Genomic DNA, 63,459 nt, shown 5'->3' with positions numbered 1-63,459 from the left:
CTGCAGTTCTCCCTCAGGCCACAGAGGCTGCTGGAACAGAGGGGCGCGTTGGGTCGCACTGAAGCAGCAGCAGCCTCGTGCCTGATCGTGCCTTAAACAGGCTTAAATTCTCGGCCGTAGCGCTGTGCCAGTCAGCAAAACAGGGAAACTCTGATTAATTAACAACAGCGATTCCGGCTGTATTTAATAACATAAGCATGTGGCTATGGGCACGAGTGTGGAAAGCCATGGGTTACACGGGTTCACGCCTGGGCTTGCAGCTACTGACTCGTGTTTGTGTCTGGTGCTGACCCAGACAGACTGGGCTGAAGATGTTGTTTTCTCCTTGGTGGTCAAGGTTGGCAGAGGTTGGTTTGGTACAATTTGTTCTGCGGACTCAGCCAGTAAATCCCAAATGAGTATTACCAGGATCAGGAGCTCCTTGATGACTTCCTTGAGAGATGTGTATGTCCTGACCAGTGCTCACCCTTTATAAAATTGAGTTTAAAGAGCAAAAACCGTGACACTACCAGAAAGAAAAACTAGTTTGATATTATTATTACTTCATAACCGTGGGCTTCAGTGTCAGTGACCATCCATTATACCTTTCATAGACATGCTTTGGAAAATAAAGATAAATCTTCTCATGCTTCAGAATTCCATCCTTGGCTTAATGTAGTTAATATTAGCACAGCTCAAACAGACTTCATAGGAAGCTAGAACAGCAAAAGCAGTCAAAAAACACAACTATGTTAAATATTAAATGCTTATTAGGAAGCCAGTGGGGATTTCCCTCCAGCAACCTGTAAATGTCACTCACAATATTTTCATAGTATATTTTCCCTTACACAGCAAAGAAATCTCTGTGCCTTGCAGCCTCCAATGTGCTCAGCTGCTCCTCTTGGGCAAAACATGGTGGCTTGGGGTTTTTCTGGTTTTTTTTCCCCTGGGTGTCACATTAGTTGGAGTCTGCCTGACTCCTAATCTCTAAAATACAACACAGCAGCAATAAAGTGAGCAAAGAGATCATGAACATAATGTAAAACTGATTGCTGTGTATTGATCCAGACGGCAGAAGGACTGAGCTTGCAGAATTTAGTCACATGGATAAAGGTGAGGAAATTGTAGAGGCTGTAGGAGGGAGGTGGTGTTAGCCCTGTCCTCCCCAGGGTTCTGCTTTCTGTTACTTGCTCTTGGGCCAGAAAAAAATCCTCATCTGTGTGGGTTGAGGATGGCATTCCTGCCTCAGCATTGCTGCCAGCTGGCTGGGAGTGTCTCCATGGCTCCTGCAACCACTCACAATTGAGTTGGAAAGTTTGGATTTGCCCAGAGTTCAGTTTGCTTTGGGTAGTCTGACCTTCTGGAATTGGACCTGAGAGTATCTATATAACCTCTTTCCACTAGCAAAGAAACAGATGGGAGGGGGTGGGAAGAGAGTGGAAGGCAAAAGGAAAAGGATTCCCCAGAAGAGAAGCAGCTGTATGTGATTATTAACTACAGACACTGGTTTTGAGGGGAAAACCCTTCCTACAGGCTTAGTGGTAAACTAATTTTCCCCTCTTTAGCCCTATGAATCAGCCTGAGGCTGAAGGTGAGTCCTGCAGCATAGATACAATTTTCCATGCCTCCCTTGTATGAATCATGGGTTGATCCACTCACTGCTGAAATGTGTCCAGTCCTGGTCAGCAAACTGAGCCAGAGCCAAGTCCAGCTGTGCAGGACTAACCTCAGTGCTCAGCTGCTGAGATTCACAACACTGTTCTTGCAGCATCTTCACTGAGTCAGGGAGCTGCCCCACTGAGTTCATCTCAGTGAATTGGTCAGAGCAGCTTTAAGAAGAAATTTTGCATCAGTGGCTTAGCATGAAATGACCTTTATGTAGAGCTGGCTTACCCCTCAGCTGACATTTGCCCAGGAAGCCCGGAAAACTTCGGGTCTGTGTTTCTCTTGCACCAGAGAGGTACTTTCAAAGCCAGTAATTAATTGTGTCAGAGATGCTGGGGAAAGCCATACCCTCAAAGTGACATTTGAGCCATGCACCCTCTCATGACTGTAATGTTTTCCAGTTGCAATGATAAGAGTCATGTTATCTGCTCACGCAGGGAAAGTAACAAACTGTTTGATTTTCTACCTTATTGACATTATCTCTGAGCTAAATGTTGTTACCGTTCTGCTGCATTTTGTATTAACAGCAAAGCCCTCTGTTCCCCTTGGGAAAAATAAACTAGAGCTGCCTCATCTTTGTGGATCAGAAGGAAAGGATGACAGCCATGAGGCTGCCTCCTGCTGCTTCCTTTTCTGACTGTCACCTTTCTGCTAAACCCCATGGTGGCAGTGACAACGCCAGTCCAGCCTGAGAAACCTCCTCTCCTGCTGACTGTAGGAGGCTCAGTGGGTGATTTCTGGAGACTTTGAGAAGAAAGGCTGCTTTAAAGCATAGCAAATCTCCCCAAGGCACGTGGCGTGGCTGGGCTTGTGAACTGTGGTGTTGGCAGTCTGGATCGCTCTGTGGGTAAGAACAGGCAGCAGAGCTGGTGAGGTGAGGAAATTGTGAGTCAGTCAAGCATAGTTCACTTGATCTGTTGTCAGTCTACCTCCTCACATACAGCTTGTGTCCACAAAGTCTGCTTTTATGGGAGCATTTCAGTTATCTGGGCTTCCTACTGATTGCCAAGGGCCACGTCAACTCTGCAGGGCAGCGTGACTCAGCCCAACAAACACCCTTACCCTGGGCACACAGGACATAGTTCCACAAAGGCTCTTCCAGGGAAAAACTCCAACCCCGAGTAGCTTTAGCCAGGAAAATCTTTCTACTGCTGTTTTTTCATCTATGTGAGTTAAACTGGCATTCTTATAAAACAACAGAAATATGACAGGGTTTTTTCCTACACTCATGCCAGCTCAGGAGTCTTCGGTGGAGTCTTCCTGGAAAAGAAATGGGAAACAGTGAGTTTTGTGCTGTAGAAAATAAACAGTAAAAAGAACAAAGTAGCTCAATGTTTTCTCAGATACAAGAGACATTAAAAAAAACAAGGAAATGCTTATTACTGTTTAATAGCAGAACCAGCAGCCAACTGTTGTAAAAGTTGGGTCATCTCTAGGAATACCTGACCTCCTTCCTTGAGATGTCATAGTGTTTTAGTAGGTCTTTGCTTACAGGATCCTGGTATCACGAGCTTTCAATTTCCATAGAAAACCTTTGCTCAGCTTGCTGAAAACTGAAGAAGGTACTGCAATCCATAGGGAATGTGAGGGAAAATAGTGATTAAATGTAATTAGAGGGGCAGGTCCCCCAGGAACCCTGAGTGTAGTGGGTAATCTTGTCTCTAAAAGGGCAGCATTAAACAATGATAGGAACAACCAACCTTCGAGGAAAAGCTCTCCTTGGAGGAAGCAGGGGATATAAAAGAAATATGTAAAATAACGAACACTGCAGAGAAGGCAGATGGAGAGTTTCTGCTCTTCTTGTCTCAAGTGATGTGAAGGGATATTAAGACTGAATATTTCATGCCAGTAGCAGGGAACATATTTCAAGGCCTTGTTTAAGTGGAGTGTGGTGCTCAGTGCCACGAGAAACCTTTCAAGACAGGAGCTTAGGAACATGCAGAATGGAATGCCTGTTTTATAGGGCAACTGGCTCTCAAAATTAAGACAGATGACAATTTTGAAGATTATTTTTATTATGTCAACCAAATGCTAACTGGTGGAAGTCAGGTTCAGACCTCTGACAGGCTCACCTCAAGGGCTACCCCTTCACATGGCTCTTTTTAGGACAGTTTCTTAATAGATGCCATCAAGACACTCATAACACAAGGATAACCCATAAAACTGGGATGCCAAGGCTCTCCTGTTGCTCCTGAATGCCCTGGCATGTATTCCTCCATGTCTGCAAGGGTGGCAGAACTCCTCCTGGCTCCAGGTCATTCCTCAGCACCTTAGACACGCTGCAGGTGTGGCTGCATTTCACACAGTTCTTGGTTCTCTCTGTCTCCAGTAAAGAGGCCATGTAGAATTAAAAGCTCTTTCTTCTGTATCTGGAGTGAGCCCATTTTATCAGATAGCAGTTTATTCTGATGGAATACATCAATACCTGAGTCATCAGGAGCTCTGGCTTTCTTTATGTCAGCTTTCCAGGCTAGCTTGTTGTGTGCTCCCTTTCAATCCAGCTGTGGCCAGTCCAACATCAAAAAAGGAGGAATTCTAGTGGGGTGCTTTCAGGAAAATGTCGTGGAAAACAGTCTGGTCCAAGCAGCACCTCAACAGGCAAGCAAAAAGCTCTTGTTTCTGAGAATACATGTGAGTCAAAATGTGCAGTTTCAAAGCAAGTGACAGTTGGAAAAAAAAAAAGAAAAGAAAAAGGTGCAGAAAAAATGAACCATGTTGGTACTGAGGGGGTAGTAGGGCTGGCATCTTAGTGACTTTTAAAGAGAAGAATTTGATTCTAGATACCACAGGGCTCGGTACACGTTTCATTTTAAAGATCAGAGATAAAGGCCCTGGTTGTAGATGTTTTTAGACTTTACTCTTGTCTAGGTTGCAAGACCTGTGGGTAGAGAGTACAGCCAAGTTCACTCGTAGCTAGTGCAGGTGTCACACACATAGTGCTGAGAGGAAAACCACACTGCATTTTAGAACTCTGCAGCTGAGAGGCTGTGGAATGACAAAAGTGCCAGATTAAATAGAGGAAGCAGCACCCTCACTGCAGGCTCTGAAAGGTGCCTCAGTCCTGTCTTTGACCTTGACTGGAAATCCCAGGGATTAAGGCAGGTCCACAGGGAAGATTTTTTTCCTCTAAGGGCATGCTAGGTAACAGCCATTATTAGGAAAGGGGTCTGTGTGAAAAGCATCATCAGGTCTTTGAGGGCACAGTTTGTCTTTGCTTGTTTTACTTTGTTCCTACCCTGAACTCATCTCAGCTTCCGAGCGGCTGCTGGGATTTGATTAAAGTCAAATGAACTTCCAGCAACCGCTGTGCATTACAGCAGATGGCAGCCTTTCCCCAGACTTCCAGAAATGAGGAGTACCTGGATTTCAGACTGTCGTGTCTTTTCTTGTCCCTGGTGTCTGCTAGCGGCAGCAGAGGCATCGGTAGGAACCAGCAAATGATTCAATGCAGCTAGAGATAGAATCAACACTGAAATCTCCTCCTTGCATTTGGAGAGCTTGGCTTCTCACCAGAGGGTGATCAGCTCTTGCACCACCTCTTTATTCATCTAGGATGATGTTTCCCTTCCAGCTTATATCAGAGTTCAACACTGAAGCAATTAAAAATCCATGCTAATTCATTTCTTCACCTTGACAACAACACATAACAGAAAACACATCATCCTTGGTGGGGAGTATGTCAAAATCAAAGTGATATTTCTCAGCACTTGACATGCTGTATTAAAAAGCACCTCTGGTAAGAGACCTACGCAGCTGGCTGAATAAACTGTGGTGTGGGTGAGGCCTCAAATTACTTCATCTGCTGGTGACTTTTCAAAAGAGACTCAGATATGCTCTGTGGATTCACCCAGCCCTGAAAAGTAAGGGGAAAATGATCAGCACTTTTCTGTCTTGCCCCTTTTTGTTCCAGAAGAGGAATGCTTACTGAAACAGGGGTTTTTGAGATGACCATAGCCCAGCTCTTTCTAATACCTCCTGGATCCTTGGAAGTATTTCTTATTACCACATAGCAACTCTTGTCCAAAAAACCACCAAACTTGTCCAAACTGTGTTTTTATACCTACCTGACTAGGATTAGTCAGGCCTAGGGGTCTGTTGCACAAGCATGAGAAAGATGCAAAGATATCTTCTTTTGGGAGGTTGCTCCTGATGGAAACACAAAAGAATACAGATTTACTTCTACACAGGCTCTGCTTTCAATTTCTACTTTTTATCCTGCTTTGTTCTCACAGAACATGTTAATGGCATCCAGATGCTTATTAACATGCTTCATAGTAAGAACCAGAGACAGGAAATGCAGGCCAGATGAGGAAGAGCTTAAAGAACAGCTAAGAGAGATGAGAGGAGCCCAGACTCAGCAGGGTCAAGTAAAATTTACTCTGGAACCTTCAAGAAACAGATCAAATTGTGGTCAGTTGAATGACACTATAAACTCCAGGGAACAGAAGAGGTGCCACAGGACAGAGAACCTATTAGCATTAGTTAGGGGGATATCCAAATAAAGCATTAATTAAAGACCCACATAAGCCTTAAAGCAACTGCTAGGGGCTTAAAAAAAAAAAAAAAAAAACAAAAAAAACAGGCATGTCTAATCAGCTCCATTCCTCTCTTTGATAAGGCAGCTGGCCTGGCAACTGGGGAAGTCACAGATGAGCTGCATCTCCCCTGAGTCGCACAGGGTAACACAGCCACCCAGGGAAACGGTCCAGACAGGGTGAGCTGAACAGGCAGGGCAGCTGTTTGTGCTCAAGGTGTAACATCCATCACACCCCCAGCTCTGTGTGTCACATCAGCCACTGCCATGGTGGTGGATCAGCTCCTGAAGGGCTAGGAGCTGGATTTCTGTGCAGATGATACCGGGTGGGATGGGAGACCCAGGGAGACAGAGTTAACTTCACCCAGGAAATCACCATCAGTGAGGAAATGACCCCAATTCCCCACACTATACTCAAGGCATTGGAGTTCAGGAGGCATCTTTTGCTTACAGGACATGCATACAACTCACCCCCAGTTCAGCTTTTAATGAAAAAACCACTTAAAATACTCTTCACCAATGTAGGCAGCCCAAAGAGCCTGCTGCAGACTGCTGCTTCCAGCTGCCCTCTTCTTTCCCAGCTCTGTAGAGAAATCTGGCTAACGAGGAATCTCAAGGCCATTCCACTGCTCTTCTCCCATCTTCCTGGCTGCATTCATTATTAATAGAGCCTCATTAAAATTTAATAAAATGAATATCAGGGGTTTACAGCTTTGTAGGCACCTTTCCTCTTTTTTTCCTTCCAGGTCTATTTGTTGGACAAATTTATTCGGTGTCACACAGGGGAAGGTGCCAATCTATGCATTTTGCAGGAAGTTGCTTTTTTGCTTTATTTCCAAACTCTGCAGAAGTGCCTGAAATATGAAAGTTTTGCTTTGAGTTGTTTCTTTTTCTTTAAGAAAGCAAACCCCAAACGGGAGGTAGATATTTAGTCCCAACTTGCCCTTCAGTTTACTTTAGTAGATACAAGTTTATGGGTTCTACAGTTTTCGAGTAGATCTGAGTTTATAAGTTCTATAACTGAGCCATGGGCCAGGCTGCCTGGAGACATGGTGGAGTCATTACTGCAGATTTTGAAAGAGTAAGGATGTTAAACACTTGGAAGAAGTATTTGGGTAGAACCACCCTGCCACAGGGCAGACAAATGGAGGAGAGGACATTGCATGGATCTCTAGTTACACAATGAACAACATATTTTTAAATCAGCTGGTGCAAAGAAACTTGCATCTCAAACTTGCAAAAAAGTTGTTTGATGTAACCTGGGAACTCATTCATGGTTGTTGTTTGTTTGGTTTTTTTTTTTCCCTTTTAAATAGTACAGGAGCTCCAGACACCCTGATTTTTTTGAGTATCAAGAACAAAGGCAGGTTGAGTATGCCCCATCCTGGGGACTCCTACAGCTGCTCTTCTCTTTCTTAGCTGTGCCCTGGGGGAGCCAACCTCATACTACCACTTTTATACCTTGTATTCTGTGAATGAGCCCCTAAATTACAGTCTGAAAGATTGTTTGGAGCCAGCAGATCCTAAACCTTTTGCATACTATTCAACATATTCTTTGCTGCAGAACCATAAATAGAGCCTGGCTTTATTAACCATTAGCCTATGAAGTTTAAAGTATAACAAAATGCAGACACACATGGGCTACAAATATATTTATGTTGTTGTGAGGAACACTAATCCCAGGCCTCTGTGGTATGAAAAACTCTCCACTGTATGAATAATGTGTATTTGGCAATATTGGTGTAGGGCCCGAGGGGATGGGTTGTTTGGGGGCTTTAGGGCTGGCACAGGCTCCAGGCAAACCCCACGTTTGTGTAGTCATTGAGCCTGCTCTGGTGACAGCTTTCCCTGGCAGCCAGCAGCTGCCAAGGAGTTTGCCATGAGCATGATTCATCATTGCCCAAAGGTGCCTGAACACACCTTCTGCTGCTCCTGCTCCAGAACAGGTGGAGTGAGATTTCCACGTGATAACGAGTGACGCTGGCAAAAATCGCTGAGTAACACTGAAAGCCCCTGGAGCGATGGGGGAGCTGAGGTCATTGGCACTGCTGATCCTGCCTCCTCAGGAAAGCTTCTCTGGATCCACTTTTAATGTGAATAAGTGAAAAAGCATTAAACATCCATGCCCTGGGTAGTTAGGTGGCATTTCAAGGCCTGCTGATTGCTTTAGCTTCCCTTCAGAAGTGAAGCAAGCTACTTGAGCAGCTTTGCTGTGCAGAGCCTGGGCCCAGCTGTGTCCAGGTGGTCACTGTGTCCACAGGCTGTGGGGAGGCCCAGATCCCTGTGACCCATCTCAGGCAGCAATGGTCAAAGGTGACACCACAGCTCCATCCTGGCCTGGAATCCATGGACAAATGGACCTGGATCCATGGACATGTCCCCACTACAGAGCAACACTCCAGGGAAAGGCAGGCTGGGCAGGAGAGCTGCCTCAATCATCACCTCTGAATCCATGGCAGTTTAGAGCCTTCCAGCCCCTCTGAGGTCACAACTCAGGGGATTGTCCAGGCAAAGCAGGAATGGGCACACCTGCATCACAGTCCTATGGGGACTTTGGAAACTGCCAGCCCTGTGCCAATGGGAAGCACAAGACAGAAGGGAAAGGGGCCAATTAAGAAGCCAGGCTACCTCTGTGTTGCTCAGGGCACACTCAACAGATGATGGCATCCCTGGAAGCTGCATTTGCTTTTAATTGTCCTCATTCCACTGAATAACTAATTCTCTCCTCCTCCCACACAACAGAGAAAAAAAAAAAAAAAAAAAGCAAGCATGGGATTTTTGGAAAGGATGAGTTGACTCAATTCCTTTCATCAAGCACATGACAGCAAGCTGCAGTTTTTAGCTTTGCATCCAGGCAAGTTTAGAATATTGCTGCATGCATTTGTTTTGTTTCAAATCTTCTGGGATCAGCTAAAAATGTTATTTTGGAGAGATGTAGATATGGAAGCACTGAAGGCTTCATGTTCATCCAGCTCTGAAACTGCAGCCAACCAAAGGGAATGATGGGTAGATCCCAAGTGTAAGATGGTTTTATTAAAAAGTTATTTTACAGGGAGCTGGGAGGCCCTTGGAATCTGAGCATGATCCAGGGAAAGAAGTGGATCCCTTCAGCCCACAGTGTTTCCAAAGATCCCAGGAAAGCCATTGCTCTTCCCTCATCCTTGACCAGCCCGTTTTCCAGAACTTTTCAGGACAGACAGAAGGGAAACCCCTATCTAGGCTGAAAACTAGGTGACCAAAAATAACTCAAAATACATTTTGCAGGTCCTGGGTAAAACCAACATAGTCCGATGCATTAAAATTCACATATTTTAATAGAATCGCGTAAGGAAAGGCATGATCACAAGCAACACGACTTAGAAACTTTCAGATAAAATATTTGCAGAGAAAAGTGAAATTAATTTTTTTTTCTTCAGGGGGTGTTGAAACCGAAACAAATATAAGGGTCAAGACAATTGTATAAATAAGCAGACAGGTAATTTTGGGAGTGAGTAGCAAAGAAAACAGACATAAAAAGGCTTTTCCCACTGGTTTAACTATTTAACCACACTTAAATCTGACTGACAACATGAACTACCATGTCCTCCTTCCTCTCTCTGTGCTGCTCACACTCCATGCAGCACTCACAGGGTATCCTCAGGAGTCCATGTGCCATGCCAGGGCTGGAAAAGGGGAAGGCTTTTCAGGAGACCTTTCCACTACAAAAAGGAAAAATAGACCATCCTGGCATGTGTTTTAACTCCAAAGAACTCCACTCTCATTGTTTTTCTGGAAGGCAGCAGATCTCCAATGGCCATCTCAGCACAGAACTGGTACTACATATGTAGACAAGGGGGAGGAAGGAAGTCAGAGCAAATTAATAATTTACTCCTGCCTCAGAGCTGTTTAGTGGTCCTAAATCAAAATAAAACCATTACAATATTGCAAGTATTGCCAAATTGCAGAGAAGTTGTCTTTGCACCAGCAAAGTCCTTCTTTGAGTTGATCTTGAGGTCATTTGTACTCCTCCCATGAAATGTCTCAGCCCCCTGCACTGGAGCAATGGGCTGTCTGCAGGCTGGCAGAACCCAGGATTTGCTGGTGCTTTGCTGCTGCCACAAACATGTGAGAGCCAGGCAAACACCACAGCCAGCAAACAGTGATGCTGGTGCTGGATCCCATCCCTCCTGCCAGCCCTGCAAGAGGGACACTGGGACAAGAGGGACCTGGGCACAAGAGCAACAAAGCCAAGAGTGGCAGCGAGTGGGCAGGGAGCTCCTGCCTACCAGAGCTGGCACTTTGCCTCTGGTTACTCATCTTCCCTGGAGCTCAGCCTCGAGGAATGCAGCCCCAGGCAATGCATTCCTGACCCCACAAGGGCTTGGGCTGGGCAAGGCAAGCAGGACCCGCTTCTGCAGGCACCTGCTCACTGAGACTGAGGAATGGCTGTATTGCCAGGGCTGGGAGGCACAGGGAGCATGGGCAGCTGCAGCTCAGGGGGGTCCAAGGCAGGAACATAAAGATTCAGGCACTGGGCTTTACAGCTAATGCCATTCCCTAAGGCTGCACTGATCCCAGCCTCATGTGTGCGAGGCCACAGGTCCTGCTGCAGTTCCCAGAGGCTGGGTTTGGCAAGGCTGCTCTCACAGAGGCACCTGAGCCTTCAGGGAATAAAAGCCCATTTTGTCTGCTCTTTAAATCTGCCCCTTTTGCTTTCAGATATGGAACCAGATGAAGAATCAGCAGAGCTGAAGGTGCTGGCTGCTCTTGCTGCAGTAGCACCCACTGGTGTTTCCCCACTGGAATACATAAGGAGGAACAGGAGGATACTGACTCCCAACAGCACAGTGATGCAGAGCTGTTCTCCTGGAGGAAACAGGAGCCTGAGCTCCTGCTGCTGCCCTGAAAGCAGCACCTGGGGAGGGGCAGGACTGCTGCTGCCCCTCAGAGGCCACACTTGCCAAGGAGCCCCTGGTCCAAGTCACAGGAACCATCACAGCTCCTGCAGAGATGCTTTCCCAGGTCTTCTTTACAGTATGCACAACACTGCGGGTAAAAGTGATCTGCCACAGTCACAAGGAGCCTTAGAAACTGCATTTCTAGGATGATCACAGCCCTTATGTTAAAGCCAAGTGCTACAATTAAAAATAGACGAGTTCTACCAGTGTTTTTACAGAAAGGGATGAGCCAGGACAAGGACCATGAAATCTGGTCTAATTCAACAGGAACCAGGGGCTAATCCAGGCTGAAAGACAGCATGCAAGTAGCTGTAGGCACCAGGGTAGATTTATATTGCAAAACTGGAAATGTATTTTTAGAATTGAGCCTGGAAAGTGTCACTTCAGGAGGAGATCAAGCATGTCATGGCAGGATCATTATGGGATTTGCAGAGCACCTTCCAACACAGGAGTCTCCTGAGGTGACTTCATGTTTAACTTTCCAGAAGACCAGGCTCACTGCTGCAGGTGTAACAAGCCCAGCACAGCTGGGATGGGAAGGCCTCACCCCAGCCTGCACCACGCTGCTCAAGGCCACACCAGGCACTCCTGGGGCTGCTCCATCCCAGTGGCCAGGTCAGCAAAGCAACCAGAGCACTCCATTCTCCCCAGGAAAGCCACAGCAACCTCCCTGTCTATGCTCCTGCCCTCCTGCCCGCACCCTGTGCTGCCCCACTTCTGCTTTGGGAAAAAAAAACAAAAAAAAGGGTTTCACTAGCCAACTGCTGCTTTCTGGCAGTGTTAAATCCATGCAATCTCCTACAGCTGAAAGGCAAATTAGTTCATTAAATCACCTACTTTACACATTGCACTGCCCAGATCAGGGCAGCCACACACAAACCAGAAAACTGGCTGCTCATATCCAAAGGCACTTCTGCAGACCTTCTCTGAACTTTAAGGCTAGAAAAGTATCCACACTTAATTTTCCCATTGATTCCCTGCTGTTTGCATCACCATTGCTTCTTGCCAGTCCAGCAAACCTTTAAAAGCAGGTGAAGGCCACAGATCTCACCTGGGGCTGCAAAGGGCTGCTTTAGGCTGTCACAAGTGGAGCTGCGATTGTCTTAAAACCAGCAAGGTGCCACCTCTTGCAGCACAAAATTTGTTCAGAAGGATTGGCCTTAAAGTTCAGAGTGCTTCAGTCATCTGTTTGAATACTTTTAATCTGAAATTCACTTTACCATTTACAGAGGACTACTGCAATCATTTATCAAAGAACAGAAGCCTGGGGGTACTCAAACAGGGTACCAGAGTTAGAGATGCTATTGTTGGTGATGGAACTTGCTCTTCAAACTACTCAACCATTGCTATTCTGCCTTTGACAGTGGGATTTCCCTGCCTCAAGTGTTTGAATGTCCCTGTTCCACCCTTCTAAAAATGGGATTAAACAAGTCCAACTTGGGTGAAGAAAAGTACAAACCAGGCAGAAAGTGGGGCAGACTGAAAAGTGACCTTAGCCTAACACTTCCCAGAGACACAGCCAGTTCTGCTCAGATACCTTTGTCTGGGATGGTTTTTTTTGGGGGGGATGAGGAGTGGGGTAGAGAAGTACAATGTAAGCATAATGCACCAATTTAAATGGGGTAGGGCTTTAACAAGGGCTGCACGTTGGGCATGACCCTCTCTTCCTCCCCTCTGCAGTTAGGTGTGCCTGTACCCAAGCGCACCCCTGGCTCTGCCTCCAGCTGGGCCTCCAAGAGCATTTCCCATATTCCTCCTACCATCCCGTGCTCCATCTGTGCTCACAGTTCAGCTCTGTGTTACTCATACTGCTTTGTAGCTTTCATCGTGTTCTTTTCTGGTTTTTCATGTTCCTGTAGTCAACAAGATCAGGACCAGAGAAATGTCAATTAGATTTTGTGGAAGACACAATCAAGAGCTCTTTGTCATTTTAAAATTTAGTTCAGTTTTTGCTTACATTTCGGTATCTGTAACTTACTCATTTAAGTGTGTCATTTAAACAGCAATCTCACCTTTAACACAGAGTTAAATATAAAACACATGGAGGGGACACATCTGAAAGGAGCCATTCAAAGCCATTACCAGGGAAAACATCCAAAGTCTTTACAGCTGCTGCTTCTCTGTGCTCTTAATCCATATGTGCAGAACAGAGGGACACCTGAGGTGACAACAGAAGGGCCATCTCCAGCCCTTTCCCATCTCTTGAAAACAAAGCCACGATCCCAGAATTTCTGTTTTTGAAAAGTGTTTACTCACGTAGTTTAAATAAATTAATTTGCAAATAAAAATTAAAACTACAGTATACTATAGTTTGAATAAGATGATTAGAACAACTACAATACAGGGATTTCTTGCTGCATAAGTTTCATTACTTAATGCATATAATCTGGAAAATGTCAAAATCAGTTATATTTCTATGGAAAGGGAGTAACAGCAGTTACTTGTACATGACAGCTAACTGAACTTATAGTACAGGTTTCCTGACACATGCATTTCCTGAGTGAACCAAACAATATATATCATTTCTTTTTAAAAATGGAGAAATAATTGACAGTCAAAGTAAGTAATTCATGACATCTAAGCAACACAGGTCTCTTCAAACAAAGAAAATTTTAGAAGAGCTTCAAAGAAAAACAAAAGCAAAAGCTTTGCTATAAAGTACAGAAATTTTCTTACTGTCAATTATACAGTACATATTTGAAAAAAATGTACGAAGCTGGCCAAAAAAGCTCAAATCAATGCTAAAAAGGTCAGGTTGCCATGAAGCACAGTGGGCTGGCAGCAGAGCTGCATGTAGTACACTGGTCTTTTCTGGTGGATCCAGAGGGGAAGGAGGGGGAGGAAGAGGAGAGCAGAGACCAGAGTAAGCAGAGCCCACAGCAGCATCTCACAGAGAGGGTCTGAGCCCAGCCCAGCCCCAGCTCTCCCAACAGACTGCCAGCTGTGCCCAGCTGCCAAGGATGCAGGGACACCTGCCCTGGCTACCAGGCTCCACCTGTGGCCCAGATGAGCATCTGCACCTGGCAGAGGGGCAAAGGCCAGGCCTGAGGCCCCCCACCAGTCAGCAGGTGGAAGGCTGCTGAGCATCCAGCTGACAAACCCCTCTCAGGCTGGGACTGTGGCCAAGGCACAAACTGCTCCCCACACACATGCCCAGGTGCATCCACCTCTGCCCTGTCCCCACCCCCAAACAGCAAGGAACAGAACAAGCCTCATCTTTCTGATCTGTTTGTGTTTAACATTGGAAAAACCCTCACAAATGTCACTAATGCTAAATAAAGAGAAGTGTTAGCGTGAAGGGAGAAAAAAATCCTTAATCTAGACTAAGTTGCATATTCGAAGAGTCTGGTAAATATTCTCCTCATAACCAGATCTTAAGTACAGTCCTACCAAAAAGACAGTTTAAGGAGTCCTCCTTAGCTACCTTTCAACACGGTTAAAGCACAACTTTATGCCATCATAATTTGCATTAGCTTTGTTTAAAAAGCATTTTAACTATTCTAAGAACTCAGTATTTTAGATTAAAAGATTTTTCTACCATTTTCATCCCACGTTCTTCTCCATCCAAAACTACTCTACACATCCAATTGCTGGATGTAACACACTATGACCATGCTACTCTCTAAACATTCTAAATATTTTCAATAATAAAGATAAATAGAAAAGAGTTAATATACATGTTATATTTTACAATGTTTGCATCCAAGCTGTAAACTAATGTTCTTTGAACTATTTACCCTCCATATACAAAAAGAATGAAACACCTTTCAAACACTGTGGGCATGTGATTCAAAAACCATTAAACGGAAGGCATTGAAGTTCACTCTACAACACTTCCTTCACCTCTTCAGAAGTAGTTATTAACCAAAAAAAGCAGGAGGTCTCCCCATTCTCCCCCCATTTCTTCTATTTCCAGACTTTTCACAATAAAGAGGGATTTAGCTGTTGTAACAAAAAAACCAAAAAATTCTTCATCTTAATGCAAACCAGCAAAGCCCAGAGAATACGAAAAACAGTTGGTTTAAAAATGAGAATCGCTTAGCTTATCAGTTTACTGCAGTCCTTGGGAACACCTGTGTTAGTCGAGAGGCCCTTGGAAAATGAGCCTGATGTAACCCTGCTCACCAGCCAGCTGATGCGCACAGAAGGGACAGGCTGCGTGAAAAGTGTGAGTACCGTGAGGAAGAGGAATTTGGGACCAATATGCAGTTGTCTTTTCTGAGCACACGTGTCCACAGGGGCTGAACGCATGCGTGGGAGGTCCGGCATCCACGTAAAATCCCGCCTCACAGCCGAGCCACAGCGGCACGTAGGGGCCGACGGAGCGGCACATGGGGCACTCGCGGTCCTTGCCGTCCCTCTCCTCTTTGTTCCCCCAGTTGTGGTAGCCGTGCACGTGGCCGCAGTTCAGGTACACCCACGGCTGCTTCTCGTCTACAACATCTTTTCTCTTCATGCTGGGGAAGGCCAGGGTGTTGAAGCCCACGGGGCACTGGGGCCTGGCTGCGTTGATCTCCTGCCTCAGAGCCTCCAGGTGCTTGACGGTGGGCGTGCGCGCCAGCCCCTCGGCCGTGCGCCACAGCAGCGTCGCCCCGCACAGGTCGATCAGGGAGCCGTCCTGCAGCTGGTTCGTCTCGTTCTCAACCTGCACAGGGACACAGACACGGACAGCCGTCACCTCAGGGGCTCTCAAGTGTAACAATGTGCACTTCCACAACACTAATCTGCCTGGAAGACCCATCAAAGTTTCAAGCAGCTTCTGACTGTGTCCACAAGACATCCATAGAGAGCCCAGTATCAGCTTCTCTCTGCCCTCCTTTTTTTGGAAAAACACCACCCTAACATCTTTAGAGATTAAAGTGTGCATTAAAAGAGACCGCACTGAGTCAAGGAAAGCTCCTCTCCCATCTTAACAACTCTCTATTCCATCCCTATAGCACTCTAAACTATGTTACTTGAAATGCCTCAAGGAGTACCAAAAGACTGTTTTAGTCCTCCATCATATTTTAGACTTCTCCTAAAACACCCCTTTACACATGGCTTTCCTCTCCTCCCATCAGCACTCCTAGCTAAACATGCTGTTTAAAATGTTCAATGTAGCATTTCTTTTTGCTGAAACATCCCAAGCCATACTGAACCCAAATATCTCCTGGAAATATCACCGATGCTTTGCAAACAAAAGAAGAGGGAAAACTCCGAATGCCAACATGGAAATGAATATCCAATAAAATTCTATCTATTTTTCACCATTCTTTTAAAAAGGAAAAGTGGCAAAAGCATAAACTAACAAGGGAGAATTGGGAAAATACTTGTAGAATGTGCAAGAGAGCTTGCAGAAATACAGAGTAGACTGGAAACTCAGTTTAGGAGAGCAGCCTAGATGTGCAATTAAGTACTAGTTTGCAGATAAACTCAGTTATTCATGTTGATCAAGACACCTTTGTGCACCCAGACAAACACATAAGAGGCAGTGTAACTAATTGCAGGGGTGACAGCTACATGGAATTCCAGCAGATTCCAGCTCTATGCCCAAACTATACCCCTAATATCACCATTTTAAACAGGTTGCATAAAACACTGGTCACTGCTCTCACCATTTTCCCCCTCTGTTGAGCTGATCTGGTTTCACGGAGGCTGAACACATTCCCACACACAGAAATCTCTCTCCACACCCCTGGCTTGGAGTCTTCTGTGAATCCATTACGAGGATGCATAACAAGAACTCCATTTGTTGTTAGTCCATCCATTTGCCCATCGGATGTCTTCCACTTTGCAGCTTTCTCCTAAAAGAAATCACATCAATGAGCACCTTTGATTTGGCTGGAGTTATGAATTATTTTTCAAAAATAAGTGTGCAATGAACTTTCAGTGGAAAAAAGAAAGAGAATTCCCTTACCCCGAGAAAAATGTTTTTTGAGGAGTCAAATCCTGCGGCATATATTCTTGCTGTAAATGGAGGGTTACGTTCACATATGATCCTGCAGGCAAACCTTGATATTGTGCTCTGCACAGACTGTGTATCTGAATTACTCTGACTCCCAGGAACTGTATCTGTTACTACAAAGTCTATAGGGCTCTCTGTTGACCGACCAATCTGGAAAAGCATTGGAAAAAAAAAAACTGGTCAGAAGTTTGTCTTTGGGTCTAGGACTATTCAAATTCAAAGTAAGTAAAAGCAATGATACAAAAATCATTACATTACAGTTTAAAGCATTCCTGTCCACCAGTCTATCAATATAGGTTTCTAAAGCCTCATCTGAATTGATGAATTTTTCTGCCTCCAAATGATCAAAGTTATTGTGAAAGCTGGGTACAGCCAAATGAAGGAAGGAGAAATAAAATGATGCTATTAAGTCGGTTCTGAGATGATTTCCCATCGAAGGCCTTTTTATCACAGAGGTTACACTCAGGTCAGGCAGACCAGCTGCAGGAGCACCAAAAGAGCCAGGGAACAGCAGTTAGAGGGAAGAACAGTGACATGGAGTCACTTAGTATGCCCAGAACACTCTGAACAGTGCCAGACTGAGTCAAGGTATAGATGTATGAAAATCAGATTATGTGAGCTGTCTCTTCAGCTCTGGTGGGCCCTGAGAAGCAGCAAACCTTTTGTCAAAGACCAGGCACCAGGTGGTTGTGGCAGAGAGGGGCTACATTTACACACTCGGAACACAAGAATGGAATGTCTGACTACAATCAGGTTTTGCTGGTAGCTGCATCTCCTTTTCTGGCTGCAGGGAACCGTGAGTCTTGCAGTCCCACACAACTGCACTGAGCTTGGTGAAACTGCACAGGTATCCCTGCTTTTCCAGTCAACTCATCTTTCGTCACAAAGAGGAAAAGTAATAACCCTTTCCCAAACATCCATATAGCTGGGTTTAAAGCCCTCTTACACACTACTACTCACTCATTTCCAGAGCTCTCAGGCTCTTTGAAAATAGGTGATTATATAAAGACTGATTAATTGCTGAGCAAGAGACCCAAAAGCTTGAGGTACTTTTTGTTGAGGGCTGGAGTGCTTTCATGAGACTAAAACTGCTTTGTCAGAATCTATTTTTCTACTGCTTCCTAGGCAGGATAACCCATGAGTACACAGGGACTGCCAGGGGCAATTTCAGAGCAGCACACATGCCAGAGCATGCCTGAAGAGAGAACACTCACACAAACAATAGCTTATGCTGCAGTGATTTCATTACAGTCCTTTTGTTGTATTTGCAGATGGCAAAGCAGCTTCCTCCACCACTTCCCAACACCTCCCACCTCCTTAGATCCTGCAGTGGCGTCACAGCTAAATGCTGTGACAGCAAAACTCCTTGCTGTAAACTAGTGGCAACAACGAGGGGGAAAAAACTACACAAGATCACAGTCTGGGAATCAGAGAGAACAAAGCCCACATTAAAAAGAACCCCAAAACAAACCCCTTCCGTTTGAGAAAAACAGGAAACAATTAAAAGATATGAGGGCACACCACAGCTGCAGATGTGTTTGTGGCCCCTTCTCATACACACAGGAACTGCAGCAAAGTTGTTTTGAACTGCCAGCATCAGCACTGAAGGCTCCTCTCTTCACATCTCCCAGTACTTTAGACATTTCTGGGTTTGCTTAAAAAAGTTCAGAGTATTTTTCATATTAGTTGTGCCAAAAGCTTTCCTGTGTTTCCACATTGTATTTCTTCTACCCTGTCTCCAACTGGCTGATCCCAAATCCCTTTGTAAATGCCAGAAGCAAAGTTCTAAGTTCTTGAAGAGAAAGGTGCCCTTTATTCTTCATTTTGCAAGGAGAGACTAGGAAACAGATTATGTGACTTGCAGGCCAGCAAAGGCAAAACCATAATCTTGTGCATTAGTCACAAAATCCCCCAACTTTCACCTTTGCCCAAGTCTTTTAAAAGAGATGTACAGACACACAGCCTTGTTCACAGGATGGCCTTGGGAATGAACTGAATTAAATTGCTCTGAATTTAAGTGAGTGCAGAAACTGACACAGAAACTTTTGGGTCAGAGAGAAAAAGCCTGCTGAGAGGATGCCTTGTTTGGAACTACCAAAAAGGAGAACACATTTACTTCACGTACCTGGAACATATCTGTGTTGCTGTCATGAGTATATTCAACTACTACAGTCTGGGCCCGAGACAAAGTGTAAGATATGCTGTGTTGGTCCTTATTACTTATTGCCTATGGAAAAATGCCAAATGTTACTGAACCAGTGCACAGTAATTCTACAGAATAGAGCAGCAAAGCAGACAATACACATATATATATATAACATCAGCCTCTTCTACTAATTAAGAAATTAGGGCAGACGGTTGTTAATGACACACCTAAAGTTAAACTTCACAAAACCCAGTCTTGGCCACTAAAAAAAAGCTGCAGGATTGATTCAGCAACAGACCAAACTGGTCTCTTCACCACATGCTGCAACTAAATAAACATAACCAGGGCATATTATTAGTCATGTTTTGTGTTAAAGCAACACTGGCCTGAACACAAAAGGACAAACCAACCAAATGCAAAGGCTAAAACTTAATGTAACACCTTCATGGCCATCTCAGAGTGAATTTGGCCAACAGCAAAGCGAGGACTTCACTCAGGACTTCATTGTAAAACCAGGATTTGAGTTAATACTAAAATCAGTAATGACCGATTTATGATACATAGATAAAGTGGCAGTAAATAGGGTAAAATGGAGAAACTCAACATAGGTTGCAGAAGTTGTAGCAAAGGTTTCAGTTGGTTAGTCTAGATGTTCATTCTGCAATTACCTACTAAGGTACTAAACAACACTTCTAAAAGTGCTGCTAAACAGCACTTACCAGACCATAAAGAATTTACAAAAATAAATGTTCTTTTTATAGATCTATTATGAATGTAGTTCTACAACAAGAATTTTGGTAGAAAAAATGCTTCTCATTTCAGAATACTTTATACCATTCCCTGAATTTAAGGTCAAGATCCTTAAGTGTCAAGGTGTTCTGGGAGTCAAGCACTTAACACTACTGTGTTTGTTTAAAGGCCTGATCTTGTCACTGGCAGTTTCTAAACAACCACTAAGCATCCTCAAATTCCATTGTTTAGTAGAAATGCTCCATTAGTTATTGAACACAATTGCACACACACTTGAACAGCCACAATATTTCATGGTAATACCTTAGCTATGATGTATTAGTTTTGGCATACACTGTTGAAATACAGTTCAACTTCAGGGGCTAAGCCCTTCCTTTTCTGCTTCTTAGTGGGAACTCTGATTACAAGCCCTATGAAACAGACCCTGCAAAACCCACCTGTGCTGACCCCTGGGGAACTCCTACCCACTGATGGAGCACCAAGTGCATGTGGAGCTTTGGCAAGGATCATTTAAAAGTCAGCTTCATGTGAAGCAAAGTTAGTCCTAAAGCAGAGTGAGTACAAAACCACAAAGTCTAGAACAGCTGACTAGCCTGTGCCCAGAACATTCATGTTTCAAAACGAATTTTTTTTTCCCTGGCTATAGCAAGGACTATGTACTGCACCTTCTTTGCTGAATTGTTTCTTGCTAATCCTGACAGGTACTAAAAAACTTTGGATAAACACAAACCATTCTTTTCACAGCCAGATATTTATGCTGTTTAAACCATTTCCTAACAGCTCTTTATATGGCACAAGGAGAAATCAGACAGACTTGAGGGGAGAAATGGAGCTTACCTTTGCTGCTTGAGGGGTACAGGCAATGTGCACAGTGCTGGGTTTCACCCCATTTGCCTTGGGCCTTTTAAATAAAGCAAACCTACTTTTCCTTCTCCCTCTATCTCCATTTGGGAGAGACCCATTGTACCTGCCAAAAAGCACAGAAAAAGAACAAAGTCCATCATTCCTGTATTACTTAGTTTCTCATGAGATACGGACCCACAAGAACTTTCATTCTAAGCACCAAGTATTCTCAATTAGTATAGTGTTACTAATTACAGATTTTCAATTAATCACATTTAAATCCAAGAATTGATTAACACAGTACTGAAACATGTCCACAGGATTACAGCATAGAAAACCCTCAGACTCTTACACACATACACTTACCCCAGTACAATCAATTCACCATATTTGACTGGTGCTTTGGATGGATGATTTTCTTGATCAGGAGAAAACATGAGCTTAGCTAAAGACTTCTCAAACTTCAGGTCGCTGATCAAGAGTTGTGGCACACTTTGTTCATTATTTCCTGTTAAAATAAAACCAAAATTAAGTGTAAGAGAAAATATTCTACTCCAATAACACACACTTGCACACCAATATGATACTGTAGGTACAATATTTTGTGTTTTCCATGTCCTGACTTTGCCTGAAATAATTTTTAAAAACACATATATAAAACCACATGAATTAAGGTTGAATTGCCTTGAAGAATTGCAAGATGACAAAAAAAAAGCATTTAGAAAATTCCACTATGGCCTTAAAAGATCCACACTTGTTTTCCTCCATGTCAGTTCTTAGAATAAATGATACATAGCTTCATTTATTATATTTCATTCAGCTGTTGAGAAATAGAGCCAGATAAGCATTAAATTTAAAGAAAAAAAAATACAAACCCACAAAGCAAGACCAACCCATTAGCAAAAGTTTTCATGTGAAGTGTCTAATTCAGAGCTTTCTAAGAAGTTTCTGCATTTGCAGATGGAAGGAAGTTGTATGACAATTTGATTAAAAGCCTGCCATAAAAGTTTAGGATATGTATTGTGATTGCTCATGTTTAGCCAGAGCCAGAAGTGATATAAACATCTGTTTGAAGGAGGTTTCCTGAGGGAATTCCATGTAACTCCTAATGAAAACAGTCCTGAAGTGCATTTGTTACTCAGACTTCTGCTTTGAGGAACAGTTTCATATTGTATTTTTTACAGCTTCTCATTAGTAGCATTTCCAGACACTTCTGACCTGTGCAGCTCATCTCTGACCTTCCTCCAGAGAAAGCCCACCCAGCAGAGCACTTGCTTGATAAAGAATAAAGCTGATGAGAGCCTGTTTGAGGCTTTCTTTAACAGAAATAGGAACATTCCCTTGGTCCTTCCAGGTGAGTTTTCATACCAACTCAAGGAGCTGCTAATCTTTTTTAGCACTGATGGTTAACATTCTGCCTTCTGTGCAAATGCACTTTTTGACCCACACAGCACTTTTTGAATCCTGTCATCAACTTTGATCACAACTACAGTGCTGTATCTCCACTTTCTTCTACCTTGACTAGACCATGGCTGTTAGCAGAAAAGATGTCATCATGCAGATATTATCTATGCCCATGTTATGTGGCAAGAACAGAGACAAAGATGTGGCAGTGCTTGACAGCCTGTTCACATTTGTTCAGGAGCTCATGCAAAGATCCCTTTGCTGACCTTATCTCTCCCAGTCTCTGCTCCTGCACAGAGAAGCTTGGCTTTCAACATGTTTTCTCAAATCTACAAGTTCCTATTCAGCATGCATATGTTGATTGCCATCTGCAATCAGCTCACAGTGTTGGAGATTTCATAGTGCTTGAAACAAGTTAACTGCAGCCTGTCTTTGTGGCTAGCACACACAATATAACCACAACAGTACCCTGACCCACTGGGAGATGAGTGCATTGCACAAACCTGATTTGCTCAACACTGCTGTGAAGTGTCTGTGTCCCATCTCCAGAACAGTGACACCAAGCTCTCTCTGCTGCCTGGGAAGCAGCAAGCACTTTCACTCAGCAGCTGTCCTGCTCATGCCTCAGGGTAGCCATCACTCAGCTGGTGCTGAAAGTGCATTTTGCTGCTCCAGCAGTCTCCCTCTGTCCCACAGGAAGAGGCACTGGCACTGCTCACTGTTGACTGAGAGAGTCAAGGAATAGAGTTTGCTCAAAGCCCTTATGGATTGCTGATCCAAGTGCAGCAGTAACTCCCCTGGGATTGTGAGGTTACTCACTGTTGTAGATTTGAATTCTAGAATTCTTTAGAATTCTAAAATGAAGACATTAAACCAAACTTATCCCATGAACATGTGACCTTAAATGATGTCAGTAGTCACAATACATTGAAGTGGACATTGCCCCATTTGATAAAGAGAGCCCCACAACATTAACTGTGTTCACAATTTTCATGTCTTCCAGGGCCCTCATTATCTCCCGGCACCACACCCCACTTTGGGGCAAAGCACCACACTCAAGCTATGTGCCTGTGAACACACCTCAGGGCTGCTTTTCTGACATTGATATTGAACTACACAGATCCTAGTGCTTAATAGTGCTCAGTTCCTTAGACACATTTCCCGTCTGAAGTATTTCTACTTTCTTCATGATTTATCTGTATATAAAAATGTATTTTCTATGAAGTATTTTTACAATCAACTTCAGCATTTCTTGTTTTAAGATCTTCTTGCATTATACTTGCTTGTACAGGTGTCTTCTGAGAGATCTCATCTTCTCATCTCCTCCCCACATGATTAGCCTATTTACTACTTGAATATTGATCTCCTGAACAGCCTCCCCCCTGCAACTCAGTCTTCTTCACATGCAACTAATTTCATCTTGGCCAACACTTGTCCTCTGCCCTCACATTTAAAAACTCACAAGAAATACTGCCATGAAACTACAGCAGTGCCTATAAGGAGCCAGCACAGAACTAAGAAACATCATGCCACAATAACCAAAGATTTAAATAGTACAACCCCCCATTACAGTGTTAAAGAGCTAATTCTTTCACTTAGAGAAAGTAGGAAGGCAAACATTTAAATAACTTAAGCCATTAGTATAACAACAGGTTTGGTACAGCTTCTCCTCTTTTTCTGTTCATCCAAGGGAACAATTTTAATGGAAAACTAAAAAAAACTACATGTCTGAGTAAACTTCAAAGCCTCAGGAAAATAACATGTGAACAGTTCAAGGAGACTCTAATGTGTTACCTGCACAAGTGACCAGAGAACTGAGCAGAAACAATAAAAGGGGTCAGCAGTTCCCAGGGACAGACTTCAGCAATACAAGGAGTTATACAGAAATTCTCAGTACAAGGAAAGATGTCCCACATTGCTCAGCTCCTCCTTAAAACATTTTCTTTTGCTTTACATTTAAAGAAATCCACTCAAGTTTACTTTGCACATGATGGAAATCCACTTCTTACTAAACTTAAGGAAGGTTTGAGTGTTAGAAATCTAGAGCCATCATTAACAACACAGCCTGCTCATCCCCTTTCAAAAGTCTGGCTGAAATGTTTGAACTTCATTTTTTTTTCAAATACATCTCAGAACCTTTATGAGCTTCACATAAATTTCACAACTACTACACCCCCAGATTACTTCAACTCAAGTACATACAAGATTCAGTATTCCTAAAAAAAAAAAAATCAGTCCAACATACACACTACTTCTCATCCAGTGTGATTGGCCTGGTGCACTGCACCTAAAGGGAAAATATTTTTGTCCCCAGAAATAACAAAGCCCAATTATATCTTTCCAGTGAGGTCCTGAAGATCAGTCCAAGGGAAATTTCACATCTGTGAATAAAACTCAAGGGCTGTTCCACTGGAGATGAATCTAACCTGCCATGGGATAACATCCCCACTCCTGAAATAGTGCAGGCTTATAAACCATTTAAAGCTGAGTGAAGAACTTACTTGAAGGAAAACTGTTGAGTAGAAGAAAAGGATCAACCAAAATATATAATGGGCCTTCTCTTGTAGTGTAACCTAACCAGTTTTTATTTCTAGAGTACTACTTTTCTTCAAAAAGTTAGGAAAGGCTAATTAAAAAGACAAATTGGCTCTGAAGGGCCAGTATATAACTAAGGAACCAACGTTTGAGCAAAATACACACAAATTACATTTTTGCTGCTTCTTGTTGCAGCATTTCCGACATCAGGGGAACAGGCTTCATTGGAGAAAGCTCTGAACAACAGACTCTTCTAAACTCATCCAAGAACATTCAACACTGATAAGGAATAAGATGTCAAGTACAAGATTCCATCTCACCCAATGTTCTTCCAGAAATCATAGAACTGGCAGCAGCAAACATTTAGTGTCAAGATCTCTGCTTCTGCTAAAGAGAAGAGACCAAAGCCTGAAAATGCTTATCTTTGCATAGCCCTGCACCATGGATTTGAAAAGACTGAGAGCAAAGCAACTTCCATGGCTAAAGGCAAGCACAACTGTTTGCAGTTAGCCCCAAACCACAATGGGTGCCAGGCAAAATTCTTCAGTGTCAAAAATAGGAAACTGGAACAGGAAGAACTCATGCACAGGTAATATTTTTATTCTCAACACTGGTTCCTCTGGGAGCAACAGAAAGTTCAATGCTCGATACTATCACACGCAACTGTTTTGAAGGACTGGAAAGTGACACAACTGAACTGAGAAAAGCATTTAAAATTTGTTTGAGTAATGTAAGTCTGGTTCCTGACAAGCCTTCCTGCTCTCTAGGACTCACCAAAGCCACAGAAGGCAAAGACTACAACAGCTGAGAAAGCAAGCCACAGATTTCTGACTCCATTCCAGTAGAAGGAAAAGTCATTGTAGTCTCTCCTGTCTGATGCAAACACTGGTCCCTGCATCCAGGCTATCCCCTCCCAGACAACACTTCAGAGTAGGTGAGGTTAAAGGCTCCCTTCCCCTTGAGCACATCATTTTCCACGGGGGACAGAGACAGATGACTTCTGGTTGGTTTGGAACTATCAGCTCTAGCTTAACCAGTCATTTGCACCCATTCAGCTGCCTTTCCTGGTCATGAGACTCACTCACAACCAGCCTTTAGTTGCTTCAGCAAGTCTTCAGATTTTGTTTGCAGTAAGGCACAGCACCTTGTGAATTCAGTTTGCTATTTTGTAGACCAAGTACAGCTTCTGGAATTGCAGCATCTTAATGGTTAAAATGGGGCGGGGGAGGGGAGAACATAAATTCAATGAGCCCAGGCAGAGATTCATTAAACACTCGGCTGAAAGCTAAAAATACAGGAATAAAAGTCTCTTTGTAATAAATTACCATCATTTTCTAAACACAGAGCCAGCATTATAGGCTGCTAGCAACTGCAGCTAGTGCCAGACTGGCCCTTTTCTAAAATACTGCATAGAAAACCACTTACACAATATAGAAAGAAGTCCTCTGTCAACGAATAGATTAAAATAAAAATATGCTGATTCAGATGCAAAAAATGGGAACTTCCCCCTCCCTTTTTATAATATTATATTTATATTCTATATCTACATATTTTAAGGTTTGGATTTTTTTTCTTTTAGAAATAAAGCACAAGACATTTTATGTATTGATGTTTTTATTTTTTTTACTATTTGCAGTTTTGCACTGACTACCCTTACAATTCTCACATACAGCTCTTTCCTGAGCAATTCTGTGCTAAAGCAGAGGGAATGGGGACAAAATGGAATCTAGTCCTTTTGACAGGGATGCAGTGCAGAACAAGAGGCAACAAACAAGCTACAACACAAAAAATCCTGATTAGTTATTATGGAAGGGAGAAACCCTCAGTCCACAAAGCCTGTGCAATCTCCATCCTTAGGGATCAGCTGCATGTGGCTCTGAACAGCCTGATCAAAGGCAGTCCAGTCCCATTTTGAGTCCAGGGACTGAACCAGATAACCTTCCAACTTAAATTATTCCAGGAATACAATTAATTTTAAGAAGTCCACACAATTCTATCAAGCAACTGGAATATGCACTTGAAGTGCACTTTTGACCAGCTAGACATAAATTGTAAGTAACTCTATTACCAATGAAACAAGATTTTGTCCTTATCCCTCAAGATTTACACGTTAGTGTCTACAGCTTTATTTGGATTTAAAACCCCTACTGCAAACAAACAATTCACATTGAATAGTGTGACAATACCTGAGAATACACAAGTAGGACCTAAGTTTGCCAATATTCACTTACACATTTAAGCTCTTTATCACTCCAGTTTCCACTAGGCAAGTCTCCTGTGACTGCAAGATCAGAAACCAAAATCCTCTGAATACACATGCAGTATTTCAGCACTGCATATTCTCTTCTATGGTTACATCTCACCACTACAAAGGAAAAAACATTGATTTCCAGACTTCAACAACCAGAATACTAAAGTTAAGTCACTGAGAGACACAAACAAGCTGTACAGAATACTAGTCTCTCAAGATGAAGGTATCTGCAAGCATGGAAGGAGGAGGCAATAGTTAATCAGAGTGAAGGAAAAAAAAAAGCAAAAGGACCACCAACAGAAAAGTACCAAAACTCAAAAAACCAAAAAACCCACCCAAACCCAAAACCCCATAGTCAGTAACTCCCAGCAGACCAACTGGTTGTTTGAGTATGTGTTCCCACCAAGCCCAGCTTGCCAGGTTTCACAAACAATATCAATAATGTTACTGATCTGCACTGGCACAAGCAACAAGGAATCGGGTCCTTGCATCACTGTTTCTGAAAGCTGAGACAATGGTTGAGAAATCACTTTCTTCTATGTGGTGGGTGAAGAAATGTTCACTACTGGAAAGTTATTCTCCTTTCACTCTTTTTTCTATAAATAATTTTGCAAGCTTGTATTAAAATAGTTTTTACTGAAGTGATCACTGGGTAAAGAGAACATGTGTTTATCTCCCAGTTTTAACACTTCTCCCAGTTTACAATTCAAAACAAGCTCATGTTTCCTTCCCACACACACCTGCAATTTTACCATCATTAGGTTTTAGACTCCACTTCTGAGATTAGCCACATTCTGTGTACAGCTTGCATCCTTCACTACAGATGCACAGGAAAGTTATAGTGATGCATCTGTTAGTGCAATTTAAATGCCCGTCACTTTAGACCAATAGCCATTCACTACCTTCTACAGGAAGGAAATGTAATTTTCTTATTTCTAGAAAAGGGAGTTTTTCAGCATTAAAATCCCCAAGAATAAGCCTTGGGAGCATGGAGTATCAGTCCAGCCTTTTGCTTTAGTATGGCTTATTATTTCCTTAGTCTATACTGTACACCTTTTCTTTTGTAACTCAGAATAAGCTTAGTCATCCACTATAGACACACAAGTGTCTTATGATATGAAAGCAAGACAAAAACAAGATATCAAAAACAAGACAATGAGGCCAAGTTCTGAAATGAGCAAGCAGTTGATCCTGCACAGGACATCAAGCACAAACCAATGCAACGGCTATCTACTACTATGCATTGAGAACATCTGTAAAACCTCAATAGAGGAGTTTTTTGTTGTCACAAACAGAAAGAAAGCATCTTTTTAACATGGACACCTGCCATTAGTGGGCTGGTCAGCCTGGAAAAAAGTCATGTGAGTCAGAGCATACACACACACAAAAACCCATTGTCTGTGGACACTCTGAAAGGGGCATTAACTTGATAGACAAGAGAAAATCTACTGTTTTGCTCTAAGGCCATAGCTAATTTTGTCCAGTCTAAGAAACAGCAGTTCTGGTTGAATTGGTGTCTAGCATTCTGCTTGAAGTTCTGTTCCAGCCACAGAAGCAGGTCTGACAAGCTCTCAGCAATTTCAGGAAAGACAGGAACAGCGCCTTGAGGACAAGCAACCTTGCTCAATAAACAAGGGAAGTGTTTTAGAATAGGACTTCTATTATAGGCACCTATATGAAAATCTGTACTTTATGATAGTACTTAAAAATAGCATTCCTCTTCAGAAGACTGAAAAAACCCATCTAAGCACAGGGTTCTGATTTCAGTCAGACCTCTGCTAACCTCAGTTCCCTTATTCTGAACTACCGTTGATGACTGGGTCTATTAAAACTGGAAGCTTTATGTAATCAATAATGATCCACTCCAACAGAATGACAAAAATCAATCCTGAAAATATTCCCTTGGAAAAAGAAATAGTCCCGAATTTTTTTGCAGTTATGAAAAGTAACAGCTGATCCTCCCCTGAGGAAACCACGATAACCTCCTACGGGTTATAAATGATGTAATTCAGACTGCGTGTGGGAAGCCAAAAACATTTGTCTTTTAGCACAAGGTGTCTATTTTAAAGCTGTCACTGCAACATTATCTGTATCCTTAATTAGCTGAGAAAGTTCTCCACCAGTTAAGCTGCTCCATCTACACACAGCCTGACCCCCCCTGCCCCTTTCAGGTGCAGCGGTGACAACACGCGGAGCCTCGGTCCACCACGGCTCGTCCCTGCTCCATCACTGAACCTCCTGCCAGAACTACCTTACTCACACAAGCTGCTCCACAAGATTCATTGGCAGCTTGCACTTTGCCTGTTAGCATAAACTAGGCTAAAAAGTTTTTATTTTATTTTAATTTCATTCAGATTACCAAATGAAGTTTATTTGTAATCTGTAACCCGTACGAAAAAGCCATAAAACAATACTACATAGAGGCATGCTGGGAGAACATCAGGTGCTCATTAGCCACAGCATACCTGTTTGTATCTTCAGAGAGTGCCTTGCAAAAATACAAACAGAAAAGAAAAAACTTCACACAATACTAGTACAGAAGCATAGTTCTGCTGCAGAGAACTCTACAGTTGGAAACCTTTAATGTTGTCCTTCTCCACTGCTTCAGACTAATTTCACAATATTACCTTAAGAAAAAAAAAGGCAGTCCCAATTTTCACTTAGAGTCAGCCGCAAGAGTAAAACTTCCTAAAAGTTTAGACCAAAGCAGGGGCATCTTATTCTTACACAAAGCAATAGAGCTTTTCAAGTTCAGGAAAACCTACTGTCTGATGCACCTGTACAGGAAAATATGGCTGAGGAGCCTGGGCTTGCAAAAAACCACAATTACTTCTTGTTCTACATGCCCAAACATTACAGTTTTGCTTTTTATGTGCCTCTGACTTCTTCATAAGGCAGCTCATGTACCAAAGTATCTGCTAAATAGCTGTTTGTATTACACTAAAGCCTTTTCACATAGCATCTATATCATCTTGCAAAAATAGGAGCTACAGTTACATTTAAAGCCTTTTTCCCAGCTTAGACAACAGAAATATTCAAGAGCTCCGTGAGAAATTGCCCTTGGTACAATTTTGTTAGGTAATGGCAGTTTTAAGGCACCTTGCTCTACACCCTAAAAATGAGAAGTGACTGACATTTCTTATGATCAAACAACACTTACTATGCTGTGCACTTTGAATATCTCTGCCTCTTTGAGGTGGAATGGGAGCCTGCAGAGACACTGCCTGCTCTCAGATTTCCTTTCCACTTCATCACTGAAAACCACTGCAACTGAGGAGACTTTTAGAAGAGAGACTGAAACAATACCACATTAGAAGGGAAAGTGACAGCATGCAGAGCACTTACCAGGATATTTGTGTCCTTGCAGTATTCCTACACAGTGGAGAAGAAAAAACCCAACCCTCCGATCTTGTTTAAAATCGGCTGAAATCCACCAACTCCTTTAAACCCCCAGCAACTGCCAGACTGAGTGGCTGCTCTGTGTGCTTTTACTTCAGCCGTGGGAAGCACCTCCTGCCTCAGGAGGGGCCGGCTCTGCCTTGCGTAAGCTGGGTAAACAGCACGGCACCACACAGCATTGGCTGGAGGCAGAACCAGCATCCTGCTCCTGCTCCATCAATTCATCCATCCCTGGACCCAAAAAGGAAAAGAGGAAGCAGAGGGTGTGTTGAGAACAATACTGCAGCCCAATTGCCTGGCAGCTCTGCAGATGAGGTTCTCAGAGAAACACTGATTTATTTCCTTCTCTTACATAACTGTACCCATGCATGCTATACCTTTTCTTTTTTTTTTTAAACCATAATTTATTAGCCCAGCTAGCTTTCCTCGCCTCCCACACAAAGAGTAACTTCTTAATACACTGAGAATTGTACCAGCAGAAACTGTTCAGGCATTGCTATCTCTGTTTTCACTAATACTGTAGGACTGGACACATGACACATCTGCAGATGCCACCTGTGTGTACTGGACTGTCACAGCCAATGATTCTAAAACAGCTCAGACCTGTAGGATGCACATTTAGAGAGGCAAATCTGCATGTGCCAGACCAGGTTATGAGCTCATTTCTCATTCCACCAACACCAAAATCACTGCATCAAGCCAGTGGGTGGGATAATTTAAATGTCTGAGCCATAAAGTGGTGATCAAGTCACCACAGCTTCCAAGTTACCTCGTGGAATTGATCATGCAAATGCTGTGAGGCTGCTGCAATCACGATATGACAGCTTAACCTTTACATCAAGTTTTATATCACAGCTGTAGTGGGTGAAGAAGGGGTAGATGGTTACCCTGGCTCAAGCAATGTAGATAGAGCCTGACATTTCACATCTCCATGTTGTACATGTGACTTTCGCTGCTCCCTCCTTGGCTTGCGACCCCAATCTTTTAAACACAATTTTATGGACTGATCTGTCAATGTTTCAAAGTTGGTTTATCTGCTCTGTTATTTTTTAAACAGAACTGTTCCCCAGTTCACCTTACAGTATAGCCACTGGGTAACACGCAAACCTAGGAGCTATCAAAACAGCTTTTCTGTTCATAACGCCATAACACAACATAAGCTGCAGCTCCACAGAAGTCAGCTTTACAGCTGAGAACAAGGTGAATGCATCTTTGTTTTCTCTCTTCTCAACCTGTACTTCACAGTAAACTTTCCCCTCAGTAATACAATACAGCTGTCCTGTTACAGGATCTTGTCACCTACCCAAAAATTTAGCTGCAGAATACCTTGTCATAGCTTATTCTGGATAATAGAACTATACATAGGCTCAAAGATACTTTTTTCCCTCGTACCATAGATTACTAAGTACAAAGATACCAACTTGCTGCACAGAAGTGCTTGAGCCACAGCTGCTGAACACTGGAAAGTGCCTGGAGAAACACTGATGTACAGGTGTTCCCTCATTTCCACCCTTCTGGCTGACAAAAAACCACAGGACTGAACATTGCCCTGAAATGCTATGGTCATTATCGCAGCTATCAGATTACTCAACTGGCAAGGGGCTAAGGGAAAAACCATAACCACACACAAATCTCCAACTATTTAAACCCAAACAAGTTTGCTTATCTGTTTGTGTATTTATTCTGTAATCCCATTATACCAATGCAAATGAAGGGATAGGGACCTTCTGCATCCATCTCAACAGAAACACCAGAGACTCATCAAGCCTGATCTTGAGATTTAAGTTCTAAGGGAATCCTCTTTCCTGCCAAAAATCAAGAGCCTCATGCCACTGGCATACAATCCCAACTTTTTCACTGGAAATGTGTAGATCCTTAAAATGGCAATTTTTACTGTGGTGGAGGAGTCACACCACCCCACCTCCCCCATCATTTTTAAGTATTTACTGTTTTGTCCCAGCCTATACAAAGTTGGCAGCTTGAACGCTGTTTTAATCGAGGCTAAGGGTTGCTTTTGTGATTTTGTTTTAAAAGGAAAAAAAAAAAAAGAAAACCACATCAGGACTGCATTAGTATCACTTAACACACAGATATGGCACCAAGAGTACAAAAGGTGCTCTGTATTCAGGTATTTAACCACAGTGATTAGTTACATCTCTGTATGACCACTTCTAAGCCACATTACTTTTCTCACACAAGTTGTAAAACTGGAGTTGTACCGTTTCAGAACACCCTGAAAAGCAGAACTTGTAGACTAATTTGCTTCTAGAACTCCTTTATTCCCAGACATTCTTTATTTTTCAGATGCAGAGCTGTTCAGCATTCAGGTTAATAAGCTTGTAGATTACTTTATGCTGCAGCCACCTAAGAAGCAGCTGCAGGTGGATTTGCTTTCTACCACCCCAACCAGCCTCCTGCAGAAAACAATCCTTACTGGCCTTCATATTAGTGACCCTCTGGAGCAATCAAGCAACACCACACAATGTCCTTTTCATAGCTAATCATGCCCCATCTTAATCCAGGTTTTTTGAGGGTTTACTTTGCCCCTAGGCACACTTCTGTGTGGCTGCCTCTGTATCTCATCCAAGAGAGTTTGAACCAGTTTGTCTCCCTGCCTGTGTTTACTCACAGCCATGCTCTACTCAGCTGTTCTTGTGTCAGCACTGCCCCTCACTTTTATGGTAAGGAGGCTTTAATGATTTTCACAGAATCACAAGAACTACACCATGCCTTGAGGACTGGAATGAAATGCCTCCAGCATGCAGTCGGTGGGCGAACTAGCTGATTTCTCCTGGAGTACAGATACCATGCCAGACTACAACAATGCAATCTGTAGCCCAAGATATCACTGCTAATTTTATGAAGTGATGCTGAACTGCAGGGGAGGTTCTTTCTTTGAAGTTGAAAGAAATAAAGAGCTCTATCGTCATGTTCTTCTGTCTGACTCACAAACAGATGCTGTACAGTTTGATACAATTACGTGATTTCACATGACATTCTCCATGAGCTCTGAAGAGGAAGATGCATTTCTAGCTGCTTCAGCTAAAAAGAGCTTAACAGCCTTACACACAGGGGCAATGGGCAACACCATGGCCTCTAGTGTCCAGACAGGCAAGAAACCTGAATGGCAAACTCTTCATGCTGGAGGTAACCTTATCAGAATATTAGTCCCTTCAAGACTGACATTCTAAGCAACCTGTTGATAATTTTATTCAATGAAACAGGCAAGGAGTGGACTAAAAACCCCACGCAGCATAAGAGCTTGAAATTACTGCACATAGGCTATATTAAAGCAGAGACTGAAGGAAAGGAAACACTGAGAAATGGGAGCAAAACAGCTGGTGGAAGGCTAGGACATGTAATGATCCCACAGGGGAGGTATATTTGTACACTCAATGCTGAACATTGAACATACACTATACACAACCTGAACTCAGTTTCCCATGAAGTCAGGGGCTGAACTCTGATCAAAGCTAATGATATCCAAATAAGAAAAAATATTTCATGCATTCTAAGGCATCAGCACTGTTAGGGGGTTCCCAGAAGCCTAATCTCAGGTGCATGAGGGAAGAAGAAAGAAGGGAAGATTACTGATTTACCAGTCTCATTAATCTTTTACTGTGTTACGTCACATGTAATCTCTGTGAAGGGAGTTCCCATGTCAAGCTACTAATAAAAATTCATACTACAGTGTTTTAAAGAGATTATAGAGGGGGGGGACCAGCCTGAAGCCAAGAACATGCTATTTAGAGTATACAATAGAAATGCTAATCAAATAATCTGCAGGAAGAGGAGAAGGGAAGGAAATGACCTAATCCCCTGCACTACTGTGTGGTGGCTTATAGCAAGAAGTAAGAAAGTTCTTACAAGGGCCAAGAAAACAAAGGTCCATTGTTATAGCTACAGCTTCCAGATAAGAACCCTTTTCTGCATCTCAAGTTTCTGTGACATGAAGGGTAGATGGTACTTTATGAACTCTTCTACACTGACCACTTCTGGAAGGGGTAGGAGAGATTAATTAGAATTGCAGGACAGCTGAGTAAAAGATCTAAATAGAATCTTGAATTCTTAAGGCACAACAAAATCTCCTTCAAACAGATTTGCCAGCTCTAAAATGCTGCTCATCCAGCCATGGTGATCCTTAAGCAGCTGTGGAGCAATTTGAGATGGAAGTAGCCTAGTTATAGAATGGCAACAAGTCATCACACTGCACAGAGGCATTTCCCATCACAGGAGTCACACTCTGCCATTAGACAAACCTAATGAGCATTTCTTATGAAGTCCTGTTCCATCCTTACATCTCTGTGAGCCTGTTCCTCAACTGCAGCAGGGAAGTCTTCCACAAGAGAAATGGGTCCCAATGAGCAATTCAACACAGCAACTGTTGCCCAAGTAAGACATTTGGGGATTAAGCTACTCTTTAAACAGTGTTGTGGTTTAACCAACCCCAGCCACCAAGTACCACGCAGATTGCTCACACCTCCCCTGGCTGGTGTTAAAGGCAAGAGAGTCAGGGTAAAAAAGGTAAAACACTCAGGTTGCAATAACAACAATTAAGTATTTGAAATAAACTAAAAACACAGTAAGGAAAAGGGAGACAATATAAAAGAGAAAGAAAGGAAACCCAAAAAAGTGATGCACAGTTGCTCACCACCCCACTGCCTGATGCCCAGATCATCCATCAACAGCAGCCAGCCCCTCCCAGCCAACTCTCCCAGTTTATAATACTGGGCATGATGTCCACTATGGGAAACCTTTTGGCCAGTCTGGGCCACCTGTCTTGGTCATGCTCCCTCCCAGCTTCTTGTGCAGCTCCTGACTGGCAGAACACAGAACCCTGTAAAGTCCTTAATTCAGAGCAAGCACTGCTCAGCAAAACATCAGTGCATTAAAACTATTCTCATCCTAAACACAAAGCACAGCACTGTACCAGCTGCTGTGAAAATTAACTCTATCCCAGCTGAAACCAGGACAGATGGTTCTTCACCTGGCTTCAAGTACCACCTGAAGCATCAGATGTGCTGAATTCCTAAAAATTCAAGACTGAAAGAATGATAGGCAAAGCCTAATTCTGAAGAAAGCACATTTGTTTCCAGAAAGGTCAAACTGATGCAAGTCATCTGCCAAGTCAGAGCCATACAGATGTAGCTGCACCAGGCTTCTTTCCAAGACAGTAAACTTTAATTTCCGAGGTACCTGGAAAAAAGCTACTGTAAAAGATTTCTTTTAAGTTCTCTAGGACAATTTCTGGTTGAATTAATCTTAGCTATGCACAAGCATTTCCTTAAAGAATTTTTTAGATGTTGTTCAGCAAACTTTCAGCATCAGAACACAGATTCACTGAGCTTCAGGTATTATGGTTTCCCCTAAATACAAAAAGGGAGGCCCAATTTTAATTCATTTCCAAGACATGATTTTTGTACTTGCAAAGTCTTTAAGGTTATAGCAGAACTAGCAGAACCTGCATTACCTGAAATTTTTCATTCCCACAAAGCCAGATCACTTGACCATGGACTTTAGAGAGAATTCTAAGATAGTTGTTGGAAGTAGTAACACCTTCTGTTCTGAAAAACATCTTTATCTCAGTGATGAAAAATATTCCATGTTAGATTATTCATTCAGATTAGCAAACAAAGATAGGAAAAGTATTCAGTTATAGAAATTCAGCTATAACTGGCTATCTCCCCACACTCACATTCTAGAGAAAAATTATGTTAAGAGGGGCTTTGTTTAAAAACTATTCAGTACAATTTCTCATCAACTTCCACATCACACAAATGGATCTCTTACAAGAAGGCAAATATGTTTACCCTCAAAGAGATCATGAAGAAAAAAGTCAAACCTATCCAACTGCCCTCTGCTTTATTCTAAATTCCTAACCACACTTACTAAACTCTTGACACTCACCATTTTGACTGTAGTCCCTCAGCAATTGTGGTAAAAAAAGGGCTGGATAACTTCAAAACAGCTCCCCTCACTTCTGCACGACAGTGTCCCAAGTCCATAGTTCATACCTGAATACTTTGCAAATCACTGCTATTAAACAGTCATCCTACTACATTCTTCCCCCTCACTTCAAACTCCAGACAGTCTTTAGACAAGGTACAAAACTGGGTCCTTTCTAAACACATCACCTCCAGCACTTGCACATGACCTCTGTTCCTCTGAGAGCTGTGGGAGGGCTGCCTGCTCCCTGCAAGCCAAGGGTCAGCTTTGCACAGGGGCTGCCGGAGCTGTCACAGCCCTGTACCAACACATGGGGTTCAGCACCTCTGCTTCCTGTACTGCTGACTGTCAAGGACATCCTTCTAGGAATAAATACTGTTTTGTGAGCTCAGGTACAGAACAAATGTTACTTTAGGCAGTACCCAAGAGAATAAGAATTGATTACTTGTCACATGCAATAGGTTTCTAATAGAGGAATAATGAAATATGTCTTGATACATTAAAAACTGCCCCTTAAAAACTAAGGTGAACCAACTTTTATGCTAATACAACTTGCATTTAGACATAAACACAAAACTAACTTTTTGCACTCTTTAGTTCTCATGTGCATCACATCCTACAGCCAGGAATTCAAACAATACAGGTCCAATACATTCTGGTGTTGGACCCCCTGCCTGTTCACAGTTTGTTACTGCTCAGTGAAAAAAAAATCCCATGCCAGTTGATCAGGTCTTTTTCTTTCCTTTCTAATCTCACAGGCAATGCATGATTTAGCATATACAGGCACAATACTTTACTTCCTACACTTCTAATCCAATTTGGTTAAGAGGTTTATTGCTTATAAAAATAAACAGGCAGTCGCACTTTAGGCAGGCACTAACACCTAACAAAAAAAAGGTCATTCCCAAATAGTAGCAGTTCAGTGCTAGAGATGCCATCCCTAAATTCTACTCCTTGGCTGAGACAGAAATAATACAGTTATTTCTTTAGAGTACAAGGGAGAACTGGTAGCAACTCTGGGCTCCTGTCACTTGCAATGTTTGGTATTAATGTGCCAAATATATTCCCAGCAAAAAAAGCCCAGGAGAGAATACCTCAACCATGGAGATGTACAATTTCTATAGGGACCCAAAGGACTTTGGTCTGACTCTATGGTCAGGTTTTAATTAACAGCTAAGGAAATCATTATGTTCCACATTTGATTTACAGTTGCAGGTTTTCAAGGTTATCACTAGTTTCAAATTTTCAATTTTCTATGTCCAAAGAAAAATGTTACTTTTACAAAGGGAGGGTATCTAGCTCAATATGGGAACCTTAAGTTAGTACAGCCTTCACTTACAACTGGAAGAAGAAATTTTCCCAAGAGTGTGGGTCATAAAAGATAAGCAAAGGCCTTTTGGTACTAAGAGAGTGGTCTGTTTGTTTTCAAAAGAGCCAGGCATTTGAAATCTGTATTGCTTCTTGTCTACTCAGCATATGTCAGACAAAATTTAGCAGATGAAGACAAAAGTAATTTTAGGTTGGTCGAGTACAGGGTTAGTGACAGGCACTGTGGCAGAACATTTTTCCAGCAACTGCCAAAGTGATGCACCCATTGTGAGGCAGTGTTAGAAAGTTCAGCTGTAGTTTCATGGACTGCCCTGGCATTTTCAATGATGCTATGCCACATTGCAAACTCTAGTGCAATTACATCAGCAAGGCAGCACTTTGACTCTGTAATTCTACCAGCAAAGAAAGTGTTCCTGAAGACAAAAAATGTTCTTCCTTGATCCAAAAGAATTCCACAGCAGAATTCTGTGTGAATATAAACCTTCAAAATTTGGCCTAGAAACTAAGACTCTTAAAACTGAGGTTTGAGAACACAAGTTCAGCATATTTCTCATCAACTAGTGACAGTTTATTTATTTGACATAAAATGTTCAAGCAAAACAGCTGAACAATTTATTCTGAAAAAAACCATCCCAAAACACTAAGCAAAAACCCATGCTTAAAGCTCTATGTTGGTCAGGACTCTGGCTTTCTGTACTTACCAGCTCATATTTCAAAGCTACCTGGAGACACCTCCAAAGCACAAAAAAAAAGGCTGAACAGTTAAAGATGGAGCTAGATTTGAACTAACACAAGCATGAAATCAAATCTACATTTCTTTCTCTTTCAGGCATTTTTCTGACATGCAGAAGTATCTTCACAATTGCAAACTCACTTCTAGTAATGACCTCTGCTCTGCACTTTGTACCTGTATGCCTTGAGATGCAGGCTTTGTGCAAAGAATTACTTGTTTTCTCTCAAAGAAGAATTTTTCCATTCAGGAAATAAGAAACATTGTTGGGCAAATACACTGAAAAGTGCATACAGCCACAGAAACCAGCAGTTCTGACAGCACCACAACCAAGTGATTTTTGAACAGTACCAGACGGTTCAGAACACAGGAGTACTTTCAAGAGTTTGGAAATAAATGTCACATGATTTACAGCACCACTTATTTATTAACCACACTGACTGGCTAATATAGTACAGATTTCTTCCTTTCTGAACCTTTGGAAAGAGACTGAGAAGCCTCCACTTTAACCCATACACTGCCTGTGTGGGTGTCTCCCACAGAAACCTTAGGCCCTGTTTGTGTAGCACAGCAAAGTTAACAGCAGCAGTCTAGTCTGGAGGAGCCATTCCACTTGCCCCTTTCATTCCGCCATTCAGTGCAGACCGATTCATCCAAGAAACCCGGCTCCTCAGAAGTGATATTTGCAAGCTTTGCAGGGCAGATTGGCCCGATCTGACTGATACTGTTTGTGAACTTTGTTTCAAATTGCTAATAGCTACTCACAGCTCAGCGGTGGTGCCTCGTTCACACCTATTCACAGAGGTTTGTAAAAACTTTGCTGTTTGTCATGTGTTACTGTTGTGCTTAGCGATGCCTCCTGCCATCCCTTTGGAGAGCAGAAGGCTCAGAGGTAATGAACCGCCATGGGCAACCTTAAAACAAGTTAAGAAGACACTACCCAGATTCAACAGAGATGTCTGACACATTCAAGCTTCTGGACCAATGCCAATTCAAAGTAAAACAAAACAATCAAAAAACCCCCCAACCATTTAAGGAATATCTTCTATGTAATTAACTATTCAACAGAAGTACTGAAAAACCTAAAGAACTTCAAATATGGCAAAGTCATTGGAGCCAATTCAACCCTAGACACCCAGCTTGACTTTATGAAGTGATCCTCAGGCTGATCATCAGAGCTGCCTTTAGCACTCACCCTGTGTTGCCTCAATGCAACTTTAGTGGCAGAACAAATCTTCAAGCATGCTCAGTCTCACTCCAACAACATCAACCCCAGCTGTAGAACAGATATTCTCTAAACATAAAGGAAAGAAAACACTTTCTGGCTTAGCAGCCACTGTTGTACCTCAACTTTCAAAAACACTGAAGTCATTCTGCACTTTTAGCATTTCACTTATGGAAGTGTGTGGATTAAATGTCCCCAAAATAAACCTTGAACCATACAAATAACCAGAGCACTGTCAGAAGCCTGCTCTCCTCAATTTTATAATAGTTTTCCTTGTGTGCAAACATGACTGCTAGGACAAAAAGATGCAAGGTCAGCCACTCTGACATGTTATCAACACTATACAATGTTACAAAACCAACATGAGGAATATATCAGGTCCAATAATTTTATTAGTTTCTGAGGTGAAGTATTTTTATTTTAGTAATCACTTCCAAGTTGAGGCTTTTTTCCTTGTTAGAAGGGAGTAACTTAATTTAAATTGCAGAAAATTTTTTAAAAACCCAAAACCAATAAAAACAGGTAAGCACAAAAAAACTATTTTCTATAAAAGTCTTCACTTTAAAACCAATTTGTGGCCTAAGCTTAAAATCTAACAGTTATAGTAGCCCTCTCATATCAGAAATAAGATACAGTTTTTCATTTACTCAAAAGAGTGATGTAAATATTACGGGCAAAATGCAGATATGTAGCTGTTGACACAAACTTTCAGCCCTGAAACTTGCCCAACAAGAACTGTGAGTTCGAGCTTGGTGCCCATGGAGCAAAGCACTACTTTTGGGAACAGCTGCACATTCCCAGTTTTGTGACAGAGACCTGAATTTTATTGCCTCTGCTATTAAAACTTACAACTAAGCACCCTCACATTTGCTGTACTAGGATTTGCCAAAGCCCAGCTGCAGGACTAACTCTGTTTTACTTGTTCTATGTTTTTCTTTTTAAAAAGAGGACTGAGCCTAACATGAAGGGGTTTGAGTTTAGGAATGACTGGATTTCTTTTCACAGCTGGTCCTGTCTCTTCCAGTCATCCTCCCTCATCCAGCAATATGAAAACTCTCACATGTTACTTACTAATTATTTTTATTAATACATTTAAATAAATATCTTTGTTTCCCAAAGACAGAGCATGGTGCTTATTCCTTACCTTTTAATATACAAGTTTACCTAGACCATAACAATGGTATAAGAAAAAGAAAGGCTGCAATTCACCCCCAAAACAATACCACTGTGACTGTGTACGCTGAAGCAGCAAGATTTATCTTTACTGGCAAAAAAAAAAAGTCTAGAATACAAAAGTTAAGCAGAGATAACAGAAGGCCTAACACAAAGGGGCATTGAAATATCATAGTCAAAACTCCCAGAGAAGTGGCAGCCAACTGAAATTAAAGATCATAAGAAAAGCTTTCTTGTTAATTGAAAGCAACATGAAATCTCTGATTGACCACAAATGCACAGAGTAATCTAAACCAGCTCCAGCATACAGAAGACAAAATCCTTTGACAGAACTTCAGTCTTTCAGGTAAATGCCTGCAAACTCAACATGCTGCAAAGATGGTTTTCACTGTCACAAATGAAGATTCTCTAATTAAATTTTAAAAAGTAAAAATACTTGCAGCCTGTAAGTTTAGCCCAGATTGGAATTCTGCAATAAGATACTCTTCCTTTAGTGTCTTTTTAAAGCATGCCAAAGCCATTAGTTAAAAGGATAATCTAAATAAAGTCATTGTTAAAAAAATAAAACTACATCATGCCATGGCTGGAACAGCTAAGGTACTGGTCAGAAAGGAAGGATCATTGCCTGTCAAAGCAACAGACTTAGTTCTCTCTCTCTCTTTATTACTATATTAAACCTTCCCAATGTTTCACAAAAATAAAACTGAGATTTGTACCTCATCTGATTAGCAGATGATCAATTGTACTGACTGACTTTGTTTCTAAGTATACTGTTCCAAAAAAAACACCCAAAAAAACCTAGAAAAGGCATGCTAAGTAAGGAAAAGAAATTAAGAAATTGAAGCCCCTATTCTGTTTTCCGTCATCTACCAGGTCACTTCACCAAACCTGACACTTGGGCCCAGTTAGGCAGCTAAGTAAGGATTCAGCTGCACTGAAGGCAACTGCAGTCAGCAGCATCAGCAAGATCACTATCAGCCTACCTATGCAAGACTGTACTAGAGCAAATCTTGGCTGCACATGTAATTTAATTCACCACTCTGACTCTGGATAAGCCCCAGACCTTCAAAATAATTACAGTGCCGTCAGAGACAATGTTCTCTGTCAGGTACAGTATTTAAGTTGTGCACTGCTTCTCTCAAGAGATGAAGCACATAAATGCCAGCTACTCTCCAGCTTCTGAAGCCACCAGCTCCAACACTGTTTCACAGCTCTTCCTAGAGTTTTTCCAAGTGTTTTTGGCCTATGTACAAGTACCTGAACACAGCAAGTCCTCTCTGACCACCATGTTTCATTAGACAGAACCTTCTTCCTAATGCATTTTCCAAGGAGACTCTCAAGTTTATAAAGCAAAGCTGTAACACCTACATTACTTTTAAAGGTCTAGACCATACTGCACTATCTATCTCTTGAGCTTCCCCTTGAAACATACTGACAGAGTTAAGGCATTTTGGACTAAGAACTCACGATAGAAACTCGACAGAAAATCAAGAGGCACAGTGAAATACAGGGCTGATCAGGAACTAAAATAAATATGCAGCATGAATTCAAGTCAGCAAACTCATGTTGAATAATGAAGTGGTATTTCCCATACCTAAAATGTTTCAGGCTGCTAACCACCAATACTGACTGCTCATAACCAGTTTCAGAACTTTGGCAGTTGAAACAGAAATAGCAGCCATTGAAGTACTGATAGCTTTGATCATGAAAAACATTATTATGATTAGCATCTCACGCCTATTTGCTCCAATCCCCTGAGATGTAAAATAAAACTATAAACGTTTTCAAAGTTATGTGCCAAAAGTCCTCTCACTATTAATCACAGCCTTTGTACTCTCAATTTCACTAACATTAACTCCACTTGCAAACTGGTCTAAGCAAGGTAAAGTTGATGTTCTCACAACACATTACTACTTTGGTTCAAGCAATACTGAGAGAAGGCAGCAGCTGTTGTCCTCAAACCAGAGGGCCAAGGAAAGGGAACAAGCCACAGATACATTCACAGGCAAAGCTAGAGAAAGCAATGCAAGAATTTGAAGTCTACCACATCAGAAGGATATACAGTCAGTCTAATAACAAAACTTAAGGCACAGCTCCCTGAACCTCTAAGGAAACTCCCACAATTAATTTGTTTCTCTTGAGTTAGTGAGAAAACTCAGCTCATGGAAAAACTCTGGTTAGCAGGTCTGGAGTAAAGACAGGCCAAGGACTGCATAGCTCATATCTGGGGAGGGGGAGCTACATGTGTGCACAGTCCAGAGAGACAGCATGGAGAAGGCATCACTCTCATCAGGCACTAAATATTGTATCTGAGCCTCTGGAAATAACCTCAGGTAGAAATCCAACATTAGGGCATGAGAAAGTAATTTTGGCACAGTTTAGAAGGCATGTCACTAATAACCTGCATTTTATAAAAGCTATGGTTGCTGTAGTGAGATATTATCCAATGAACTAATTAAAGCATTCTCTTCTACTTCTTAAAAAAAAATATAGTGATTAGAGAACAAATACCTTTACAGATAGCTACAGCAAGACAACAGAAATGGTTTGTATTGTTCCACACTTGGACTTTTTGCAGCTTATCTCAATCAAACTCTCCCAGAGGTAAATAAAAGCTCTATTTGAAAGGAACTCTAGACGTAGTTACCAAATTCTCTAGATGAAAAATCTGAAAAGAAGTTCACGTGCAATTTAAAAAGTCGGTTCTGGTAGAACAAGTGTGCAGATGCAAACTCACCGTGTGCAAGCCCCTCGAGATTGTACCCGCGCTTCCACTTGGATTTACGATACATAACCCGAAGCCCGGCGCGCAGCGGGAGGGCACGGGCCGGTGCTGGCAGAGAGCTGAGCTCAGCTAGCTGCTACTGCAGGCACGACAACGCTGCGAGAGAAAGCCAGAGTGAGACCACGCGGTTAAGCCCCATCCCCGCCTGCAACTGAGAACTGTCAGCCGGCAGAGGCACAGGTAGGAGATCCACCTGTCACTCACAGCCACTGTAAGGAATGGTTCCCTAGAGGTTGGCTCAGTGTCTCCCACAATAAACATGTCTTTGAACACAGCGTACACCCTTCTCTCCAGTCAGTACTCCTAGTGCAAAGCAGCTCAAGCGCTCAGTTCTTCAACATTGAGGGAATTCAGCTGCCAGTTGGTGTGCTCAGAATTCACTGAAATTGAAGAATATGTTCTTGCAGGTAAGCATTAGACAAGTGCTGTCAGTCGACACCCTGGCTGTGTGTTACTCAAAACCATGAAAAATAAAGGGATGAAAGGGCTGGCTTTAACTTCAAACTACTTAAGGGGAGTTGGATCAGATGAACTCCAGAGTTCCCTTCTAAATTCTTCTCTTCATTGACAAACCTGGCCACTAGCACAGAGGCATGAGCTCTGCATGCAAAGACAGAAGCCCTGCATCACAGAGCTGTTATTTATCACCTATTTCCATGACTGCAGGAATGCCTGACCTTAGTTGCTAACATATAGCAGGAACACATTCTGCAGTTAAACAATTTCAAGGTGGCACAAAGCACTGCTGCCTGCAGAAGCAGCAGGCCTGCCTGTGGCCCAGCAGCTATGGCACAAGGTTCTGCTCAACCATGATTTCCACAGACCCACCCTTCAGACTGTTTCCCAACTGGATTTACTCAGTGATTAGGGCACCTCAACAGATGACAGGAACCGAGAGTTGGGACCACCTTCCACATAACTGTGCTCATTTCCAGAAAAATAGTAAAATTGTGCATTTTTAAATGCATGGACTAATTAATAGTGAGAGAACAGGAAATAATTTATTTCTGAGCAGTACTTAAAAGCTACGTTAAATCTTGAAAAACAAAGAAAGTTTACTCCCATTTTTAACTAGAGCTAACTTTGTTTTCTGTATATTCATTCTTCTATTCAACTTTTGTTCTTTTAAGTAGCAGAATCTATATTCATCAGTAAAAGACTGCTTAGCACAGCAATAATCTTATTAGCATGCATATGGAGTTAAAACTAAGCTTTTATGAAGGATGTTGTAAAATTAAGCTTGAAAACAAGCACAGTAACAGCGACAAATGAAAAAAATTAAAATTCTGTCTCAGCTACAAAAACACACTTGGAACAATCTATAGTTCTGTCTTCATCAAGGCTTAGTCATTTCCTGTATACTTCTTTTCTTCCCATGGCAGTATTTTGTCTGCTCACACTAATGCAAGGTACCTCCATAATCAGTTGCTACAATAAAACCTGGGATACACCAACATTAACACAGGTTATGGTCCAGTTGGAAAACTCTTCCACCAACAATTCTTCTGAACTGGTCACTTGGTTGCATGATGGGAAAGCATCCTCTGACACTGCCTGGCAAAGATAACCTGCAGAAACCAAACAGTCCCCAACAGAGACTCCAGTACACTGTTGGGAGTGGAAGGAGAAGACAGGTGTAGGTCACAAAATACAGTCTCTGAAGATTGTGAGATAATATCTGAAGATTGTCAAAGCTTAAGTAACATTCCCAAAACTCATCAGTATCTCTGAGATGAAGTAAAGTCTGAAATATAAACTATGGCTGAGAATTAGACACCTGACTTAAACCCATGCTTAGTACTTCAGCTTAAGAGTGAGGTCTAAGAAAAACCACCAACTGCCATGGTTAAGCTTACAATACAAACTCACTTGGAATTCCCACATACTTTAACTACAAGGATTATTATTAACAGGGAATGTAGAACACATTGTGATTTTCAGTCTCTATCAAGAGAGACTCCCCACTCAGATGTAGGTCTCTCAAGCACTGAGCAACTTTACCCTCTGCTAGAGTTGTTAAAGTTGCAAAGCAGAAACCAGACTGCCGCCTCAGCAGGAGGAGTGAAAGGGAAAACCCAGGTTTCACCAAATGCCATGCTGCTCCACATCAACACAATGGAGGGGAATCCTGTTCCACTCTCAGTGCTATGAGCCACCTGGCCAGAAGCCATGCTTATGCATAGCTACTTGGCCTTGAGGGTTGAAAATAAAAAGATGAAGAGCCAAAATTTGTGGCCAGCAGACACAGCTGTCAGGCAGGGATAGGCAGACCTAAGGACTGTAGCATTACAAATGCTCCAGCCCATACTGGTTGGAAGTTTTGCACTTTATCCTATTCTTTCCCTCAGTTATTTCCTTCCTTTCTTTGTCTACCTACCACAATTCCCACTTGTGCTCTGCTTCTCCCCCCTACCTCATCCTTTTTTGTCTCTTCAAAATTCAAGGTCTTTCTCTCAGGCTTCTTTCTATTCATACAGTAAGGAAGTGCTGAAAAACCAAAGTTTACAATTTTTGGTATATTCAGCTTCCTGTCTCAGGATTTTATTAAAATCAAGTTTCTTGAAAGATGGTTGACAGACTCTGCTTTTAACTGTAACTGTCCTCAGTAACAACATATCAGTCAGTATTGAAGGAAAGAGCTCACAAATAACACAGTGTGCTGATTTAGCTCCTACAAATGGAGAGTCTGGCCACTGCAGAGATGTCTGATCTACAGCTCTCACTGACATGAACACTCCCTAGCCACACAAATAAAGACTGTCATGGTTCTCCCCCAAACTCCTGCAGGGACAAAAATTAAGATAATAGCAGATTGGATGGAACAGCTCTAAGAAAAATCAATAACAGTAACTGTAAAATCTAAAATTAAAGTAAGTCTGGTTTTGATGCTTTCAGTACACATGGTACATTAAATTTGGCATAAGCCCAATGGAACATGAAGTACTTGTGGACAATGTCTGCCAAGAGCCAGAAATACAGTACTTAGTCTTTAAAGAACAAACAGAGAGCCTCAGTTCATTTCTACTTTATGCATCTGAAAAAAAATTAAATCAAGGTGATCTTTCTGAGGGAACATTTGTATTAAATCTAATTGGCATGCTTTGTGCAATGCTGAATGGAACCCATGCCCATTGGCAAAGAATCACTATTTGTCATTCTGTAATCCCTTCCACTTGTGACAAAAGGGTACAAACAGATGTTAGACCTCCCCACATTCCAAAACGCTGTGCTTTCCTGCTCAGCATCAGGTTTGTGCCTCATGTAAGCTTTCAGCCCGGTCCTCAGTCATGGTGACACTTCTGAACATCTGACACAGTGAAAGCAGAAGAAAAATGGGAAGCCTGAACTGAGAACTAAGGCTGCACTGTCATTTTTTTCACCCCCCTTCCCATTTGTTGGTACTTCATTAGTTTACATGCCTCAAAGCAGAGCAAGGTTTGTAGCTTTAGTAGCTGAAGAGTTACTTGCATTTCTGTAGCAGATTCCAAACATTAACAAATTCAGAATCAACACACCTGTGAGTTCCTTACCTTTCTTAAAATAAGGACAAAAAAGAGACAAGCCTGCCATCCATGTGGGGCTTTGGAGACATCCTGCACCATCCCAGCACACAGGTTCCTCTCCCTGCCTTCTCCCATGTCCTGTGCTCTTTGCTAACTGAACAGGAGAGCAGAGCACAATTCCAGCTTTGTTATGGCTCAGCCACAGCCCTGCTTGGGAAACTGGAGCAGCAAGAGAAGAAATAGGCAATGCTACACTTGACACCAGCCCTAAGTGAGGCAAGAAACTCATGCCATCTCTCTACATGTTAGCCAAAACTATCTGAATCTTTAAAGCTGTTATTTCTTGGTGATTGAGGTTATGAACTATATAAAGCAGCCAGATAAATGTGACTTTTACTCCTCCTCATTAACAGCTGTAAAATAATAGCAGAATGTCTGCAATACTTGCTATTGTGGAGACTGTAAGACTCAAGAGACTGAAAGACACCGGACAGGTGATAATTAACATGATAATATTCACTCCTCCCCATGACTGACCTCTCTTGGCTTTAACCTAAGCATTAACTCTTCCCTCACCTTTTGGATCGGGCTCCTCTCTCTGCTCCTGTTTATACTTGGCAACTTGAATGAGCCCCTCCCCAAAGTTGGGGGGAGTAAGAGAAAAGCAACAAAACTTTGTAATGCTTCTCCTCTCGAGGCAGAGGTTCCTCCTGCTGTCTATGCACATCTCAGAAAATGATATATGAATGCTTATTTCAGTGAGGAAAAAATTAAATAGCCCATATATATTGGCACAGGAATTCAAAAGTAGTTGCTGTATCTAAGTCAAAAATGGTTTGTAAGCCCACACTTCCTACTAGAGCACCCTGACCTTTCTCAGCCAGCAGTGAGGGGTACAAGAACCTACCCTATGTCCACATCTGCTGCTCAGAACCTCTCTGACAAACCTAAAATACTGGCCACAATACTGACTGCATAAATATGCACACGTGCAAGGAAAAAAAAAAAGGATAAAAATAAAAGCTATTTCTGCATTTATTTACCTGCATGATCAAGTTCAGTTCCTCAACTTCAGCAGGTGGCTGACAGCCTTAATACAGTAATACATCACTTCTTTCAAAATAGACAAGAGAAAAACCCCCACAAAGCTGTTTCTCTCACCATGGCACACTCCAGCCCTCAGGAACAACCCTGAGCAGCTTACAGAAACCTCACCCAATAGGCAACAGCTCACACTGCACCAAAAGGGAAAGCTCAACTGGAATGGTATTTCACATCCACCAAATGCAGCACCTAATAAATACTAAAACAACTGATGTGGGCTACCAGCAGCATAGCAATTACCTTATTATTAAAGAAAAAACAAAAACAAAAACCCAGTATGATGGATCCACCTACCACAGGAATCAAGAGATGATGACTTGGCCATGAAAGCACAAAGGGGTGATCACCTGTCTTCAGACTAATATGCATTGCAATTTATCTAAGGCTTGGTCTAATAATCCCAGGGTATGAAGTGCAGTTATAAAAAATATGATATGTGTGTGCGTGTGTGTGTATATGTGTATTAAAACACAATCTTTGAACTTTAAGAGACAAGGACAGCAGCCTGGAGCAGGAAGCAGTGTTTATCTGAAGTGTCAGCGCTACCATCACAATCTGCCTCAACATTACCACATGAGAAAAAGAACAAATGAAACATTAAGTGTCTGCTCTTGGGCCTTCTGGCTCTCTGCACTGCCTACTGCAGAGCTGTCACACCTCTGCCCTGTTAAAAAGCAGTTTTTTAACTGACTGTCTCAAAGTTTCAGGCCATTCAAGCTGGTTGTCTCCCAGCTCTTTATTGAAAGCACATTAAATAAGTACCCCAACAATTAGTGGCTGCTGAAATTAGGTGTTACCACAATGGCTTGATTTACAGCTGGACTATTACCTTCTCCCCTTGTAACTATTCAACAGCACACACAGCGTGCTCATGCCACCTGTGGGCATGGTACAGTTTTTTGTGGACTTCTGAAAGTAGCATCCTAAATCTGAAACCTAATTACCACAAAAGCTTGATCAGGAAGATCAAAATAGCAGTATTGGTTGAACAGGCCATAACTGGCCTCTCAAATATTGAGTCAACTACTCTAGTTTCTGACACAAGGAGGAACTCTCCCAGCTTCTGTCAGAAGGTTTTGTAGCATGTTCCTAAATTCAAAAGATGGCAGTTGCCCAGCAAAAAGGAGTCAGACCCAAATCCAAGAGGGAACACATACCTACCTCCAATATTAGTAAGGGCCAAAGCCACTTCACTCTCATGCACTGCAGCACAGAAGTTTAAAGTCATCTTCTGCTAACTTTAAAGTACAGCAGCAATCCAAACACAGCAACACAAATATCTACCTGCATTTACTTTCTTCCACATTGAGCACTCCTCAGAGTATTTGAAGTGGCTCAGAAAAGAGTAAAGCAAACCAAACAAAGAAAAAAAAACTAGTGGGAAATGACAGAACTGACATTTTTAGAATATAGCAGTTTATCCCAAGAGGTGCATTAAAAAAAGCAAAATGAGCAACAAGTTCTTTAAAAGTAAGTAAATTAGTTATAGTAAGCCTCTATATATGATGAATTGTGCATTTTTACCCCTAAGCTCATACCAAATAAACAGTTCAGCTCCATGATCTGACATAAGGATCATTGCTTATTTTCCCTGTTGAAACGTGTGTTAAATGATGATTAAGACATATAATAATTATTCTTGAAAAAATATTGCATGGAACTACAACTGCTTCAGATAAGTGGAAAGGATATTAAGGTAGTGTAAGACAAAAATCTAAGTATACCTATTAACACTTAAAGAGAAGAGGAGCCTTGAGATTTCTTAGCAGAAATTCTTCAGGGGCCACTTTTATCATTTAACATGAACAATGTGTCTTAGGACAAAGAAAATACAGATGCAGTACCCAAGCTTGTATGATTTTAAAAATCAAGTCCTTACTGTTCAATACAGCTAGACTATTAAAAGCAGAAGGATCTGGGAACAGAGAAAGTAGGCATTTGGAAAGGCATGATCTCAACAAAAGGAAAGGAACCACAAATATATGGAAGCCCCAGCCTAGCTCTGAGACTGGTTAAACCTTGCCTTGCAGTGCCCCAAAGGATGTGATGTTTAAGGGGGCCCTATGTGCAGGCTGCACAGGCACAGGAGGGCCTTTCCTAAATCCCACATCTCTACCCAGGTGCCTTGCAAGCTGTTCCACACATCACTGATGAATTCCTGGGCAAAGATGGCCAGCTGGGTGAAATGTTTCAAGCTGGACCCAACCCAGAGATGCCAGTTTGACTGCCCTGACCCAAAGAACAATGAAGCCGTTCGTGGTTTTGGCCCAGATCAAGGGGTTACCATCCATGGGGATAAGCTGGCAGGGACAAACCAACCCAACAGCTGCAACTTTGCAGTTGCTCACTGCATGGTTCAGATAATTAAGCAGAAACACTAAAGAGACAAGCAGGGCAGTGTGAGATGTACAAGTCACATCACCAAGTTTCTCCTCACTATGCCTTCACAAATTCTTGCAGGCCTTGAGCTCCACCCATGTCAAATCTCAACAGTCTTCTCAACAAAAACCAAATCAGTGCCCTCAAATTCAAATTCTATTCCCCACCTTGTCCATCAAGTAAGGCAAAGAGGTACCCCAGCTCAGAAAAGAGCATTTTTAAGCATTTGTAATAAAACACAAAGGGTTATATAGTTACAGAAACATTACAAATATGAAATAGAAGCAGTTAAGTACATCCAGACAGGTGAATCAATTGGCAATGGAAGGAAAAGACCCATTGATGGTGGTCTACTTGGAAGAAAATTCTGCCTAGGCAGGGATTTGTGCTTTATTATTTTTCTGGGTTTTGGTTGCTTTGGGGTATTTTTCTGGTTTTGTATCTTCAAGTCCTAGCTCCAACAAACTATCCCCTACAGAATCCTACTTTACTAACTTACTCCAAACCCATAACCTGCAAGTACCTATACATTCATATATCCCAGTCACACAAAACCTCAATAAATCCACAAAATATTATCTAGTAGCTATTCATATTATCAACCACCCTTAATAATAACAAAAAAAAATTATTCCAGAGATCATTTCTGGTTTGGCCCTTTTTAACCACAGTCCTTCAATACCCTCCTTGCTGTTTACACATATACACACACCCTGATGTAGCCAGACCAGCATCTCCCTGCCCCAAATATCTCTGTACTATTAAAAAAAAAAAAAAACAACTTCTCACAAGGAATGCTTTTCTCCCTTCTAAAAACACATTTATGCAATTAACTTCTACAAACAAGGCTGGCACAGAAAACCATCTGGTTGGCGTGGCTGTCTAGCCAACACCAAGGCAGACCAAGAGCATTTGGAGCCAGCACTGACACATATCCCAATTCTTCTACAACATATACAGGTGAACAAGGAAAGTGAGTGTGAATTGAACAAATCCTCTTCCTGACAGGAATATAATTACTGGACCAGAGTGAGAGGTTTTGACCGCTTCTAATCTAAAAACTGCAATATAGCTTTAATTAGAAGAGTAAAATTATAGGATACTCCCACTCCTGAAACCACAGCCAGAAATTCACTGCAAGGTTTAGTCCACTCTGCTCTCGAGTATGAGATTCAAGCCCAAAATTCAGCATTTACATAAGTACCATGGGTGGCATTCAAGTCCCTGTGATTAAATCCAGCAGCATGGATTAAAAGCAAGGTCAGCAGATTAACTTTTATTACCTGTTCCTGAGCTGAGCCGTGCTCCTGCATGGCAGGCTCCAGAGGATACCATCAATCCTTAACCAAACACTCCCAGCCAGGCACTGCACTCAGCCCCAACCAAACAAGCTGCTGACTCGCTCACACTCGAGCCCACGTCCCCAAGTGCCACCTCACACGGCAGCCAGGAGACATTGCAGGAGCAGGACTGGTGCTGATGAGCACCCACCTCCAGCACAGGGTGCCAGCAGGGGACAACACTTTCTCCTGCAAAGCCTGGAGCTTCCAGGCAGCTATTTCACAATGCCTCACCATACAGGGTTATTCCAGAAAGGGCACTTTGAGCAGCCAGGAACATTTGGTGCTCCAAATCACGTCACATGGGTCAGCAAAAGAAGGCCATGCCACAGGGCACACCTAGGCAGCCCAAAAGCTGTGCACTCACTCGTGCAAAGCACTCAAGAACCTCTGCCTACCTGAAGGAAAAGCTTCTTTTCAAACCAGTAAAAATACAGGATACTTGTGAGACAGCATACTCATAGTGTGCAAGACTCATTTTTCTGCAAATCAAGTTATTGTCAAAGAGTTTTTACTGCTTTTAGCAGAAGGTAGAAACAAGTAGAGCTTGCCTTTTTTTTTAATTTTCAGAAGTATTTCTAGCAGGAAAAAGAGCTTCCATCTTTTTTAACTTGAAAGGCAGGCTTTTGAATACATACATTCAAACATTTTAAAGAAGAAACACAATCACTTGTAGCTACTAATTGCCATTACAAAATGTTAAGGCCACAACAAACGTGCCATGATGCTCCCCTATTGTCCCAGCCCACGCAAAGCAACCACTGGAGAGCCCACAGCAGCACAGGGACAGGGAAATGCATCCACAACCTGCCCCCACCTCCTGAGAGGCACAGAGCCACTACAGCTTTGCCTGACACCGTTTATCATAACTAAATTGCTGTTTGACTTTCCTCCCCATGAATCTTCTCACCCAGGTAGACTAACTGGGCCTGACTGGAGGTGCAGCATTAATTTCAGTAGGACTGGGGAGCTGCAGCAGCAGCAGTGTGACACTTCCTGGTGCACCCTGCTAACCGGCAGCTTGAAAGGAAACAGAAACAACATCAGATGGAAACATGCTCACGTTTTTCCACTGAAACTCAGCAGCGTTCAGCCGTGCTGACCTACTTCCTACCCCGTGTCTTTGCTGTCACTTCCTCTGACAGTTTGTCAGCACGCTTGTGAATGTGGAGATCAAGGAATGAATGTCTGCGAGGCAAAGGAGCTGGACTTTTTCATCCTGGTGTTCAGTCAAAACTTCTACAATCTAACCAGCAAGTAGCATGGTGACCAGCCAGCAACAAGTACCTCCAATTACTGGCAGCCAGCAGGAATTGCTGATCACGGTGTAATTTCTCTTACAAGTACGCACTTAAAGGTGACTGATTTCTTAGGAAACACCCTCATTCTCCTTTTTTTTGCTCAGGGCATGGATTAGCATCTACAACAGCTTTGGGTTTTCCACTTTCCTGTATTCCAGAGTTCCTGACTGAAAAGACAATTTATATCAAAAAATTCTTGTAATTAGCTCCTTACAAATGAATAAGAGTTTTAAATACCACTGGCTCCAAGCACATGATCCTCTATTTTGTAACTACAAACTCAGCCACTAGCTATAAATGCTGAAGTGAAAGGATCCTGTTTTCCACGTCTGGTTTCTTAATAGAAACCCATATTGCCTCCAAATTACAAAATGGTCGTAGCAAAGGTAGTACATTAAATTTTTCTTTAACTAGAATTACCCTAGTAGTTACTCAAAATGTAAATTTCTAAGATGATCACTAGCACGGTGACCTGCTGTGTTGAGAAATACATTCCAGTGTTTAGTAAGAATGGAAACATTCATGAGGCACACGTTACACGACTTTAGTTACACGACTTTACTCAGCGTAACAGTAGGTGCTCCTACATGTTTAATTCATTTGAAATAGGAGATGCTGAAGTTTAAGGTACCCAGCAGCAACCTACATACAACCAAAATGCATTCCTAAAGCTTCCTGCCAGGCCATTCACACGACTTCAAAGAGTTAGGACACTTCTCTCGCACAGCACCAAGAGAGCCTAATTTTCCAACTACCAATGCTCACTTTTCAGCAAGCCACGCTTTTTCATGGGGGACAGGACTGTGGTGGAGAGGAAAGGGGGAAATGTCCTGGGCAGACGTCTAAACTTCGGCTCCACATTACTCACTCCAAAATTGTCGGCCTAAAACATTACAAAGCCGCACAGACCGCACAGCAATACATGCAAACGAAGATGTGGGCAGCCCGTCCATCGCCACTAACCTACAGAGGCGCCTTCTGGAACAAAAAGCAACTCAAGATGTGTCATCAACAGGTCATCTGGCTGCTTCTTTGTGGGAAAAAAAATCCGAAACGCTGCTGAACAGAAACCGGAAACGGCTTTTTTTTCCCCGGGTCTCCCCCGCCTCCCAGACGCGTTCAAAATGAAAAAAAAAAAAAAATAATAAACCTATCGTCCTTCAGATGTAGGAGCGCCAGCTTCTAGCTAGCTGAAAGGCTTTGTAGTTTTCCTTACCAAGTAGTGTTTTCAAGGCAGAGGAGTCCCAGAAAAAAATACCAAAAAGGGGTGGCCTGTAAGGCCAGAAACAGCAGCATTACAGCCAGACTGCTTTTTGCTCGCGTGTATTCCAGAAGCTGCATTTTGCAGAGGTGAAGTAGCTGCAGATTTCGAGGTGGCATTTAAAACAAAAACAAGGGGGGTAGGGGCAAGAAAAATGCTTCCGGTATAAAAACGTGACTACTTTAAAATATACCATTTTTCAGAGGAAAATTATTCAGCTAAAAAACACAACTGGTCCTTCTCTTCCCTGCCTTTTGAATATCTTCTCTACAGCTGTTGCAGGCAGAAATGTCTCCCTCGTACTAGATCGTGAAAACATATTATTTAACTAGGTGAAAGCAAGAGTGAAAAGAAAAACCGGACACAAGTTGCGCTGGACGGCGGGCTGCTCACAAAAGAGCCAGGGCTGAGGAGATGGGAGAGAAACGCTGCAATTCCCCCAAGAATCTTAAAATCAAAGACACAACTTACCCACCGCCCAGCTAGATTTTTCCAGAGTAAAACATCATCCAATTTGGAAGAGCTAGGGATTAAAAAAAAAAAAAATCCAAAGAAAAAGAAGCAAGCTTTCCCAGAAAGATCTTTCAGGTTAACAACAGCCAAACAAAATCCCCCTTTGTTTTGTTGTCACCCGCCTGCGTGCTGCTCCCATTCCGCGCTCCGGCACGGGAGCCTGCGATCAATGGACTTGGCGGGGGAGGCGGGGGGAGAACTCGCTCTCACCCCCAAAAAATACACATATATCGTCACCCCCGCCAAAAAAACCCATCCACCCCCGAATTCAACAGAACTCTGACGCTCAAGTATTGCGCGATTTTTATTTTCCTATTTTTTTTCAAGTGATGTTTTTCCCGAGGGCAGACGGCTCGGCAGCCGCTCCATGACAAAGAGCTTCCCCAGCACATTCAGCCCCAGAGCGGGGCCAACTCCGGGCGGGTGGGAAGCAAAAAAAAAAAAAGATTAAACAAAAAAAGATTAAACAAAAAAGAGGGAAAAAAAGGCAAAATAAAATAAAAGACAAAAACTTCCCAAATCCCGGTGGGGGGGGAAAAAAAAAAAAAAAAAGAAAAGAAAGGAGAATTATTTTAGGAGCAACCACAACAAGGGAGCCCTGCGAGGCGCAGTACAAAGCGCGCAGGGCGGCGGGAGGGGAGGAAGGAGCCCGAGGAAGGCAGGGAAGGGGCAGGCCCCGGGCAGGCCCCCCCAGCCCTGCGGCAGCGGCGCGGGGATGGGGCTGTGTCGCGACAGGCGCGATACTCACCGCGGGGAGGAAGGAAACGCGCACAAGAGGCACCCCACGCCGGCAGGCCGGGAGCGGGGGGAAGGGGCAGCCTCAGCCTCCTCACGGCCGCGCGGACGGCGATAGTTCCGACTGGGCGACAAGGGGAGAAGCCTCAGAGCGTTCACCTCCGGCGGGCCGGTGCTGGAGCCGCAGGCGGGGAGCAGCGGGAGCAGCAGCCGATGCCGATGGACGCCGCCGGCTCCGCCGCCCTCACACCGACTGTCGCACGCCGCCCCCCGCCCCGCCTCACCGCGCGGACACCGGCGGGGCGGGGCCGAGCCGGGCCACGCCCCCTGCCCGCCCCGGGGCATGGCGGGAGTTGTAGTCCCTGTGTGTGTGCGCGTGTGTGTGTCTGTGTGTCTGTGTGTGTGTGCCTGTGTGTGTGTGCGCGCGCGCAGGGGTGTGTGCAGGTGTGTGTGTGTGTGCAGGTGTGTGTAGGTGTGTGTGTGTGCGTGCGCGTGTGTATGTCCATGTGCAGGTGTGCAGAGACTGTATCAGGTGCTAAGTGTTTCTGCACAGGAGAGGCTCTGGGGTTCCATTTTATTATTTAGAGGAGTTTCAGTGCTAACTCCTGGAGAGAGAAGGATGGCAAGCACAAAGTGAACATAGAGCTGAGCACTGTTACTGACAATAAAACTGCTCTCTGGCGCAGAAGATTAAAGAGAGCCCTGAGAGCCCCTGCACACAGGGTGATGAGGACAAGAACCTGTATTTATCAATGGTGATGGATAGTTGGGTGATTGTCATTAGCTCTCCTGAAACTGACTTGGGCTTACAAAATATGTCTGGTGTGTTCATCAGCTTAATGAGACTGTGGTATCTCTTCACACTCTCATTCTGGGTATATTAAGCTTCCACCTATCAAAAAAGCATCTCATTTATTTATTGTTTCCTTCCTCAAAATGTCCTCTTTGCTACACCTAAACATTATCCAAAGGTAGCAGGCTGCAGTCTCTTGGCTGGGGGCTTTTGGGTAGACATGAAGGACTGAACTAAGAAAAGAAGGATGCTGTGGGACTTTTCAGTCAATTCCTGCTGGCATTTTGGCTGCCTCAGCTCATGCTGAGCCCTGATGTGTGCTGGGAGCATCAGCATTAAGTCAAAGCAGGGCGTGGCAGGCAGGGTAGGAAGGGCTAAAGGGCATTTCCGCAGCCATGGTCACCTGCAAATCCCTGTCATGTTTGTTTACTTTAATTCTTAATGAGCTGTGTTAATTTAATTCTTAATAAGTGTGTCCATGTGCAGGTGTGTGTCCATGTGCAGGTGTGTGTGGGTGTGTGTCCATGTGCAGGTGTGCATGTGTGTGTGTGCCTGTGTGCAGGTGTGTGTGCCCATGTCCGCTTACCTGTGCTGTGCAGCACTGAAGTCCCACAGAGCCATTGGCAGAGTCCCCAGAGTGTGGCCAGCAGATTCCCCTCATTCTGCTCCTGTGTGACCCCACCTGAAATCCTGCCTATGGCTCTGGTGTCCCATATATGAAGGACGTGGAACTGTTGGAGCACATCCAGGGAAGGGCTGTGAAGCTGATAAGAGGACTGGAGTGCCTCTCACACGAAGACAGGCTGAGAAAGGTGGGGCTGTTCAGCACAGAGAAGATCGTGTGGAGAGCTCACAGCAACCTCCCAGTACCTGCAGGGGAACCTTCAGAGCAGCCAGAGAAGCTGTAGCAACAGGACAAAGAGTAATGGGTACAAACTGAAAGAGAGGAAGTTTAGGTTGGATATCAGGAAGAATTTTTTTAGTGTGACACTGGAACAGTGGTGCCCAGGGAGGTTGTGGATGCCCCAGCCCCAGCAGTGTCCAAAGCCAGGCTGGACAAGACCTGGAGCCACCTGGTCTAATAGAAGATGTCCCTGCCCAGGGCAGGCTATTGGAACTAGATGATCTTCTAGGTCCTTTCCAAATCCTTAGCATTCTTCAATTCTACAATTCCATGTGTGCACGTGTGTGTATGTATACATACATATGGATGTATAGAAAAATGTATGTATGTATATATGCCCATGTATGTATGTATACATGTATATTTCAACTGAAAGACCCTTCTAGCCACATAAAGACTATACTAATTGATTTTGCTCTGCGTTTTCCATAGCTTACCAGAAATCACATCCTTGATGTGGTCTTCAATTTTTTTCTTATACATGGTGAGAAACAGATTTTTAAGGGAAATGGGAGTTTTTACCACCACATCATTCAGAAAACAGCATGGTCCTGCCCCAGCAGAACACACAAAATCAATGGAGATGCTTTCATTGTCAGCCCATCGTGAATTGTTGAAGAATTATTGAGTCAGAAATATTTGTGGTGCCAGGGTGTGTAAACTCTAGCAGTCATTAACCTGAGTTTCACTGGCCCTGGGGTTTCTAAGAAGAGATTAAGTGATGTAACTTGAAGCTCCTAGATTATAAGAACAAAAGGGGCCTGGATGATCATCCCTCATGATCTCTGGTGCAACCCTGCACATCCCAAAACAGCTTTTTCCTCAAAGGCAGTATTCTTTTAGAACACCTGAGATAAAAATGGCCCTGATGGTAAATTCACCACACCCCAGCTTTTGGTGGCTGCTGTAAACAAAGCCCCGCGCTAAAACTGAGCTCTCCTCAGAGCATTTATTGGTTTGCCTTTGGATTTGCTGTAACTTTGTGCTCTGTGCTCAGCAGCTCGTTATTCCATGCCATATTTCCAAGCCAGGTATTTCCAGCCCTCTGATCAGGGCGCACTTTAGTCCCTCTTTGCTGAGCTCCTGGATCCCAGCATCCTTCACTATGGAGCGAGTCAGACCCTCAGCCCTGAAAAGGATTGTATCCCACATCTCCCCGGAGCTGCTGGAGGTTCCCACGGGACTCAGGCACGAGGGAGGACAGAACACACGTGCAGGCACGTGGCAGATGGGTGGCAGGTGACAGCAGGGCAGAGGCACGGGTGGAGAAGCTCCAGGCTCCTGCTCCGACATGGAAATCCTGCCGAGTTCTACCTGCCAGGAAGTCACGTCCCAAGGGGCCAGGGACCACCTTTCCAGAGATGATGGGCAAAGGCTGAAGGAAATGGGATGGGAGGAAGGTGAGGGATAGGTGGAGAAGGGCTGCAGTCATGGCCAGGCACGGTGCTGGAATGAGCAGTGGCTGCCGGAGCCCTGCGTGCACTCAGAGCTCTGCGCGCAATGAATCACTCACCACACGTGTGATGTGACACGGCAGTGGCAACAGATCTCATCATCATCCAATTTACACGGGGAAACTGGGCTGTAGGGAGGTGAATATTGTGCCTGGGGCGTGCTGAGACCAGATTACAGAGGGCCTCACGCTGCCATCCCATGCTCACTTTACTAAGCTGTGTAGGAATTAGGTGCAGCTGGCAGAAGCAGACACGGAGCATTCTGAGGAAAGCCTGGGGGGACAGGATGAGCTTGGTATTCACAGTATAGAGCCTTACCCCTAGCATTTGTGTCCTGCCACAACAAATAGTCCCTCTTGCTGTGTTGTATGGGGTCCCCTTCAGCTCCCAAGAGCTGCTCCAGGTTGCTGTCACAACAAGAGCTGTGCTCTTCTGTAGCATCTGTTAATCACTTTGCCCCTTGGGAGGCTCTTTCCTGATTTTGCCTGGCCATACCACCCTTCTGCAGAAGATGAAATAACAGTGAGAGATTTCCAGCATGCCAGCATCCCTGCTACAGCCTTGTCCCAGCTGCCCCCAGGATGAGTCCCAGGTGCCAGCGGTGCCAGTGCTGAGCCTGGCCCTGTCTTGGGAGAGCACCTGCAGCCACACCAGGGCTTGTGTCCCATCTTTTATTTAACTCTAAATTAGCACCTCCATGATGGATTTCTGTTTCTTGAATTGGCCCAATCCCTTCTTATATCCATGCAAGCATTTATCCTTTACACAACCCCCTGGCTCAGCACTGCTCCCGGTTCCCTTTTCATGTCGATCCTGCCTCAGGGTTCATTTCTTTCTCAAAGACATTTCAGAGGAAGCTTAAGAGACAAATCAGCATTACAAAGCATTCCTCTTGTAGGAGAAAAAATTTCAGAAAGCTTTTCTCTCCTTACTATAAAAAAAACAAAAAACCAAAAAGGAAACAGCTGAGTTTGGTGACTCTTTTTGGTATTTCCTTATATTTAACACATGTTCCTTGCTATGGAAAAAGGGCAATCACCACTGATGGCTTAAAGTTCTCCAGAGGTCTGAAAACTGGGCCTCAGAACTCAGCTCCTTGCTGGCAGGAAGCCTGGGGGCTGCTTTTTCCTCTAATCTTGCCATGTACGCTTGTACTATAAGCTTGTAGCACTACATGGAGAGACAGCAGGAAACTAAAACATAAAATACTCAATATTTTGGGGAAGTCAAGCTGGACTGAGGTGACCCAGTACCATGGATAATTCATTGGAGAAGGAATGGTAGGCAGGTAGAGCATCACCTTTGCTGTCCCATCTCATTTCACACCAGTTTCCCCTCCCAGCACTGAAACTTGGAGCTGCGACTCAGACAATTGGAGTTCTGAAATAATCTTTGATATTTAAACAGCTATTTTCTGTTTTCTGACAGCCACACACTGTTCCAGTGTTCGTGTGAACAGGCTCCCTGAGTCAGATGCAAAATAAAGTGACACATGGTCCCCTCTAATGTTCCCATCAGAGCACGTCTTGTCCTGTGATCTCACTGCAGCAGGGAGGAAACAGCAAAGGCTCTTGCCCAGGTTTCTGTGCTGCTCTTAGCTGCATATGGCCCCAACAGCAACAGTTCATTCACACCTCACTGCCCCTGTCTGTATTATTAAATAAAATGATCCCCAGCCAGAGTGGCTGGGCTCAGGGCTGTGCTGCTAAACGCTGCATCCATGAGCTAAAGCACCACGACCAGGCCAGGACTCTTCAGTGCATCTCCTGGCCATGCCCAGATTGTTTTCCAGACGTGGGCTGCCAAGTTCAATTGGCCAGGATACTTCACCAAGCACTCTCCAAAACCATGGAGAGGCCCCTCATTCCTGGGGAAGAACCTGTGTCTCTGAGGGGTGTCCTTGCACTTCTAAACTAGCTGCCTCCCTGGGTTACAAAGCTGAAGCTCACCTCACCTTTCTCATCCAGCCCGCAGGATTCCAAGGGATTCCAAGGGATTCAAACCCAAGCAAATTTCACTGGGGACTGATGCTGCTGGGACTGAGCATGATGACAGGGTGCTGGGCAGCTGCTGGTGCCACAACATGCTGCAATTCCTGCCTGCGTGGGTAATCAGCGTGGCTCAGTGCCACGAGCTGTGATTAAGTCATTAGTCAGTTGCGTGAAAATATTTGAGATTACAAGTCGATGCTGAACTCCTTCTTGGAAGGGTTGAGGAAATTAGTATTTAGCTCTGGTGGACACGAGGTCAGAGCTTGTCAAGCACAAGACATGATGCTGTCACCCCGAGCGCAGACCTGATCATCAGGTGCTGGGCTTTTCCAAAGGAGCGTGCTAATTCCTCGTCACAAACTCAGCCTTGGATTCATCAGGGGCTAATCATCAAGTCGTCGTAGAAAAATTGAAGCACCCTGAGCCTCCAGGTGATTCTTTCTTTTCCACGCCCAGTGGTGGGCACTGGCACCTGCACTCTTGCTCAGGCAGAGTGAGGGGGGGCTGTGCAATCATCCACAATCAATCAGGCCGATCGTGTGCACCAATTAAATTATGTTCTTCCACCAGTTCTTAGAAATGTAATTTGCCTTAAGTTAATAAGCAAACACCTACCCTCTCAAAGTGTATTTACAGAGCTGTAAAATCAAGGGGCACTTCACAATGGCAGCGAGGAGGGAGGGAGGGAGGGAGGGAGGGAGGGATGGAGCTGTGGTTTAGTCAGGATGCTGCTGGATTGTCACAGGAGTCGGCCACCTGGATGGACATGTGTCAATCCCCCTGACATAAGTGAATGAATTAATTATGTGGCCACCTGGATGGACATGTGTTAATCCCCCTGACATAAGTGAATGAATTAATTATGTGAAACAAAAATTGTAGTCTTTTCAGAGGACCTCCCTTTGAATACAACTGCAAAAGAGGAGGTTTAAGCAGAACATGAAGCCTCCTGCTGTCCCTTCACTGAGGACAGGATTGCACCCCATGGGCTCTGGGATATATTTCATTGCTTGTCCTTGAATGTGGATCTAGAGGGAAAGTTTGTTCAGCATTGGCAGTGATTTCTCCACCAACTGTGCCCTACTTGGTGCAGTAAGCAAGACCAGCAGTTCCCAGGTGCATCTCTTGGGTTGCCCAGGTGGGAGAAGGTGCTTGGCTGCTGTCCTCCCATGGATTATGTGAACACACATCCCGGCTTTCCCAGATATCCAGTCTCAAAATTAAAGTCTTTCCCCCCACCTTCTTTTTCTTCTGTTGTTCTCTAAAACACGATCTCCGAAGCTGTCGCGTGGAAGGACAGATGCATCTTCCCAGGGAGGGGGACAAGACAGCATCTCCCCCTCACCCAACCCACAGCACAGCCCGAAAAATGGAGGAGGCAGGTGTTACTTGAGCAAGGCACGCTGAAATGCCTTTAATGAGGCAAAATGAAAACAACACACGTGGCTCGCTACAGCTGCTGTATCAGTCTGGGGGGTGAAGTAGTAAGAAAATCAGCACATAATCAGCATGTGAGTGCTCCCAGCACCCACAGGATCTGTCCAGTTTATAGGCTGGTTGAAGAAACAAAACACATTTCGGGTCCTTGAAAACACACAAAACCACAGATGCATATAAGTTTTTGCTTGCATTCAGTATACACAGCCAATGCTATCCTCTTTTCTTTTCTTTTTCTTTTTTTTTTTTTGTCTTTTTTTTTCTCCCCCTCTGCATGTCATGGGAAAAATCCCCTGCTTTCTGCCTGAGAACTCATCTGCCAGAAGGCCTGCTTGTTGTAGCTATGATTTAAGCCACATGAGCTGGCTGCGTGGTAACAGAGCAATACTCTTCCTTCGGCTTTCTCACTCCAACAATATGATTAACACAGTGCTTTCTGGATGGCTGAAGTCTGTCAGTCCAAGGAAGAAGTCAAAGCGAAGGAGGCCACCATGGGCTCTGTCTAAACAAGGCTTGTTTAATGATTGCTCCAGGGAGATTTGCAGCCAGGACCTGATTGAAAGTCCCCCCGAGGCCAGGCTGGCACAGCCACCCTCAACCCCTCATTTTGAGATTGTGAGATGCCTACAGCAAGTCCCACAGTGGCCTGGCTGTAGCTGGGCTCACCAGATCTTTCCTGGGCAGCTCCAGCAGCACCCAGAGGGAGGCTTGGACACCACTGGTGACATGGATAACATTCCTGGGGGAGGAACTGAAAGGCTCCTACCAGCTAAAGAGGTGCTGGGCAATGAGCTTCCAGTGTTGTATTCTGCGCATTTCAAATCTCTCATTTTCCCCAATTTAACTGGGGGTCCTATGGGACAGGGCCACAAGCAGCTCTTGATATTTCTTCTCTAGACCTGCCAGCACCCACTGTGTTTGCTCCTGCTCTGGGGCCTGCATCTGGATCCTACCAAATGGTTTGGGGTTTCTCTTTGCTTTTAAGGGTACTGCTGGATTTTGGAGTCAGTATTTGGCCATTCATAGCCATGTTTAATTCCTGGACTAATATGACTGATATCAAATCCCCTTCCTCTCAGCTGAAGGATCAAAACATTTCCTGGCAATGCTCTTTAATCTGCATTTACAGTCACTGAACTTCATTTGGCATGATCTTGTCCTTTCAGCTA

At 43.4% G+C, this 63,459-nt stretch overlaps 1 protein-coding gene across 4 annotated transcripts; it reads right to left on the bottom strand.

Moving 5' to 3' along the window:
- Positions 1-13,343: 13,343 nt before the first annotated feature.
- PELI1 (pellino E3 ubiquitin protein ligase 1) lies at positions 13,344-55,926 on the bottom strand. Of its 4 annotated transcripts, none has more exons than XM_063152324.1 (7): positions 55,725-55,926; positions 21,165-21,306; positions 20,793-20,922; positions 19,185-19,286; positions 17,012-17,209; positions 16,710-16,898; positions 13,344-15,760 (listed from the first exon to the last, which is right to left on the bottom strand). In XM_063152324.1, exons 2-7 carry the CDS (start codon positions 21,233-21,235, stop codon positions 15,194-15,196), a joined length of 1,257 nt encoding a protein of 418 aa, XP_063008394.1. In that variant the 5' UTR covers positions 21,236-21,306; positions 55,725-55,926; the 3' UTR covers positions 13,344-15,193. The 4 variants fall into 4 exon arrangements, with proteins under 4 accessions (XP_063008394.1, XP_063008396.1, XP_063008393.1 ...); XM_063152326.1 differs by lacking the exon at positions 55,725-55,926 and adding an exon at positions 54,935-54,954; XM_063152323.1 differs by lacking the exon at positions 55,725-55,926 and adding an exon at positions 43,528-43,672.
- Between the last annotated feature and the right edge of the window lie 7,533 nt (positions 55,927-63,459).

Source organism: Melospiza melodia, chromosome 3 (assembly GCF_035770615.1).
Source record: "Melospiza melodia melodia isolate bMelMel2 chromosome 3, bMelMel2.pri, whole genome shotgun sequence".
Lineage (NCBI taxonomy): Eukaryota > Metazoa > Chordata > Aves > Passeriformes > Passerellidae > Melospiza > Melospiza melodia.
The sequence above is the reverse complement of the archived record's forward strand: the minus strand, read 5'-3'. Positions and strand labels throughout refer to the sequence as shown.

Coding starts and splice junctions, on each gene's coding strand:
- PELI1 (XM_063152323.1), bottom strand. CDS start 43,582: ATGTATCGTAAATCCAAGTGGAAGCGCGGGTACAATCTCGAGGGGCTT. Junction 19,287..20,792: donor GTACCCCTCAAGCAGCAAAG/GTAAGCTCCATT, acceptor ATTTTTCCATAG/GCAATAAGTAATAAGGACCA. Junction 15,761..16,709: donor CTCAACAGAGGGGGAAAATG/GTGAGAGCAGTG, acceptor GTCCCTGTGCAG/GTTGAGAACGAGACGAACCA.